Consider the following 72,089-nt stretch of genomic DNA (forward strand, 5'->3'; position numbering starts at 1 on the left):
TATCACGTCGGGGAAGGATTAAGAACCGCCATGTAATTCAAAATAACACGACTCCAATCCCATAATACCGACGTCTAAAAAACGAGATAAATAATCTGAACGTTAAAAAATACGACGTCATCATACATTTTCCACGTCGCAAGTTCTTTTATAAACGAAGAGGAACGAAATGAATTCCGACGGTAATTCATTATAACCGCCGTCTAATATCAATTAAACGACGTTATTTGTAATACGGCTCTCATCATAATCAACGCCGTCTATATGTTCTGTAATACGGCTCTCATTTATTTGGAACCGGCGTTGTTTAGAAGTTCAACGTCGTCTACATTAATAAGTGCGTCGTGAGTAATGAATACATATAAATACAACGTCGACTATATAAATGCCACCGACGTTGTTTCGCATTTCAACGTCAACTATATAAATACATACGTCGTAAATAATGACACTGACAACTATTTCCACGTCATCTTTTTTAGAAAAATCGAAGTGGAAAATTTATTTCACGACGGTTGTTTGTAAATAAGAGGCGTAGTAGATTTCAATAACGTCGTCTTCTCATGTATTTAAAGACGTCATATTTTTTCTTGTCGTGAAAATTATATTTAACGGCGTAGTGTTTTAGTTGTCGTCGTTGTATGTCTATCTTGCGGCCTTGTTCTTTTAATATGTGTCATATTTTTCCTTTTTAACGACGGTGATTTGTTTGAGTTGGTCGTCTATTCTCATCCTCGACTATTTTTTAGAACTTTAGCAGACTAAACACGTCTGTTTTTATTTGTTTTCGACGTTGTTTTATTTAACAACGTCTAATATTTATCGTCGTTGTTTGTTTCTGAAAATAGGGCGTATAAATTTTGTAATACGACTCTCATATATTTGTAACCGACGTTGTTTCGTTGTTCAACGTCTACTCTATAAATACATACGTCGTAAATAATGACACTGACAACTATTTCCATGTCATCTTTTATAGAAAAATTGAAGTGGAAAATTTATTTTACGACGGCTGTTTTTATATAGGCGACGTAGTAGGAATCAATAACGTCGTCTTCTAATGTATTTAAAGGCGTCATATTTTTTATTGTCGTGAAAATGATATTTAACGGCGTCTTATTTTAATTTTCGTCGTTGTATGTCTATCTTGCGGCCTTGTTCTGTTAATATGTGTCATATTTTTCCTTTTTAACGACGGTTTTTTTAGAGAGTTGGTCGTCTATTCTCATCCTCGACTGCTTTTTTAGATCTTTTTGCAGTACAAAGACGTCGTTTTGTATTTGTTGATGACGTTGTATATTTTAACAACGACGGTGATTTAGCGTCGTGGTTTATGAGGGAAAAGATGACAGTGGATTCCACGACCATTGAAAAACCGAATACACGACGGTGATTTACTGTCGTCTTTTTGCTTTTTTGTAGTAGTCCAAGTTTTCATCAAACGCATTAGTGTTATCCAACTTAAACCAAGTGAAGCCAAGCCAAGACAGTTTCTAAGTCAATGTCAAGACAGTCATGTGTAACAAACGAGGCCTAATAGTCTTCAATTTGATTCATGTCCACTTCGCAAGAGGGAGAGAAGTCATAGAAATACTTCTTCCGGTTCTCTATAACAATTTAGAGTAATTCAATTTAAAATCAATTGAAAATGAGTAGATAGGCCCATTTCCAAACGTGCGACAATATTCTCAACAAAACAGTTTTTGCATGAAATAACATAATTTGTTTTCCCAACGCATGAGCTTTCGTATTTATGCCACACACACAACGCATGATTTGTTTTCCCAAATTAGAGGGAAGATTGTTAAGTAGTCGTTTCGTTTGCTTGGTTGGGTTGGGCATAGGCTAGCTAGGGATTTAATTAACTCAAAGTATCTTTCCTTAATATTTAACTCACGGTAAGAGGTTGATGTCATCTTCATCTCCCACCAATGTTGATCACCAGCTGCCTCACATCTCCCAAGTTCTTCACGGGCTCATCCAGCCCTGCACCTTCAAAGTGAGACAATTTTAATTTGCTTTATTTTTTATTATCTTATCCATGTTTGTCTGTTTTAGTAATATATATTAATATATGTATGCAGAGATCTGAAGGTTGATGAGAAGATTAATAGGGATTACAGTTACAAGAAGGCTTTTATGCCTCGGCAAGAGTTGCTTTATCAAGAAATCACTCATTCCATGCCACCTGAAAAAATTAGCATCTTTAAATCCCTAGACGACTGGGCTGAGGACAACATCTTGACTCACTTGAAACCTGTTGAAAAGTGCTGGCAACCTCAAGATTTTCTGCCTGATCCAGCGGCTTCCCGAGATGACGGTTTTCATGAGCAAATCAAGGAACTGAGGGAGAGGGCAAAGGAGGTTCCAGATGATTTCTTTGTTGTTTTGGTGGGAAATATGATCACTGAGGACGCCCTTCCCACTTACCAAACAATGCTCAACACTTTGGATGGAGTTGCAGATGAAACAGGTTCAAGCCCTACTTCTTGGGCAGTCTGGACCAGGGCCTGGACTGCTGAAGAGAAAAGGCATGGTGACCTTCTTAATAAGTATCTCTATCTCACCGGACGAGTCGACATGTCCCAAATTGAGAAGACCATTCAGTATTTGATTACTTTTGGAATGGTATGTTACACCTTAAGCATATATATATATATATATTTATATGCATCTAATAATCAAATTAATCAATTAATGTAATCTCCTTCTCCTTAATAGAAAATTGAGACCGTTTGATAACTATTTCTGTTTCGATCAGTTTTGAGTTTTTATTTTAAATATAGAAAATTGAGACCATTTGATAACTATTTCTGTTTCGATCAGTTTCGAGTTTTTATTTTAAATAAAACTGAATATCGGAAACATGTTTAGTATTAACACATATAGTCTTCAAGTGTACAAAGTAAAAAAACTGAAAACTGTTTGAAAGCTCAATTTAGATTAACGTCTAATGGGAAATTATTAAACGTTGATTTTAGGGTAAAAACATGTTATTTAGGCCCTGAATTTTCTTGTGTATACTTAACCTGCATGTATAAATGTACATATATGTGTACGTATTCATAGGATCCCGGGGGAGAGAACAATCCCTACTTGGGGTTCATATTCACTTCATTCCAGGAAAGGGCTACCGCTATCTCTCATGGGAACACTGCCAAACTTGCCAAGAAGCACGGGGACTTGAAGTTGGCACAAATATGCGGCATAATAGCCTCAGATGAGAAGCGCCATGAGGCTGCCTACACCAAGATTGTGACCAAGCTCTTTGAGTTGGATCCCGATTATACTGTCATTTCTTTAGCTCACATGATGAGGAAGAAAATCACCATGCCAGCTCACTTGATGTATGATGGCCGTGATGACCACCTTTTTCAACACTTTTCCAGTGCTGCGCAGCAGTTAGGTGTCTATACCGCCAATGACTATGCCGATATATTGGAGTCGTTGCTTGCCACGTGGAAGGTAGAAACCCTTGTTGGACTTTCACCTGAAGGCCGAAAGGCTCAAGAGTTTGTTTGTGGGTTGCCACCGAGAATAAGAAAGCTAGAGGAAAGAGCTCAAGCAAGGACCAAGCAACCACCCATGTCCGTACCTTTCAGTTGGATTTTTGGTAGACAAGTGAGGCTTTTGTGAGGGAGGATGTGAGATTTCTTAATCTTATGTACAATACTGTTTTCAGGGAATGTATTATTTATTAGCTAGCATACTCCATGTGTTTTTAAGCTGTTGAGAATGATAGTCTCGTACTCATATTAGTCAGTATAAAGACTAGCACGGAAAGAAAAACTAGTGCGATTGCATGTCTCACCTATTCCTTCCTTGTATGTTTGGTTATTCACATTGCTTCCCTCTTTTTGGACAAAAACTAGTGCTTGAAGGAGTTTTGGTCCTCCTTTGCTTGAGTTATATATGTAGACATGCCACTACCAAGCTATCAAATGATTTGGATGGAAAGATTTTAAGCAACGTGATCGCGCTTCTGACTTCTAATCAACTGATTGTTCAGCCAAACAAGAAATCCCATCTTTGGCATATGTTCTTTCTCTTACGTGGGGTCAACAATGGTTCGACTTTGTATTTTGATTTTTAAGGTTTTTAAGAGTTTATGATAAATATAAATGTGATTAAATTAAATGACGAGAAATGAAGTGTTATAAAAGGATAAAAGAAATAATGAATTTAAAAGTGAAGCACAAAATAAGAACGACAAAGAAGAATAAATCAAGGTCTAAAATATCGATGGTTTCAGAAATATTGGTAGTCCAAAAACACGGAAATTTTTATGGAAATATTGGGATATTATCGATATCGATAAAAATTGAATAAAAACCATGGAAATTGTAAGAAAAACTTGAAATTTTTTCTTGAAACTTTGAAGGATTTTTATTTAGTCAATTATCTATTACTTTATCACAAAATTTTTTAAGGAAATGCATTGCATGATAGGTTTTAACTTATTTAAATTAATTATATAACAAGTTGACAAACACTGCGAGTGCAGAAAATATGTAGTAATTAATGAAAGAAGATTAAACACACCATAATCATTTATTTATAACGATTTACTACAATATTTTATAATTTATACGTTGCATGGTAAGATACATGAAGTGACTTAGTACCGCATAGAGTTCCGATAAGGTTCAAACACTACTACAAAAATCTCAATAGACAACGGGAATCCACCGTTGTGTAGACTATTTTTACATCATCGTGAAATCGACCGCCATCTTTTGATGCATATGTTCACTCATTTTATGTTTGCTCCTTTGATGGTAGGGTAAAGTTCCCCATTGCCTCAAAAACCATTGACTGGTCAACAAGTCAACTTTCTTTTGTGTGCAAGCATGCCACTGCTAGCAATGAAAATCCTAGCAGACTTCTTTAAAATAGATAACTTGCACCCAAAGTTACTGATTTCTAAAGAAGTGATTGTGAATTTGGGTGAGGAATATCTCCCAAGTAAGTTCTTTTCTTGCCTCAGACTGATGAATACTTCACAATTTTTCACAGTACAAACTAGTAGTTCTGGCCAGAATAAATGATAAGAAAGTGAACTGTTTTTAGGATGAACTGCCTTTTACAAAGCTCAAAAAGGGAAAACCAACTCTAAAAAAGACAAAAAAAAGGCTGGACTTCCATTTCTTCCTGGATAGATGCTTTTGATCTGGGCTGAATTGGGTATGTCTGTGCTGGACTGGACTGTCAACAACTTCAACTATCAAGTTTCAGCTGTAAATTGATACCAACGGGCAGAATTGGGCAGAATTGGGACCTCTTCAGTCTGGAAGGGGCAGAAGTGACTGGACTTGATGATTACTGAGCTGGAACTACACTGTGGTACCTGTTCTGCTTGATTAGGGCTCTTCATAAATTTGTTGAGGTTTTCATATTTGTAAAACCCGAACTCTGCTTGATTTGGCTTATGCTGAACCAAATTTGTAATGAGAGAAATCTCGTTTTGAATGACTTATTTGTCTAAGTCTGAACTGAAGTTGGAGATTTTGATTTGTAGCTGGCCTTTTTCTTGTGGCTCAATGAGCTTTTGGTTACTTCAGTGTTTTGAAGGTTTTTCCAGATCAAGTGCTAATTTTGAGTTTTTGTTTTTGATTGATTTTTGGCAGTCCTTTGATCTATTCACCTTCTCTCATTTTTATAGGAAATGCTAGAGTGTGGGCTTCTAATCTTTTAATAACGAGCGGCAAAATTTTCCAAAAGAAAGATCTTTTATTTTTAAATGCAAAGAAAAAGGTGGAAGTTATCTGTTCTAACAGAGAAGAACCATCAGTAAACCATCAATAATCAGTTTTCATGGAGGCCTTTTCCTTGCATTTCTAAAACAAGGACCAACTCTTCTTTGTTCTCTGTTTTTCTTGAAAAAGAGAAGGAACACAATCTGTCATGATGGTCAGTTTGCTTTTCTTGTTTTAACAACTCCCTTGCTTCCCACTTATCTCTTGAGATTGCAGTTTTGCTTATCTCTTACCTGCTCTAATGCAGAATTATATACAAAAGGATTATGATCTTTTGGCCTCAGAGTTTCAAAGAAGTCTTTCTGCTAATGACATGCTTCCCTTTAATCTCAATCAACTCTCTTGTGATAGTTGAAATTATTGACTTTTCAAAGTCAGGTAGTCACGTGGGTTCTGAGAATAGGCTTTCCAAACAGATCTGCTGACTTTGTACTCTGGGTTTTGAGATCAATGGTGAGCATTTTAGAAGCTGGGCCTAATCCAATTCTTCTTTAGATTTTTATTGATCTGCTTTAGTGGTCAATTGCCATTTAATTTGGCATTTTTTACAACTCTTCCATTTCGTAAAATACGTGGGCTTCTGATGTGGATTTGGGCTCTCTTCTCTTTGGAATCAAAGCCCAGTCCTTTGTTCTTTTCTGTTTTTATGGGCCTTTCTTTTGCCAAGATGGGCTTGCGCGTTGATTTATATTGGTCCCAAACAATGCCCCCTTAAGTTTGAATTGTTTTTAAACGGTTTCAGACTTAATGATTGGCCAATCAAATGATGCGCCCCATTTCATGCTGTTGCGCTAGCGCACGTCTGCCTATGCAACTAGACTTCGTGGGGAAGTGGGTATTTTGAACGGCTCTTTTAATCTGGGTAATTTCTTCACTTCCCACGATCTTTCTTCAAACTTTTTATGATATTTTTTCATAACCTTGTTCCTGTTCATCCAAAACCTGACTCTGTTTCAGCTTTCATTTCCCTTCGGAAACCTCTGATCTTTTGCTCGTTCTTTCAATTTTCCTTGTCTTTGTCAGAAACAAAAAATGTCTTCCCCAAAAACTTATGCCAAAAGCTCTTCTTCTTCGCGATCTCCTGTTTATCTTACTGGAGATGAGGTTGATCGACATGCAATCGAGGTTCGTAGCAAACTTCACCCATATGTGCAGAAGAATTTGGATGAAAACGTCCTTCATCTGTTTGAAAACACCCTTGTTCTGGGTCCTCACTGGTTTGGCTTTGTGCCGGAAGAAATGGCCGATTTGTTCAAGGAAGATGCTGAGGCTCCTCTGTGTTTTCCAAGTTCTATGCCTCTTCCTTCTCATACTTAGGTCAGTAAGAACTTAAGTCGTTTGTATCCTTCGAGTGAAGTGAGGAACAATGCAGTGAGGTGGTCTGATTGGATTGACAGGCTTCTCCTGAGGCATGGAGCTTATGGAAGAAGGCTGGAATTTTCGATGCAATTCTTCTGTCTAAGCATTCTGTCAATAGAGATGGGAATTTGCTGGCTGCTGCTCTGTGCTTCTGGAATTCTGCCAGCAACACTTTTGGCTTCCGTATGGGATCCATTTCTCCGACTCTGCTGGATTTGGCTCAAATATTTGGGTTCAGGCCCCATGGTTGGCCTGCTGATGCTGTTGGTGACTGCCATATAGGGAAGAATCGAGAGAGATTAGCCAAGCCTTTCACCATTCATGCTGCCACGATCAACCAGAATTGTTCTTTTTCCAATTTTTTGAAGAAGTTTAGCACTGAAAAGGATAGGGATCAGCAACACATGCTGTTCCTTCTATACTGGTTGAACAAGTTCATTTTCCCCAATTGTTCCTCAGCAGTTTTGCTGGAATACAAGCATTTGGAAGAAGCTTTGCACAACCATGCAGATGTGGGGCTTGGCCCCATAGTTCTGGCTCATCTGTATAAGAACCTTCACAGCGCCACTCTGGAGAATCCACTGAATATCTCTGCTCCTAGCGCATTCTGGATGATCCAGATCTGTCTGCATGTTTATTTCCTAGAATTGAGGTTTCCAGACATTGTTCTGCCTGAAGACCAGGTTATGGCGGTCCCCTTGATGTGGGCAGAGGTGCCTAAGCGCTGAATTGAAGAATACCTGGTGTTTTTTAGGCGTTGCACCAAGAGGTCTGCTGCTTAATGGCAAGTGGTACTTAGAAGAACATACCTTTGGTTCCAGCCTGGATATAGACTCTTTGAGAAGGAGTCGGAAGAAGAAGAAGCAAAAATTGATTTCAAAAAAAAGTTTCTGAGTGTGACGCTACCTCGGGATATGCCTTTCGGTGGGTGCAAGCCTCCTAATTAACATTTGGGAGCAGAAGTCTATCATCCCAACTTCTGTGCCAGACAGCTTGGCTGCCCCTAGCTCATTCCTCTCAAATCCTACAGAAGCTGTAATCGTGCTACCTCATGGAGGGATTCAGATGATCTAGACGTGCACAAGGATTGCAGGTGCTCGGTGAACAAGATTAATAATAGTGTGGATGCCTCTATCCATCCTGGGAGCCTAATAATAGTGTGGACTACTGTGAAGATGCTGTTTGAAACTTGGGAGGCTGGGACTGTCCTGGCAGAACTAGAGGCCAAAAATTCATAGTGTAGATGGTCAAGGGCATAAATGCTCAAGTGATTGAAAGTAAAATTGCTAGTTCCGCTCCTTTGTTTTGGATTTCTGTATTCTGAGATATGTTTTAACTCTGTTTTGTTTGTTTGTCTCAGATCCTTCTATGACAAGCAACCTTGGGAGACAAGCTGTCCAAGCTGGGGAAGTAGTTGGTAAGTTTATAAATTCTGCCCTTAGGCTTGTTTCTTGCTGGATTTGTCTGCTAATCCTTTCTTCTTCTATGTAGTTACTTCTATTATTGCGGCTGGAGATCTGGAGCTCTCTTTTGGTGACGAGGAGGATGATATGAGACTTTGGCAGAACCAAGAGCTGAGGCAACTCCTTCTGCCAGAAAGAACAAAAGAAAAGAGGTCACTCAAGCTCAGGACAGTGCTGTACAGTCAAAAGCTCCCCTTCTCCTTCCAAGACAAAAAGATTGAGAAAAAGGGCTGTTAGTGAGTCTGAAAAAGGACAGCGCCTGCAGCAGTTCCCATTGAGACCACAGAGACTAATGAAGAGCAGCGAGAGGCTTTTGAAGCCGTAGAACAGGAGAAGGAGGTCTTGAAAGGAGACAAAGAAAAGACAAAAGATGGAGAAGAAGAGGTGAGATTATAGCAAAAGATCCCTTCTTTTTAGCACAATTTTGGCTTTTGTATTGCATCCACTTTAATGTCTTTCTGCAAGAATAAATTCCCACTGAAGTAATAGCAGAGAGTATTGAGCTGGCCAAGAAACAGCAAGAGGCCCCAAGAATAGAGCCCATCAGTTCAAAATTAGCTTTCTTTGATGATGTAGAGGCAGAACACTCTGCTGCTATTCCAATATCTGAGGTAGTTCCTATTCTTTCTTAATTATGTTTGGTTTCCACAGTCCTGCCTACCTCTATCTTTCTAATTGAGGTTCCTTTCTTTCTAGGTAGAGGAGGACAGAACTGCTAGCACTTTAGCTGTGGTGACTAGTCCTCTCAAGCCTCCTATTGTGGCTATAAGTATCACTGTGTCTTTAGCTCTTCTCCTATTCAAATTTTAGCATGGAATTCACTGAAATCATTTCTTTGCAGATACCTATCCATTCCATCCCTAGTTTACTAGCTACGGCTTCATTTACTGATCCAGAACTAGCAGAATTTGAAGCCATGGATCTGGATGCTTAGCTAGACAAGCTAGAGAAGCTCAGCTCTACTCCTTGCAAGGGAAAATCTAAAGTAGTGGATGAGGCAGTGGGCAGAGTAAAAATATGGCAGTCAACAGTGCTGGACTTGGATAAGAATAGAGAAGCTGTTGACCAGCTGATGAAGAATCTGGACCTGCTGCATAGGGAGAACATAGCTCCCAGACCTATCCTTGAGCTTAGCTAAGGCCTAGCAAGGGATGTGCTTAATCTCCACACTCGCTATGAAGATCTTAAGCCCTCCTTCGATGCTTCTGAATTTTGCAAGGCTACTCATGAAGCCAACTTAGCCGATTATGAGAAACAGAAAGCAGAACTGGACCAGATGGTTGCGGATTATAAGGACGCCAAGACCGCTGCTGACAAGCTGGAAAGAAAAATTGAAAACTTCAAAAGCAGCTGGCTGGGTTGAGGGAGAGGCAGAACAAACTTGGGGCTAGACTGAGCACCAAGACCAAGGCCACTTTCCTTGTGCAGAACATGGTTGCAGCTTCTGGGCCAGCATTGGAGATTGCAAAGGCCTCTCTTCATCAAGGAATGCTTTTTCAGAAAGAGATCTCCACTAAGAAAACCGGATTAGAAGAGACTCTTAGGAAACTAGGGCTTTAAATTTTAGATTTTCAATGTAATAAAACTTAGTCATGGAAAATGACTATATTTAATATAAATCTTATTTTTGGTGGAACTTTTTCATTTTCAATCTCTTCTAATCAAAATGAAAATAAAAGAATGTAGGGAAAAAAACACACTTAAAAATAACACTAAAAAGCACAACTCTGAACAAAATTCAAACAACAATTCTATCTCGCTCCTTCTCTATTCCAGGATTTATTTGCACAGCCTGTGAATCCCACATAGTTGGATAGAACTTTTTCAACCATTTGCCATTGATTGGTGCTGCATGGATGTCTCCATCTCGATCCTGTAGTCTGTATGCCCCTAATCCAAGGATTTGCTTAATTATGAAAGGACCTTCCTGTGTAGTGACCACTTTCCATAACCAGCTATGTGTGCTCCGAGTTGCAAAACTGCTTTCCAGACTATTTCTCCTTCTTCAAAACTCTTGTAGGCCCTTGATACAACCTGTTTCCCTGCTAAGAGTTTGTTGAGGGTATCAATTTTGCAGGCATCCATACCTTTTAGTTCTAGCAGCATTGCTTGAGAGTAATCTTCTCCAATCAGATTGTGTTGCTGAGCAATTCTGAGAGATTGGACTGCTACTTCCATAGGCAGAATTGCATCATGAGCATAGGTTAGAGCATATGGGGTCATGCCAGTTGCCTCTCTCTTTGAAGTTCTATATGCCCAAAGAGTTTCTGATAATTTCTCATGCCACTGCTTTGGATTTTTCTCAAGAATTTTCCTAATAATATTGGTTATTACCTTGTTACTTGATTCTGCTTGCCCATTAGCTTGGGCATAATAAGGAGTGGATTGAAGTAGCTTGAATTTGAATGCTTCTGCCATATCTAGCATCTCTCCATATATGAAAGAAGATCCCCTGTCAGTTGTGATTGACTGTGGTATATAAAACCTTTGTATAATATGCTCTTCTATGTAGGTGATGATCTCTTGAGATGTGGTAGATTTAACAGGTTTGGCTTCCACCCATTTGGTGAAAGAGTATGTAGCTACAATGATGAAACAATGTTGTTTGCTACTGGCTGGATAGATTTTGCCAATGAGATCCATTGCCCATCCTCTGAATGGCCATGGCTTAACCACTGGATTCATGGGAACTGAGGGAGCCTGCTGGATAGGACCATGCCTCTGACAAGCCTCACCTCCCTTGGAATATTCAATATAGTCTTTCATCATAATTGGCCAGAAGTAGCCATACGTTCTAATTAGCCAGCACATTTTCCTACCACCTTGATAAGCTCCACAAATTCCTTCGTGGGTTTCTCCCATGACCTTCATGCATTCTCTCTTCCCTAAGCATCTTAGGAGCAATTCATCCTTGCTTTTTCGGACCAAATCTCCATTCCACATGAGGTAGTTCAAGGCTGTGATTCTAGTCCTTTTTTCAGAGGGAAGGGTTGGATACTACAGATAATTGATTATAAGCAATCTCCAATCTTCTTTAGTCATTATGGTAGTATTGACGTCTATTTCCATTCCTCTGGTTAGGATAGATTGTAGTCTTTTCTTTCCTACCTTGATGATTCTTTGCACACAGTCTTCAGGCATTTGTACCCCTGTTGCTATCTGAGCCATTTCATTAGCTGCAAAGTTTTCTTCTTTTGGGATATGTTCCCAAGTAGCTTCCTTGAATTCTGCCAAGAGATTTCTAGCTGCTACCAAATAAACAGCTAGAGAAGGATTTAGACACTTGTATTCTCCAGCAATCTGTTTTAACACAAGCATAGGATCTCCCAAAATTTCCACAGACTGGATTCCTAATTCTACTTCTGTCAGGATTCTGCTTAGATAATAGACTGCCTGTTCCTTCCCTTCTTTGTTATCTTGGACTGGCAAACTCCCAATGGCTACTTCTGACGAAGAAACATATAATTTAAGTGGTCTGCCTCTCTTTGGTGGGGATAGAACTGGTGGATTTGAGAGGTAGTGTTTGATTTCCTCAAAAGCCTTCTAGTGCTGTTCCTCCCACTTAAATGTTTGTTGTTGCTTCAACCTTAACAAGGAGGAGAAAGGCTGGATTTTTCCTGCAGAATTGGATATGAATCTTCTTAGAAAGTTAATCTTTCCTAGGAGACTCTGCAATTCTTTCTTGTTTCAAGGTGGTAGGGCTTCTATGATGGATTTTGCCTTATTTTTATCAATCTCTATGCCTCTTTGGTCAACCAAGAAACCTAAGAAATTTCCTGCTTGAACTCCAAAAATACATTTCTTGGGATTCATTTTTAACTTGTGTTGTCTCATTCTTAGGAATGCCCTTTTCAGATTTGATACTTAATCACCACATCATCTATATACACTTCTAGAGAATGACCTATCATGTCATGAAAAACAGAATTCATTGCTCTTTGATAAGTGGCTCCTATATTTCTCAAGCCGAATGGCATTATAGTGTATTCAAAAGCACCTATATGTCCTGGACACATGAAGGCTGTCTTATGGATGCCTTCTTTTGCCACCATTATTTGATTGTATCCTGCATTGCCATCCATGAATGACAGCATTTGGTTATGAGCAGCTCCATCTACTAGCATATCTGCCATTAGCATAAGATATTCATCTTTGGGAGATGCTTCATTCAGATTCCTATAATCGACACAGATCCTAACTGCCTTTGTTTTTCTTTTCAGAATTGGCACAATGTTGGCTAGCCAATCAGCATAAATGGCTGGTCTGATGAATCCTGCCTTGACCAGTCTTTCTATTTCTTCTTTGACTTTTAGTTCTGTTTCCATAGACATCCTTCTTCTGGCCTGTTTGACTGGAAGGTAGCCTTCTTTGATTGGCAACTTGTGTTCTACCAATTTTCTGTCCAATCCAGTTATCTCATGATAATGCCAAGCAAAACAGTCTCTAAACTCATGCAAAAGTGCAATGATTTCACTCTTGAGTGGTTCTTTCAACAATGCACTAATGAAAGTGGGTCTTGGATCCTCTTCTGTCCCTAAGTTTATTTCCTGTAATGGATCTTCCACTTTTGGTAACGAGTCATCTAGTGCCACTGGTGCAAAATCTAGTACTTCCTCCTGTAAACTCTCTCCCTGTTCTTCAGTGCTCTCATGGGTGAATTCTGCCATATTGATGGCTGGATTATGCATAAAGAGCTTCCTTTCTTTCCAATATACCAACAATCTTTTTGTAATGGATCGGATTCTTGCAGCTCGATCCTTTTCTTGTTGATTGGGACTAGACATTAGAGTTTTGGAGGTTCAAAACAGAAGGTATATTCCAGTCCTCTAGAGAACTGGCTAGACCATCTTCAATGAGTCTCTGGGCCGTGACACCATGAGGGTGGCCGTTCTGGTTGACTCCAAAGAAAGTGAAAGGACCGAGATCATCATGATAATACCTAGCCTCAAAACACATGGCAGAAGGCAGAAATGGTCGTGGTCAGCCTCTACTATTTCCATGAAACCTTCTTCATGCCAAAGGGCTACTTGCTGATGTATAGTGTAGTCGGCCTCTACATAGACTCTGGTGGATCCCATCTCTACCAAGCAATGGATTGTAAGTGGTAGAAGTGGTGTCTACCACAAAAAATACAATCTTCAGCTCCTTGGTTCCAACTATGACGTCTACATCTAGGATTCCACGAGTCTTGGTGATGCCAACAGCAAAGTTGGTGACGTCAAGCTTGTTGGAGTTAGATCTTTCTCTGTCTTGCCCATCTTGATCAGTAATCTGTGAGGCAGAAGATTAATGGCTGCAGCTCTATCTACCATCACTTTGGGAATAGGAACACCCTTAAAGTTTGCTGTTATGAATAGGGGTCTGAGGTGATTAGCCATCTCCTTGGTGGGTTTGGAGAAACAGAGTTGTTCTGCAACTAGTTTCATGGCAGTTCTGCCTATTTTAGCAGTAAGTGTTTGCTGTTCTGGCATCTCCTCTACTTCTGCCAATCTGCACTCAAAAATTTCCTGGGGAGCACGTCTCCCTCCATGTGTTTTCTTGCCCTTCTGCTGCCCTAATCACCCTGCAACAAGCTCTCTAATTCTGCACTGAAAGCCTCAGTCTCCATCATACTCCATCTTTTCTTCCCCATATTCTTCTGTCCAGTCTTCTTGCTTTCCTGTTTCGAGGAGTCCAATCTGGTCGTCTGCAGATGGTTCACAGTCCAACTGCTCTTCTTCATATTCTTTAGTCCAATCTTCTTGTCCTTCTACTAGAATAGGCTCGGATTCACCTTTTAATTGTGAAGGTTCAAGCTAATTGACTGAGGATGAGGCAAGATGGATGGAAGGTCTGCCCAGAGATTCTGTATTTGTCAGCTCTTGTGGCTGACATGTTGTTTGTTTTGCCTGAGGAGATACTTTTGGATTTTTCCCTCTTCTGGCAGAACTGGTCTCTGGAAGTACCTGTGTGTTATCCTTGTTCTTGAGGAAGGTGCAGTATTGCCTTTGAACTCTCATTTTCTGTGTTCTGGTTAGTTTTAGAGTTGGTCTACCTTTTTTTCCAACAGAGTACCACCTGCCTTCTTTGATAGTGGCAAAGGCTTGTCATTTCTGGGCATCTTAATTGGTATCTCCTTCTTTGGTTGCTCTGTCATTCTTCTACTGCATTGGGCAGGACTTAGATAGTCCTTCTGTCTGGCTCTGTTGGTATGATGTTCCAATCCTGTCAAAAACACTAGGTGTGGGCTGACTTTGCCTATCTAGAGTTACCTCTAACTCACTTTCACACTTGCACCTGCTGCACAGAACTACCCCAACCAAAATGGTTGCCTTTGACCTTTGATTAGCTTCTGCTGTTAGTTTGCGTCTTTTCTTTTCTGGCCAATCTAAGTTGACCATGTTGACTTAAGGTTAGGGAAAAGGATCTGTTGTTACTGAGGGAGGTTTCTCGGCCAGTTTTAGCCTTCCTGCTATTATTCCTTCTTGTATAACATCCCTGAAGACAACACAACTATTGGTGGAATGGTTCCAAGAGTTGTGCCATCTGCAATATTGTCTACCCTTGAGTTCCTTTGGCTTGGGCAACCTGTGAGGTGTCTTTATTACCTTTTGTAACAGCATCTCATCAAACAAAGCATCAACCTTGGTTAGCTCGAAGGAATAGACCTTATTCTGTGTTGGTTTGTTTAGAACAAACCCTCATGTGAATGGTGGTGGCTTCTGGTCCTTTGGTGGTTTTTGTCAAAGCCTTGTAACTCATGGGATGTTTTAATTTCGCCATTTCTGTCACTATAACTTCTCTTTCTTCCGAGCCTTCTGTGTCTTCTTCTGATTCTACCTCAACCAGATGTACTGAAGAAGATCGGGTTTTGTAATATGTGTCTTTGGAAGAGTTCCTCTTCTGCTGTTCTTCCCTGAGCAGTTCCTCATATTTCAATGCTTTGTCTGCTAATTCTACTAGATCTTCAAATAGCATTCCATCAAATCTCTTCCTCATAGAGATTTTAAGGGCAGTTTGAGCCATTTAATTGAAGTGCTTTTCTTTTATAGGGATTCGGCATTTCATTTTGAGCTTTCTAAACCTGGTTATGAAGTCTTGAGCAGGCTCATCTTCACTCTGTTTGAGGGCAACAAGATCACTGATGGTGACTTTTGGCTGGATCCTGAAATAGTAGTCATGGAAGACATTTTCCATATGTTCCCAAGTTTGCACAGAATTGGCTGCCATGCACTGGACAGAGAATCTGCTTATATGCTCAACTGATGAGGCATGGGTGTCCTCTCCGTTGAACAAGGTGAAATTTGGTATAGAGGTATCTGATCAATGTAAGCCGGATATGGCTTTCTTAGGTGGGCCTTTCTCCTTTTCTGGCTTCAGGCTCCATCATCTTCATGATCATTCTCTGAAGTGCCCTCATGTCATTCAAAGCATTGACAGGATGCAGATTTCGCCCCTGTTCTGGCTGGATGTGGTCAATCCTATGCTCCATTCTATATGGCCTGGGCAGAACTTCCTCCCTGTGTTATTCCTCCAGTTTGCCTCCAGTCTGTTTCTATCATTGTTGGCAAAGGGGTTAATTCCCCATCTGCCTCTTCTGCCTCTTGACAGTGGAGGGAATGGATTGGGGTTCATTCTTCTGGGTCTATAGGGCAACACAACTAGTTGCTCAGGCAGAAGTGCCAAGGACTGATCACATGGGGCCACTGGTTGTGGAATAGGTGGAGGGTCTGGTTGATACTGGGCCTAAACTGGTGCAGAGCCTTCTGGACGGACCGAAGCCTCATGTTCTTGGATGAGAAGGGCTCCTCCCCTCTGTCCAACTTAGATTTCTCCATGTAGTGGTATTCCGGCTATCTGTGCGATGAGAGGGTTCTCTTGGTATAGCCAAGCCAGCCCTGGTAGAGGTCCATAAGGGACGTCCAGCTGCTGGACCACAACATCTGGGTTTGGAATTCTAGCAATAGCAGCCTCACGGTCCTTCCTAAACTGCCTGTTGACTTGCCATTGCATTATGGTTGTCATGTTGTTTAGAGTGTCCTGGCTCCACTGTGCTATGGCCTCTTGATGGAACACAGCCTCCTGTATCTGGTTCAACCTTCTGGAACCAGAACTGGAACTTCTACTTTGGGTACTGCCATGAGCTGATTGCCTAGCATCACTTTCTTCTGACTCCAGTCCTTCCCGGAGAGCTACTTGATCTCTTTCCATGGCACAGCGTGGATTCTAGCAAGAAACTCATATACTAGAGGATTTTTCTAGGAATATGTATATTGAGAAGTCCCACTCGGAGTACCAAATTGTTCACCCGTTTTATTTTTGCTCCTGTGATAGTAGGTAAAGTTTCTCATTGCCTCGAAAACCATTGACTAGTCAACAAGTCAACTTTCTTTTGTGTGTGAGCGTGCCACTGCTAGCAAAAATAGATAACTTGCTCCCAAGTTCTTTTTGATTTCTAAACAATAGCGTTGTGAATTTGGGTGAGGAAGTCATGTTGTTTTCACAAATTACCGTAGTGGATACGGCGAATATAAATGATAAGAAAGTGGCTTATTGTTAAGTTTGTTGCTACTATTTCTTGTGCCCAATCTACTTCACTACATCTTCCATCTGTTTTGCATGTTCCTAAGCTCAGAGCAAATCTCTTATCCGTCCATCAATTGTGTAAAGACAATAATTGTTTTATCACATTTGACGTCTCTGGCTTTTATATACAGGACAAGATAACCAAGGCACTTCTTCTTCAAGGCAAGAGTAATCAAGGTTTATATCCCATCCCTCTTTCTACTTCTCAAAGATCTCGAGGTGTTTCTTCTATTTCTTCAGCTCCAGTTGCATATCTTGGACAACATGTCAATGTCTCTATTTGGCATCAAAGGTTAGGCCATCCAACAAATACCGTTGTGCAAAGAATGCTTCAAGATTCTGCTTTATCTGTTTCTGTTGATAGCTCTCAAGCACTATGTACTGCTTGTTTACATGGTAAAATGCACAAGCTTTCTTTTCCTAAGGATCATGTTAAGTCTAATGTTCCATTTCAGAGGATACACAGTGATGTATGGGGTCCTTCCCGACAAAAATCCATAGATGGTTTTAGATACTATGTTAGTTTCATTGATGAGTGTACTAGTTACTTGTGGCTTTATCCACTGTTTAATAAATCTGGAGTGTTTGAAGAGTTTCTCAAGTTCTATGCTCTTGTCACTAATCAGTTTAAGGCTACTATTCAGTATTTTCAAAGTGATGGGGGTGGTGAGTTCATTAGTAGGCAATTTTCTTCTTTTTTGGGTTCAAAAGGGATAATTCATCAAGTCTCTTGTCCATACACCCCTCAGCAAAATGGTTTGGCAGAGAGGAAGAATCGCCATATTATCGAAACTGCTCTTACTTTGCTTGTTGCTTCTGCTTTTCCTGATCAGTTCTGGTTTCATTCAGTTGCTCATGCTGCTTATCTCATCAATCTTATGCCTAGTTCAGTTTTAGGATATCAGTCTCCTTTTCAAAGCTTGTATGGCAAGGCTCCTGCTATTAAGTCTCTTAGGATTTTTGGTTATGCAGTTTACCCATATATCAGACCTTATAATGAACATAAGCTTCAGCCAAGAACCGCTCAATGTGTTTTTCTGGGATATTCTCCAGGTTATAAAGGGGTCATTTGTTACAATAGGTCCACCTCAAAGTTTGTTGTTTCCAGACATGTCATTCATGATGAATCTGTTTTTCCTTTGAAGTCTCATTCTATCTCAGCAGATTCAGTTCCAGTTTCATGCTCTTCCAAGCCTCAGCCTTTACCAGTTTGTGTTTCACTTCCTCCTTGTATACATGCTTTAAATCCTAGTGATATATCTGGTTCTATATCTCCTCAACATGTTTCTTCACAAAATCATAGCTCACAGGATGTTTCTATTTCATCTTTAGAAACTATTGAGAATCCTGCATTGTCTTCCAGTGATTCAGTCTTATCTGTGATTAATGATCAGCAACTACAAGTTCTCTTGCCTGTCTCCCCTGTTATCTCTAGTTCTGTGTCTCCTCTTTTAAACACTCATGCTATGCAGACCAGATCAAAGGCAAGTATCGTTCAGTCTAAGCAGTTTGATGATTATCAGTGTTATTATACCACTCTTCCTGTTATACATGATGTTACTGAACCAGCCACTTATAAGGTTGCTTCTCAATCTGTTAATTGGATTCAAGCTATGAAGGACGAAATTGAGGCATTACATGCTCAGGGTACTTGGGAGTTAGTACCTAAGCCAGTTCATAAAAATATTGTTGGTTGTCGATGGGTGTATCGAATTAAGACAAAATCAGATGGTACTTTGGCTAGATATAAGGCCAGATTAGTTGCCCAAGGCTTTAGCCAAGCTCCTGGACTGGATTTCAGTGAAACTTTTAGCCCTGTGGTCAGACACACCACAGTAAGGTTGATATTAAGTATTGCAGCGATGAATCGATGGTCACTTCGTCAACTTGATGTTAAGAACGCGTTTTTACATGGTGATCTTGAGGAAGAGGTCTATATGCGTCAGCCACAAGGTTTTGAGGATCCAAAACATCTCAGTTATGTTTGCAAGTTACGAAAGTCTCTTTATGGTCTTAAGCAAGCTCCAAGGGCTTGGAATGCCAAATTCACAGGTTATCTTCCAGCCATTGGTTTTGTATCATCTCACTCTGATCCTAGCTTATTTGTGAAGCATCTAGGTTCAGATATTGTGATCCTTCTCTTATACGTGGATGATATAATATTGACTGGTTCAAAGGTGGCTTTGGTGCAAGAAGTTGTTGATGAATTAGGCTCAGCTTTTGATATGAAAGATATGGGGAAGTTGAAATATTTNCTTAGGATTACAGATTTCTTATAATACAGCTGGAGATATTTTTGTTAACCAGGCTAAATATGCCAAAGATTTGCTTGCTAAGGCTGGTCTAAGTTCATGCCGATCTTGTCCAACCCCTTGTAAACCACATGGTCAATTGTTAAAGAGTGATGGTGATGCTTTGAATGATCCTACAATCTACAGAAGCATTGTTGGTGCATTACAATATCTAACTTTTACCAGACCTGAAATCTCTTATGCCGTTAACACAGTATGTCAATTTATGACAACTCCTTCAGAGTTACATTTTCAGTTAGTTAAGAGGATTTTACGCTATCTTCAAGGTACCTTGGATCATGGCCTTACCTTTACTAGTGGTGCTTGGGAACTTAATGCTTACAGTGATGCAGATTGGGCAGCAGATATAAGCATTAGACGATCTATCACTGGTTTTGTGGCTTTCTTAGGCCATAATCCTATTTCTTGGCAATCTAAGAAACAGAACTCAGTCTCCAGGAGTTCAACCGAAGCAGAATACAGAGCATTAGCTCATACAGCAGCAGACTTGGCATGGATCAGACAAGTTTTGCTTGATTTGAAAGTGTTTCTACCTCAGCCTCCTACTATACATTGTGACAACCTTTCTGCTCTAGCATTAAGTTCTAATCCTGTGCATCACTCACGGATCAAACATCTTGATATGGACTTTCATTTTGTTAGAGAAAGAGTACAAAGAAGAGATCTCTCAATGCAGTATATTCCAACAGATGAACAGGTTGCAGACATATTTACAAAAGGGTTACACAGTCCACTCTTCACTAAGCATTGTGGTAATTTACGGCTTGGGAACCCTGCTGGATTTGAGGGGGAATGATAGATGAACACATCAGCTTAGTATTGTTAGAATACCCATGTGCTATTCACGTGTTAGTTTGTTAAGCATGGCTGTTAGTTAGCTGTTAGTTACAATTGTATAAAGCTGAACTCTGCATTGTAATATTCATTCAGTGAATAATAACAGAAAATCTCAAGTATATTCTCTCTGTTTTTCAGTCTTCTTCTTCCTGTATCTTTCCAAACATCTCTTCTGTTATCATTTGTGAGACTTGCTGAGGCCGCTGAAGATGTTTTAGACCAGCTTGAAGCATTGGAAGGGGAGGAAGTTGGACTGAGAGTTGACATTTCTACTGATCTTAAGTTGAAGGCGGAGCTGGAGGCTAAGCTAGAAGAAATTTGGGCCTGAATTACTGCTAGTGAGCCTGCTGCTCAAGACTTAACCTCTTGTACCTTTCGGGCCAGACTAGCTAGTAGAAAGATGGCCTATGTGAGGAAAGCCCTTGATTTGGACATGGATAACCTAACGGATCTAATCTCTGCTGTTTTAGAATTTATTGCCTGAGTTTTTATTTTTCTGCTTTTGTTATGGGCCAAAAACAATTATTTTGTCTTGTATAAATTCTGACAGTTTCTTTTCTTTCATATTTTGATCCTTAACCATTAATTGGTCCATTAAATATGTCCCAGACAGAATTAAACCCTGGAAACGGCCATTCATTTCTAATGAGTAAAGACTTTATGTACCAATATTCGTTTTTAAGGAATAAAATTGGATATGTCTTAAAGCCCTTACGGGTCGTTTGGAACGGCGGACTGTCATGGACTGGACTAAATCCTGGGACTGTCTTGGATTAGCTCGGATTGGACTAAGCTGGATTAAGTATTGACCTACGTTTGGTACTACGTCGGACTAAGAAACTGGATTGTAAAAATAGTGAAGACCTATGTTTGGTACTGTGTGGGACTAAAAACTAATTATTTTATATTTAAAAATAATAATTGTTAAATAATTAAATGTAGTTTTTTTGTTATTAGAATTACCAAATTGACAATATACATTTCTTTTCCTCCAAACCAAATTCACATGTACATTTCATATGTGCAAAAGTTAGAAATTTTCATATATGCCAAAGTCATCTACATGACTCAGAAATTAGAGGTTTAGTTCGCTACACACAATTCTACCATTAATACATACAAATAAACATCCACAATTTCAAAATGAAACTAATAAACCCCACAACCATGAACCATATGGCTTTAATGCTAGCAAAATGTTATACAATTTGTGGTGTTTCCAAAATGAAGCCAATCTTATCAATGCATCATTTGTGGTGTTTCCAAAAAGATAGATGCATCAAACTTAGCTAGGCCATGTCCTCAAGCATTGTCACTAAGCAACTGCTCAACAAACACTTTCTTGATATCATCATCCAAAGACATGAATATAGAGATGTTTTGTGGCTTCTCCAAAATGAGCATGTGCTGCACTCACTGTTAAACCTTAAACATCATTGTCATGTCAACACCATCACCATGTTAATTGATTAAACTATGTATAATTTGAGTCATTGACCTTCAAACTATCACATTGAATTCAAGACAGCAGCATATAACAGAAAAATTGAGAAAAGATGACTAGTCAAATTTGATCTCTACACTAGAAAGTTTCTTGCCTGTTCATTGATAGTGAGAAATGAAGTCAGAAGTCTTCATTGATCAAAAGAAACAACCACATTTAAAATTTGCACACCTCAGTTTAATTGAAGTCTGGCTAACACTAACACTAATACCATGCAAAGAATTAGGAAAACATGCTGTTACCTGGTGATATATCTCTGCCCAGAAGAGAACAAGAAGTGTGTACGTAGAGAAGAACAGCAGTCCAGGAAGATCCAACAAGACCAATATTAGTACCTGGTTCAAGATGCAGCTGCCCGATTTTAGTATACAACCCCAAGGTTCATTGCTTTCTTTTTATGTTCTTGTCTTTCCAATAAACCAAATAGAGCCTCAATGTCCCTCAGAACCCCCAAAGTAAAATGAACAGTTAACAAGATGTGAAAAAATTCCGGACATTTTATGATCATATGTTTCAGAAGTGAATAGAAGTGTCAAGTAGGATAACAGGGGTAGGTTTAAGATTTGAACAAAGTGACGCTTTACAAAACTAACCTTCGGGTGCAAAGCAAACACTTGATGGTGAAATCCAAAAACAATTGCTCGTATTGCAAGAGCAACACCAAACAATGACGACAAAAGAATTTCAAACTGAGAATTAATGGACAGAATAACCGACTTCACTAGATATTTGCTATCTTTTGAGTCGGTTTAGCTACTCTATATAATAGCTATAGGCAAAACAGATATTTACATTTTTTTTTTCAACATATATCGCATTGGCAAAACAGAGTCAAAAACTAAACACCACTCTAAGCTCAACATCTTCCAAGTATACACACATACACAAGAACGATAAACAACAAAAAGAGAAAAAAGGTGAATTGGGTTCTGTCTTTGTAATCAAAAAGAGTCCTACTAGGATTCAATTACCACCTATACATATATATAAGTTAATTCAGCCTTGATTTACTTGAGTTGTTTTGCCAGCCATTTTCTTGATCATTTCTTCCAAGTGATGATCAAACGGTCCACGATATATATACATGGAAGCAGAACATGGACAAGAAACAATGATGAGCTCAGGCCAGCTGCCAGTGGGATTTAGGCTTATGCCAACAGATAAGGAGTTGGTCACTCACTATCTAATGAACAAGGTGTTTGATAGGCCTGTGCCAGCTGCTGAGGCAATTCAGGACATTGACGCAACCCAATTCTACAGCACCCATCCGAAGAATCTAGGTAATAATTTTCTACCTTGTTATATTATATTATATCGATATGTAATGAAAACCATAAAAACTGAAACAGCAAGTTCAATAAACTCAAGATTCATGCCAAAAGTCTACTTTACTTCTGAATTTCTAGGTTTTCTGAAATACCCAATTGCAAATTAATTGCCAATTAACATCATGTATATATATGTCCCTACAGATTCTACGAAAATTAGAGAAGAGAAGAAGAAAATAACAGAGAAAAGGAAGGAGAGATTCTCATAGCACAGTCAAAATTGTTGAGGAGATTTGCAAAAATCAAAGAGATGGAAGAAGGAATAAGAGAGGTATCCAAAGGGAAAGACCAGAAAAAACTGACTTGCGTCAAGATTCGAAGAAGATGAGTCGATGTTGAACGCAGGAGAGGTGGAGTGGAGTCGCAGAGAAGAAGTGAACTGGAGAGAGGCGTGTTCTATAGCGAAGGCTTATTTTGCGAACTCATTTTGAGCTTCTCTGTATAAGGAGAACGAGTGAGGCGTTTTTTTTACTGTTGGGCTCTACTATCCCATTTACATTAGTCCTCTTGCTAACCAAACATGGGCTTCAGGTCTAATATAGCACAGTCCCATTTAGTGAGCCATACCAAACATGCCCTTAAAGTTTTATTCGGGCTTATCCTCATAAAGTTGGCTTTTTGCATGATGCACGATGTGCCTTTAAGTACGATTTTGTGGGGTGTCATGTTCTGCGAAAAGCTCATGATCTTGGCCACAGAGGCTTGGTTAAAGACGCGCCAAGCTTTAAATGGTTGATGTGAGACCTTCTCCTTCTTTCTGCCCTTCTATCTTCTCAAAGTAATGTCAAGAGAAACGAAACCCATAAACTTTTCCAACCAGATATTTTGAGCAGAAACCAAACCAACTCTGGAATTATGTGCTTCATCCTATTCGAGCTCCTTTTCCTATTTTTCGTGTAGAAGGTCTTGACTGGTCAAACTGGAATAGGATGTTGCCCAAGTTTCTTCCAAAAATAGACTTGTAAAGTGTTGATCTTCACTGGGTAGATTGGGTGAAAAGAATGGAACCCCGTTATAAGTATTATTGGCTTGATAACGGCATCTATCATGCCATTACCTGCTCCACCATTTGGCTTCACGCTGATTCTCCCCTCCTGGGTTTTGCCCTAGTTTTTTGGAACATTGCCTCCAATACTTTTTATTTTGGGGTTGGACCCATGTCGATTTCCATCCTTGACGTTGCGGTGATTTTTGGATTTCATCCTCACGGGTGGAGTGCGGATTGGTTACGGGATTTCCAAGAAGATCCTTCTAAAGAGAAGGATAGAAAGAAGAACTTCAAAGTTCTTTCTGGTCTGATTGGCTCCAATCGGACCTATAGGGCTTTAATGGGGGCGTTCAAGGATCAGAAAATTCACTATCCCTATGGAGAGCACATGATGTTCCTGATGTATTGGCTGAACAGGTTCATCTTCCCCAGCACTTCCAACTGTATTACTATGGTATGGCTTCAATTGCCAATAGTCCTCTGATTTTGGCCTCAATCTACAAAACTCTGAGAGAAGCAACTGTTGAGCCCATTAATCTTAACATGAAGGCACCAATGGTCTTTTCCAGATGGTTGCTCCTGATGCGGTGCCCTTAAGAGATTTAATTCTGAGTTCTATTTCTGGTAAGACAATCGAAGAGTGTTTTATTTTCTTAATGGTAGAAAGACCAGACATGCATCCTAGCGGATGATGAGCCTGAAGAAAGGTTGCTCTTGGTTCAAGAATAGACTCATCTATCAAGGTCCCAAGGGCGTTGACGATCCTATGGCCTCTGAGAATATGGACATTTTCTCATGTCTGCAGTCGCGAGACTTGCCCTGCGGTGGGAGAACGGATTCTAGAAACTACCAATATGGTGTAGAAGCCTACCTTCAATTTTTCAGTAGACAGCTTGGATGCCCCCAAGTCTTTCCAAAATTGAACTACCCCTTGATCAATAAGGGTTCATCTTACAGATTTCCTAGATTAAGCAGAGAGGATCTCTTGGGGATTCGGGCCAAGTATGCGGATTCTACCCAGGCTCTGGAGTTGAAGCCCTATCAACCTGATTGCTGTTGTACCCAATCCTTTCAATCTTGGTGGAACCATTATCATGGCAGATTTGGGGCTATAGATATTGTGTATAAAAGGGCCTTTAAAGGTTGCCTTTTCCGTCAGGAGCTTAGTAAGAAAAATAAGTAGATGCTTCTTGAATAGGTTGTAGATGATAATAAATTGTCTCTGACTAGTAAGAGCCACTTTATCTTTGAATCTTTGATTTTTACTTTCTTCATAGCTGTCTATATTCCTTGATGCAATTGCTGCTAGGTACCAGACCTTCTGCTCAGCCGACCAACTGGCGGCATGGAAAGGAGAGGTGTTGGTGAAGGTTCGGGCCCTGCCGGATCAAAGACTCCTATTATTGTTCAGAGGAGGCGGAATCTGGTGAAGACAAGGATTCCTGTTTCTCATGTGTCCAAAGTTGTTAGAGCAACTCCACCCATTTGCCCTTAGCCATGGCAAGGGTGGAGGTAGGGCAGCCACTATTCACGTGAATAGTGGTTGCCCTTGCAAATAGTAATTTCTGTTTCCACCCGTTGCCCTGGCTAAGGGCAATTACTATTCATTTTTTTGTTTTTTCCTCCTATTTTTTAATGAAAATAATTAATTTGGGTAATATTTTCAGATAAGATTTTCGGGTTCCTACGTGTCAAGACTATTCATAATCAGATAAAATTTTCGGATAAGATTTTTGGATTCAAATTTCGGATGAATTTCAAAGTTCAAATTTCAGATAAATTTTTGGGTTCAAATTTCGAATGAATTTCAAAATTCAAATTTCAGATAAATTTTGGTTCAAATTTCAGATAAATTTGGGTTCAAATTTCGGATGAATTTCAAAATTCAAATTTCGGATGAATTTCAAAATTCAAATTTCATACAAATTAGGGTTCAAATTTCGGATGAATTTCAAATTTCAGATAAGATTTTCATCCAATAAAATCAAGCCACGTGGCATGTCTATCTTGCCAAAATTTTCTATAAAACCAGAGTCTCAGCTCATTCCTCTCACACCACATCTTTCTATATTTTCATTTCTCAGAGTTTAGAATTCATACTTCATTCATTCTCAATGGAAGAATTTAGGAGATGCTTGGAGAAGCAAGAGCGAGAAACAAATGAGAGAAACCGTAGAGCAGATGAAGTCAATGAGTTGCAGAGACAAGTCGATGAGCAAGTTCTCATAGCAGTGGCTTTGCAAGAAGAAGAGAACCAAGGTCGCCGCCGTGGTTCACAAGTCGGCCGCCGCCGGAATGTGGAAAGACATAGGCATTCTCGGGGTAAGAATCTTTTGAAAGATTATTTTATCCCAACTTCTTTGTACTCTGATGTTGATTTTCGAAGGCGATTTAGAATGCAACCTCATTTGTTCAATAAAGTCATGCATGATATTTGCAATTATGATGCATACTTTGTTCAAAAGTGTGATGCTGCTGGGGTTTTGGGGCTTCTTCCGGAGCAAAAGCTTACAGCTGTTATACGAATGTTGGCGTATGGAGCATCTGCTGCTCAGGTGGATGAGATTGCCCGGATGGGGAAGTCCACTACGTTGGAGGCTTTGGTAAGATTTTGTCAAGCTGTTGAAACTCTGTACACTAGGGACTACCTGCGTAGACCTACTCCCAGGGACCTCCAACGGCTTCTACAAAAAGCCGAAGCTCGAGGATTCCCTCGAATGATTGGTAGCATCGACTGCATACATTGGCAATGGAAGAATTGCCCAACTGCCTGGCAAGGTGATTATGGAAATCGAAAAGGCCAAAAAAGTATCATCCTTGAAGCGGTTGCTGGGTTCGACACATGGGTTTGGCATGCCTTCTTTGGAGTTGCAGGATCACAAAATGACCTCAACGTGCTGGGTCAATCCCCCGTCTTCAACGATGTATTGAGAGGCCAGGGCCCCAATGTCACCTATGAAGTCAACAATACAGTATACCAAACGGGATACTATCTAGCTGATGGCATCTACCCGAGGTGGACGACTTTTGTCAAATCCATTCCAAATTCCTGATCCCAGAAGCAAAAATTATTTGCTACATATCAAGAGGGATACAGGAAAGATGTCGAAAGGTGTTTTGGCATCCTTCAAGCTCGGTGGTTGATTATTCGAGGTGCGGCCCGTATGTTTGATGAGGAGATCCTCGGAAGCATTATGATGACTTGCATCATCCTCCATAATATGATTGTGGAGGATGAGTACGATTATGATGCTTTAGAGGTCTACGAACCGGATCCAATGAACACGGCTTTGACACGGATTTATGAAAGGCCCATGGGGCCAAATGGAGAACCGTTTGAGCCGGAACCGTTGGTGAGGGATGGTCATTTGATGACCCGAATGATAGATCGATATACAGAGATGCAATCTTCGTATATTCATGAAATGCGTCAAGTTCACTTGATGGAGCATCTATGGGCGGTGAAAGGCAATGAAGATTAATGATGGAGCATAGATGATTTGGTTATGTTTTATTTAGTTATGGTTAGGTTGTGTTGTATTTTTATTTATTATGGTTTGGTTGTGGTTGGTTATTATTATTGTGCCTTGTTTGTACTTTTTTTTATTTTTATTTTGTTTTGTTTGAAGTATGGAATATGTTGAATAAAAAGGTAATTTATTGAATGCTTTGTTTATTAAATAATGAAATGTAATACAAGTCATTATGAATTACTACTAAAATAAAATACATGAATTACAACAACTTTAATAGAAAACAACTAAAATACAAATACATAAAAGGTATGCTAACTAATTTAATGGTTTCCATCATTTAACCAATCCGTGTTGCTAGGCCCATCATCCCGAAAAAGTCTTCTTCTCATAACATCCCTTCGTTCTAGCTTCCAAAATTGTTTTGTTTCAGGGGACATATGACTTGTATCCATCGCCATGGTTTCCCGATCTGTCTTGTCCATATCTTTTTTGCGCAAATACTCCCTTTCTCGTGCATACTCAGCTTGAAGGGCCAACTCGTGATCTTGGCGTTTTTGCTCCATTTCTATTCTTATGCCGTTTTGCCTTGCAATTTCCTCCAAAAATTGTGAATTTTGATTGCTTGAATTACCCGCTTTCTTTGCCTTCGCGGCCTTTCAGCCAATGGGCCTCGGCTCCTTTTCGATGGGTGAGTCTTGACTCATAGGAGAATCGAGAGGTGAATCCGATGTCATTGAATCATGGAGTGGCGTCTCGTTTAACACAACCTCCGGACCCGTCGGAATAATTATGAAGCGTTTGCAATATTTCACCACCTCCCAACATTCATGATGGGTGAAACTTTTTTTGCCACACCCGGTTGCACCGAACCACATTTGTGCTTGAATCATCTATTTAACAAAAAAATGGAAATGCAATAAATATTTAAAATATATTGGATATGCAAGAAATATTAACAACATATTAAAAATACAAGCAATATTAACAAAATATTGAAAATGCAACCAATATTAACAAAATATTGAAAATGCAAGCAATATTAACAAAATATATACAACATATTGAAAATGCAAGCAATATTAACAAAATATTGAAAATGCAAGCAATATTAACAAAATATATACAACATATTGAAAATGCAAGCAATATTAACAAAATATTGAAAATGCAAGCAATATTAACAAAATATATACAACATATTGAAAATGCAAGCAATATGAACAAAAAATTGAAAATGCAAGCAATATTAACAAAATATATATATTAGGAGATTAAACTTAATAAAAAAAATTATAAAATACTTACCTCGTTAGTACGATTTTGCCCACTTCTATAGTTGTCCATCGCTTTTGCTAGGGCATTTCTCCATTTTCCCAACTCTTTATTGAGAATTTTTCACCTACTGGATAATGCCATCTCCGTACGAGTAGACCCCGAAATTTTTTCACAAAATTCGGCATGAATTTTTTTCCACATATGAAAAAATTTCATTTCATTGCCGGACACGGGACAATGACAAATTTGGAGCCAAGCCTCACACAAGGAAACATCTTCCATTGTGCTCCAAGCCCCTCCGGTTTCGATAGAAGAAGCCATAAAAATATGAAATCAAAATGCTAGATGAAAAAAAGGAAAATGTTGTGTAAAAAGAGTGAATAATAGTAGAAGTATAATGAAATGTAAGAGTATTGGTGTTGAAAGTGAAGGGTATTGATAGGTATTTATAGAAAAAAAATATCAGATTTTTTTAGAATTTTTTAGAATTTTTTACGATTTTTTTTCATATTTTTTTCCCCCAAAAAAGCCTCAGCCGTTGGATTAATTTGGAGAAGCAGATCGGAAGGCTGGGGAGGCGACACGTGGCGTGAGTGCTGACGTCAGCAACCGCGTTTTGGACCTGGGGCTGGTTTCGCCTTCGGGCTGGCCCGAGTTGGTGGGTCCCACACCACCCCCAGGCCTGGGCACAACGCTAGAACGAAAATTTTTTTTTTTTCTGCCCTCGCCTCGGGCTGGGCTGCATTGATGGAACTGCTCTAATACCAATGCTAGAAATGAGACCACAACCACAAGCATCTCAGCCAAGTACTTCTACGGCTCCACCACCGTCATCTCAACCAACTCAGGCATCTCAAACCAAGGGAACCACCACCAAGAATGCCAAGAAAGGTTTCTGTTCATAGTGTGGTTTAGGGTTTTAATAGGCTACCACATAAATAACTAACCAAAATTGTTCTTTACATGCAAGTAGTGATAGCACCACCCCAAGCACCTACTTCAAGAGCTCCACAACAAACTACTTCTACATCTCCACCACCATCTCAGTCAACTGTTTTGTCCCAAGCAACTACTTCAAGAGCTCCACAACCAATTCAGTCATCCCAAACCAACCCAAGAGCTGATTCAAAGAAGGGTCATGGCAGGAAGAGGAAGGCTACTTCGAATGAATGATTTAGACTGATGTCAGGTCATTACACAGCCATTACAAAAAGTTGCACAACCATTTCATCCAATTCCAATACATATGACTCCTAAATCTAAACATTAAATCAGTACCTTTTCCTTACATGTACCACTAACCCCTAATCTGTAAGAGACCTATTGTTGGCGAGGTATCCTAGTCATATTAGGATATTTCTTTCTTATTCTATTAGGATTTTATTTATTTCCTTTTTGTATAGATATTATGTAATTAGGTTTTGTCTTATTTCCTAGTATAACCCTACTAGGGTTTGTAACCTTGTATTATAAATATCTCCTTTCGGAGAATGAAATATATCTGAAAATATTCTACCCATATTGTTTGACTTGGTATCAGAGCCGACTTTCTGTTGACCTGTGTGTGTTGTGCCCACTCGTGTTCTACTGTGTGCCCTAATTTATTTTAGGGTTCTTGTGTCCGCGCTTGTGCTGTGTTTGTCGTATCTACTTCGTGTTTTTTTTTTTTCCGCTGCTATCATGGGTGATGATTCCAAAATCGTGGTGAGTGCTAGTGCATCTACAACAAAGGAGGAACGTCCCTCGCGTGATTACTCTACCCCGATTACTTCTGACAAATTGGATGGCTCCAATTATGCCTCTTGGTCTCGTGGTGCGCGTATTACAATTACTAGTCGTCGTATGGCAAGTTGGATCAATGGGAAGAAGCCTGCTCCGTCTTTAGATTCTGCTGCCTATGCCGAATGGGAAGAAGATAATTGCCTTGTGCAGTCATGGCTTCTCAATTCCATGACTAAGCCAGTTCGTGCCTTGTTTGAACATGGTGCTACTGCTTATGATATCTGGGAGGCCGCCCGAAAGACCTCTACTATGACTCAGAATAGTTCTCGTCTGTTTCAACTTCGGCGGCAGTCCATCCTTACATGTCAAAATGGTGAATCTGTCAAAGTGTTCTATGAAAAACTTCATGCTATTTGGCAGGAGATTGATTGTCTGCGTCCACATGAATATAGTTGTGCCGATGATGGGGCTCGTCGTCTAAAAGAACTTGAAGCCGATCGAGTTTATGATTTTCTTGGAGGACTTGATCCACCATATGATGGTGTCCATAGCCGTATCCTTGCTCTTAGTCATGTCCCTCCCCCTCTCAAGGCCTATGCCATGGTCATGGAGGAAGACACCCGTCAGTCTGCTATTCTTGGAGGAGGTTCCATGGCCCTCAAAGTTGACCCCGCACGTCAAAGGCTGGCACTTCTCATAATAGTGATTCCCATTACAATGACGGCATTTAAGAGGACCGTCAAGAGAGCTAGGGGTAGAGCCAGTAGGACGCGACCCAGCAGAAGGAGAAAATTTTCTGGATGAAGAGCGACCGATTGGTTTGCTGACTACAAAGCTCGTATGTACCGTCCCAAGGCCACCTGCACTATGACTCAAGATGAGACCCGTCCTCCGGCCCTGTCTGCAAATCTGTGTGCTTCTGATACCATGCCAGGTATGGGCTCTAATACTTGGATAATTGACAATGATGCTTCTAATCATATGACTTATGATGATAATATGTTTGATGAGTTGTCTCATATCCCTCGTGACCCCTATATTACTAGTGCTAATGGTTTATCTTCCCCAGTTACCGGTGAAGGTACCATCCACCTCACTCCTTCTTTACCTCTATCCCATGCTCTTTTGGTTCCAAATATTCGTTGCAATTTGTTGTCTGTTGGGCATTTACTTGATACACTTAACGCTTCTGCTACTTTCTATTCTACCCATTATTTTTTTCAGGATCTCAAGACTCACGAGAAGATTGGGCATGGTAAACGGATAGGGGGCTGTATTACTTACAGTTACTGGTTGCAACAGTTCGTAGGTGTGTCTCTAATAAAGTCCATGGTGGCAGTGTCAAAGACAAGCAACAACTTTGGCTGTGGCATCGTCGCTTAGGACATCCGTCATTTGGTTATCTTAAGCATTTGTTTCCTTCATTATTTAGTTCATGTGATGAGTCTAGCTTCAAATGTGAGACTTGTGTAATGGCTAAGAGTCACCGTACTGTTTTTCCCTTGAGTAATAATAAAGCTGCATTGCCTTTTGAGTTAGTACATTCTGATGTATGGGGCCCTTCCCGTGTGACTTCTCATGGTTTCCGTTGGTTTGTCACGTTCATTGATGACTGCACTCGCTTGACATGGGTATATCTGATGAAGCATAAACATGATGTTGCCTCTATTCTTCCTGTTTTCTGTGCTATGGTGTCTACTCAGTTTCATGCCAGTGTTAAAGTATTTCGAATTGATAACGGAGGTGAATATGTGAATCATACATTGACCCAGTTCTTCCGTGATCAAGGTATCATTCATCAAACTACCACTCCTTTCACTCCTCAACAGAATGGTGTGTCTGAACGTAAGAATCGTCAGTTACTTGAAGTTGCTCGCTCCCTTTTGTTGGATATGTATGTTCCCCACCATCTTTGGGAACATGGTGTTTTGGCCGCTGCCTATTTGATTAATCGTACTCCTAGTCGGGTTCTGGATTTCAAGACTCCGCTTGATGTATTATGTGCCCATACTCCTCTGGTTTCGGTCTCTAAGCTACCTCCGAAGGTGTTTGGGTGTGTTGCTTATGTTCATGTCTACTCCCATCAACGGAGTCAACTTGACCCATGTGCTCTCCGCTGTGTCTTCATTGGCTATTCTACCACTCAGAAGGGTTACAAGTGCTACCACCCTCCTTCATAGAAGGTACATGTTACTTTGGATGTCACATTTCATGAAGAAGTACCGTATTATGTCTCTTCCTCCTCTCCAATTCAGGGGGAGAGGGGGAGTGAATTGAAGAATTTCAGAATGGAAAATCTTGAATGTACAGAGGCATCGCAGGCAATCTGTGCAAAACCAACCGATTGCCCAGAAGGTGACGACTGGTCACCCAGTACGATGCGTGATGACTGCGTGAAAACGACAATCTGTGCAAAACCGATCGGTCGCCAAGAAGGTGACGACCGGTCACCAAGTGCCGTCGAAACAACAATCTATGCAAAACCGACCGGTCGGCCAGAAGGTCACGACCGGTCGCCAGTTAAATTCCTTGATGAGATTTGCCCTTTGCCAGTTAATGTAACAGTGATATCGGTGACTCCTGTGAAGATGAGATTGATATAAGACCCCTATCTGCCCTGCCATTGTCCCAATCAACTCGTGATGAGGTACTTTCTAATGATGTGTCTACTTATCCATTACCCTCACGCACTACCCGTGGTAAACCTAAAGTGCAATATTCCCCTAATATACATGCCAAATATAAATACCCCATTAACCATTATGTGTCCTTTCATCGTCTATCTAGGTTATATGCAACATATTTGTGTCAATTATCTAGTGTATGTGTGCCAACTAAGTTGCAGGATGCTCTATCAAACCCTAAATCGGTAGATGTAATGCATGTTGAGATGGAAGCCTTAAACAAGAATGCCACTTGGGAGCTAGTCCCTTTACCAAAAAGAAAAAAAGGCAGTTGGGTGCAGATGGGTGTTTACTCTGAAGCACAAGGCTGATGGTTCCATTGATCGTTACAAGGCAAGATTGATAGCAAAAGGTTATACTCAGACCTATAGAGTGGATTACACGGAGACTTTTGCTCCAGTAGCAAAGCTCAATACTGTGCGCGTACTCTTGTCCTTGGCTGCTAATCATGATTGGCCTCTGTTACAATTTGATGTCAAAAATGCATTCCTCCATGGTGACCTCAAGGAAGAAATATACATGGATCCTCCGCCAGGTATCCCTGTAACCTCTAAGGAGGGTATGGTGTGCAAACTACGGAAATCCTTATATGGATTAAAGCAGTCTCCAAGAGCTTGGTTTGGGAGGTTTGCTGCATCTATGAGGAAGTCTGGGTATGTACAAAGTAATTTGGATCATACTTTATTTCTGAAGCGTTGCAAAGGTAAATTGACAGCTTTAATAATTTATGTTGATGATATGATTGTAACTGGAGATGATCAGGCAGAAATACAGAATTTCCAGAAATATTTGGCGTCCGAATTTGAGATGAAATCATTAGGTGACTTAAAGTACTTTATCGGGATTGAAGTGGCCAGATCTAAGCATGATATTTTCTTGTCTCAAAGGAAGTATGTTTTAGATTTACTTGCAGAAACTGGAATGTTGGATTGTAAACCAATTGATACTCCTAGTGAACAGAATCACAAGTTGGGGTTATATCCTGATCAAGTTCCTACTGATAAGGAGCGCTATCAACGACTTGTGAGGAAACTAATTTATTTAGCTCATACACGTCCTGACATTGCATATGCAATAAGTGTAGTGAGTCAATTTATGCACTCACCTAGTGAAGATCATATGGGAGCTGTGACGCGTATTTTGAGATATCTCAAAGTAACTCCTGGCAAGGGGTTAATGTTTTCCAAGTATGGTCATACAAATGTGGAAGGATACACAGATGCTGATTGGGCAGGTTCAGCTACTGATAGGCGTTCTACGTCTGGGTATTTTACATTTGTTGGTGGTAATCTTGTTACTTAGAGAAGCAAGAAACAAAAGGTGGTGTCTCGATCTAGTGCTGAGGCCGAGTATCGTGGAATGGCCCATGGTGTATGTGAGTTACTGTGGTTGAGGAGATTATTGAGAGATCTTGGCTTTGGGCCTAAGAAGCCTATGGATTTATATTGCGATAATAAGGTTGCGATTGCAATTGCTCATAACCCTGTACAACATGGTCGTCCAAAGCATGTGGAGATTGATCCAAATTTCATTAAAGAAACGTTGGATGCGGAGATTGTTTCCTTCCCATTCATCAGTTCTGAGTATCAGTTAGCATATGCCCTTACGAAGGCTGTTTCTACTAGTATCTTCCACAACTCGCTTGACAAGTTGGGCACGTCTTTGCTCCAACTTGTGGGGGAGTGTTGACGAGATATCCTAGTCATATTATGATATTTCTTTCTTATTCTATTAGGATTTTATTTATTTTCTTTTTGTATAGATATTATGTAATTAGATTTTGTCTTATTTCCTAGTATAACCTTACTAGGGTTTGTAACCTTGTATTATAAATACCTCCTTTCGGAGAATGAAATATATCTGAAAATATTCTACCCATATTGTTTGACTCCTATTTCCCTTTCATCATCAAAGCAACAACCAGCATCCAAGACACAACTAAAAAAAACCAGAGCTTCCTCTCCCTTGCACGAATTTGTAGCATCTCAGCATCCATTTTCTGAATCCGCAGCCCACCTATCAACTTCTTTGTACGTGGGGAGTCCTCTGTATCATACCACACCTAGACGGAGCATCAATCACTTATCTACAAACAGAGTCCAAATTATTCCTTTTCACCCAAAAACACATAAGAGCCACATCAATTTTACATGAAACATAGTTAAAATTACCTTTGTGCACGTATCAAACCTCCTACCAGGGTTCGCTTCAGTCCAAAAAGTGAATCTCTTCGCCCTCAACGCATAGTCGCAATTCACTGTCATTTCCCTTTCCGACTGAGAAGATCCAGACATGGACGACATGGACTGAGAGGGGGGATCAATAGCCACGTCAGCATTTTGGCAGGAATCGTTTATTGTACGGTGCGCACTTGATGGTTATACATCAGCTTTTAACGGAGATCCTGATGGATTGACTAACAAATTTATGAAATTGATACGGAATTAAACGTCATGGATGCGACTGAAATGAAATAAACTTCTTGTATCAGACTATAAAACACGGACAACTTTATAGTAGTGAACTGAAAATTACCCTACATAAAATCATCAATCTTTGAATGAAAATCAACGAAATGTGTTTTGTGAAAATAAATTTAAAACTTCAAGGATATTCGTGTAATTTCTAAAACCTCATGAGGTTCTGTGAAAACATCGAAAAACTCGGGGGACGTTATTATAAATAACTCAATCTGAAATAAAAAATTATGTAAATTATACATTAAAAATTATTATCAAATACCCTCAAAATCAACAATGCAAATGGAATGCACTAGAGGGGTTGTTGATCCAATTTTAAATTATTTTTTTCCTCTAAGTTTTCCCTATTCTTGGCAACACGTTCGACCAAAAAACAAAACGTGTAAACACGCCCGGAGTGATCTATATTCTTCAACGTATTAAAGTTTGTAAACCCATGGCTGTCACGACACGCTTGTTAGACAATTTGGAATGCGTAACAGTAAAACAATCGAAACTTGACTTGCAAAGAAGCAGAATGAGAGACCGTGGAACTGGAACCTCTTTTTTTTTTTCTTTTTTTTTCGGTTAAATGTAATCTGAACAATTTTTAAGAATACAGAGACCAGTCAGTCATTATTCACAGCGTCTTTGTTTTTTTTTTCTTTTTTTTCTTTTTGCCCTTTTCCTTCCCTCTGATGGTACATTATTTCACATAGTTACGGCAAATACAGTCTTAACCCAAAAGAAAAAAGGTCATGGAATTACTGTACAGGAGATGGGGTGGGAGGGTTTCAATATCTGCCATATAACGCAGTTGCACAAAGGGAATTACTTCCGGCCCAACCTTGCCAAATGCTGCTGATGTTTTGCTGCAGCAGCCTTATCAGCAGCTTCACGTTTAAGTGCCCGCTTTGCACGTCTCCCAGTTTTATCCATTGCGGCCTCTTTCTTCCTAGGCTCATGAGACGAACTAGCACCCGAGTCCTCTATGTTTGATCTGTGAACAGGCCTTGCTTCTTGACGCCCACCTCTCACATATCCATTATCTCCCCATCTTCGATTACCGATTCGGATACTCGATGAACTGCTGAAGTAAGCTTCATCCAGATCATCATCCTCTTCGTCCTCGTAGGGGTAATAATAATCATCAGGGTCATCATACACATCTTCACGTTCCTCCACAATCAGAGGCTCAAACCATTTTGCTCTAAGAAGCAAGCACACGCTCTCCTCGAACATGTAGTCATGTATGCTGTCAAAGCATAAAAATGTGAAGGTAGTGCGTTAATACAACATATATATGCTTTCTTTCCTTAGGCATGTCAACCAATTACTGAAAAAATAGCATCTCCTTGAAAGTATTATGTGATTCCCTAACTAATTACTCAAAATAACTCTCACATGCAAAATGTCTTCCCCATCTCCCACTGGGAGGTATTCTCATAAGTCATAACCATGTTTCTCCCTTTCTAAATATGCACATAAAGCGAAATAAGAGGACTTCAAATACCTGCCATCAAGCGAACGATGGACATTCAGGAACTCAAATGGATGTTTGCATTGAGGGCAGGTGGGTTTTTGGCTGTATGTCACCCAACGAAGAATGCAGGTTGCACTGCACATAACGAAAATGAAAAATCATGAATACCACAGCCAATGCCGTTGCTTATAACAAATAAAAAGTAAAGGGTGTGTCAGGCTTTCATTCTATTTTATTTTTCATGCGATAACTCAGAAAAAGTATAGTCGACAGCTAAAACTAATGCTATGGCTTTGCAGCAAACAACAGGGAGTCCAGCACAACACCCATGATGCGCATATAAATAGTTTCAATCAAATCAACAAGGGTGAAGCTAATTATGTTTGATTTGTGAACAGGCCTTGCTCCCCATGCATATATAGGTTCACCTACTGTCTAGTTTGCCCATACTACAATCGTCAGAAAATTTGATGAACTCGTGTTTCTAGACCCCTTAATTTTTACAACACTAACAATCAAGTCTACATTGAGGAATAGTTACTTTAACTGTGTAACCCACACGAAATACAATATAAAGAATCTTTATATGAGTCACATATCCATTGTATATATTGTCAAAAATAATATTCTAAATACTAAAAACACCCATTATATCATCTATAGTCAATCTTTGATAATGAAATTTGATAAACCTCATGATATCAAATAGACACCAATAAACACTAATAACGTTTGACTTCACAGATGCAACATTAATAACCAAATGATAAGGGAAATCAAGTGGAAATAGTAATCAGAAAAAGGAGAAATAAGGGATAATTGATTTCATAACTTAACATGTGTTGTGGAAAGAAAAACTTATCAAATCAGGGGAAATGGAGAACCTAGGGTACTTAGTCCTTGGGCAAAAAGGAAAGGTCAGAAAACTTGATGGTTGATGTAAATTGTAAGATTGACTGCTCAAATGAGCACTCATTCTCAATATCATCAACTACCACCTAGAAAGAATAATGCACGCTTTATAATGTCTTAACTGCAGATAAAACAGTCTCCAGATTAAATTGATAAAGTAGCATGGGACAGATATACCTCTCTTTTAGACTATGCTCTCAAAATGCAATAAAGAAGCAATGGAATTTATCTAGTTACTCCCGAACAGTGCAGCACAATGTGCACATATTAGCAAATAAGAAATATGTCATCCTTAAAACAAAAGAAAAATGAGCAAATGTGTCAATAGAAGGATAAAAGCCGTTCAGAACATGAGAACAAGTCCCTAACATTTTATTCAGAAACTAAAAAAAACAGAATAGGTTGGTAGCTTCTCATGGATTTTACCCGGAAAAAAAAAATTGCAAATTTACAAATAAAACCCACTGAGTTTAGAACTTTAAAAAAAACATAATAGGTTGGTAGCTTCTGGCTTTTTATACATTAACCCACAAACTTGTATTGCTGTTGCATGCACCTTAAACAACTGAGGATTTTCGCCTTTGCATCAGTACAAGAGATGCTAGCCAGTTAAGTTGCCTTATCTCAGGAAACAAGTGTTCAGATCATAGCCTTTGACGACATTGCACACAATTCTTGATGAGACAATGAATTATCAGACCATTTGAGGCTATGAATTATTGTATAAAATGTTTACAACAACCGCCAAACTATGAAATTTTAAAAGCCTGGTCAGCCTACCCCAGAAAAAACAAAAAGTGGCCGTTTTTAGATAACCAAATCAAAGGAGAGGCATATAGCCAAAGAGGCTATTGAAACCAGAGAAGTTGTACAAAGACACACCAAATGAGTAAAAGACCAAAGCATCATTACAGATACAAAGAACAGTTATAGCACCAAACGCATAAACCACAACTATGATACCGAGCGAAAAGCAGCAGACCAATACTTTGAATTTAGGAAACGCAAGATTCAAATAGAAAAGAGACTGTTAAGACAAACCAGTAGGCATGCTCGCAACCTTTTACAAGAGCAGTTTCTTGAAGCATAATCTCATCCAAGCATATTGCACACACCCCACCATGATTCCCACATCTCTTTTCAACGTTGTCTGTGTTGCTCTGCATTTCCCCCTGAAAATTTTTAAATCCCCAATTTAACAAATTTAATGAAAACCCAAAACTCCAATGAAAGCAAACAGTTCGCATCAGAGCATTGAATCATATACTAACCTTCTATAATTACCCAAATATCTAATTCAAAGATTTCAAATATCTAATTCTATGATTTTATGGTTTTTGTGATGTTTGGTTGCTGAGAAAACGCGTAGAAAAGTAAAACAAGGATCAAACCCAGAGTTTGACACAGTCAAAATTGTGGCATTTGGCAGCGTAGAAAATGCAGGAAAACACAGAAAGAGAGAAATTCCAGAAAGTCCAATTCACCCCCAACAAAATTTTCTTCGACCTCAGTTTCCCGGTAAACAATCACAGGGTTACGATAAATAAAAAACGCAGAAAAATAAATAAATCGATCAAAAAAATGAACTAGATCTGGTCCGATGGAAGAACAAGAAGAAAGAACACAGGAGAGAAGAAGCACCTGATGTTGCTGGGTGGATGAATTGATAAGATCGCTGAGTAGCTGATCCTGACCGTCCATGTTGATGACTGAAGTCATGGTGATTAGATTTGAAGAAAATGTTCTAAGTGATCTAGCTTAAATTATATGCTGCCTGAAAAACTGAAGAAAATTTATATTCGTAATAATATATTATTTATATAAATATATATCTATACAATATGCAGATGCTTGAGAATTATTCTGATTCTTCTATCCTACATAGTAAATAATACTACAGAGAAAAGGTTGAGAGAGAGAGAGAGAGAGAGAGAGAGAGAGAGAGAGGCCCTCGTTTGGGGATGAAAGCCCTAGGAAGAAAGAGAGGGAGAAGGATGTGGATGACATAAATAGAAATTGTTATTTATTTATTTTTAAAAATAAATAAATAATTGAATAAATTGAATTTCAATGTTCCTCCGTTTTGGGACTGTGGACAGTTGGGCTTGTGATGAGATGTGGGAGTGTATTATTTCGACACGTGGCCTTTCGGCTACATTTTCCCAACTCTTTTTTTTGTCTAGATAATATATTCTTGTAATATTCCTTCTACTGGAAAGAAAATTCTTCAGTCTTCCGCTCTATCGGTACACACGTCTTCAAAACCGTTGGATTCCGTGTAAAAGTGAATGACCAATGCCAGCTAAATGACCTGGCATCGATATATAAAAGAAGTCATAAGGTCATCTCTAGTTATGGGGTTAAATGTAGTCCATAATTATAAATTTAGCCCTCTAAAATATTAATGTTTAAAGAATAGGTAAAGCTAAATTTCTCCATCTTCAGCCATGCAGAGTTATATTTTAGAGTCCTTCATATTTTATTATTTTGAAAAAAATTATGGTACAACACTCATACATTCCACAATTACTATTTAGAGACAATATTCCATATATGACACGTATACGTTGATAACATTTAAAAAGGGTATTTTTTAAAAAATTTATCCTAACGGCTAGCTGACGTTAGCGCACCTTTAATATTGGCTATTGGATATGCATTTGTACGAGATGTTTTGTGCGTTTGCTCACACTTGATAATTTCTCTTTTTGAAAAGCACATGCATGGGGCCCACAAAAAAATTTTGGCCTAGGCCAAAGCTGGGCTACACTTGGCCTGGTTGAAGGGCTAAAGGGCCAAATTTTGCAACAAAAAAAAATTAACCCATAGCTGGAGATGGGTTTTGTATTATTTTAGGGCTATATTTGTCCTATAGCCCATGGCTGAAGATGGCCTAATTACAAATCTACAATAAGATTATCTAAAAAGGAAAGTAAATGAAACCTTGAATAAAAAGGAAAACTAAAATTACCTCATCAGAGAGGGGGAAAATCTCTATATAAACACAACAACTTAAGGTTAATCTCACAACTTGCAAAGCTTTCTTTTTGAGATTCTTGAAGCTTCAAATTAATCTCTCTCTTGGTTTTCGTTGCTAGATTAAGCTTTGTGGCTTGCTTTCTCTTTAATCTCTCGCTCATAGAGAAAATATGATCAATAAGGGGAATTATCAAAGGAGTTATAAGCAAGTTCCTAGAGTTTGAGCTTCAGGTAAAAAGACCAAAACCAAAACTCTAGATATGTTTACTTGAATTATTAATTATGAGCAATATATAGTATCAAACTCTATTCACCAAATAATGTTTCAATCATTCATTCATTAAAATATATTACATCAATATGCATTTTTGTTAGCTGATATCATGTTATAGGAACTTCTAGGATATAATATAGTGTAACACAAGGTTCGTATGTTATGTAGCGTATAGTCTAAATAAATAAATACGCTGAAGGAAACATTTTGCATCTTATTTCATTTTCTTGGAAATGAATTTAGCCGCAACATATAACACATAAACATTTATAATGGCGGATTGATTATGCTTATTCTAGTTTAGCTAAGCTTTTTTTTTCATTTTAACTCGAACATCTTATGATCTAGTCTCTTTGAGCATAAAAAAGAAAAGAGAAGGGTGAATCGAAGTTATCTTCCGGTCAACTGTCCACCCAGTCAAATGCAAAAAACGCAGTAGAATCACGCAACGCACGCTGTTGGTGAATGCAGTTACTTCTCAAAGAACATGATCTTTTTTTTTTCATTCTTGAGAAAAGAGAAGCCCGCAAATCTTGCGCTAATGGCTTCTTCAATCAAAAAGGTTAAGCTTTTACCCTTGTAGACTTTTCTTGGAGAACCAAGAATGATCATCTTGTTGGAATGGCCTTCAATCTCCTATTAGAATGTAGATTCCTCAACCAAGAGGCTCCAAAGTAGAAGCCCACTACCTCACCACACCAAAATAGATAGGAGATGGAGAGAAGATCAACCAAGAGGCCTTAGATGCTAGACTACCTCTTAGTTGGTCTAATTTTTGGCTAAGAATATAATAGGGAGGATGTCTCACCTACACATCAACACTTCATGGTTTTGGAGGCCAAAAACCCAAACTTGGAAAATGTCAAAGTGTGGCTTTGTAGCCAACAAGAAGATAAGGAGAAATTCCCAACAGGGAATTTCAGACATGGTATGTCTTGGGCTCATTTAACTTGTATTGTCACATGTGTTTGGGTCTTTTTCCATCGGAAGGCTCGTCCGGGCTTGTTGATTCTTAGACCGCTATAGAGTGGTAAATCAAGCATTCGTTGCACTTTTTTCTGAGCTAGAGAGAACAAGGCACAAAGCATCCCGAGGGAGAAGCAAGTCTTAGGGGAGTACTTTGTTCTTCTTTCAGCGGTTGTGTGTTTTGTGCTGATGTTTCCAGCAACTAGATGAAGAGTTAGAGATGGTGCATCGATGTTGAACAAGCTTGGTACGAGAGTTTGTTTTGGTAAATCAAGATAATACTAGGCTTGGCATGAAAGCCTTTGGCTTGGGAGCTAAGAGAAAATGAGCATGAAGAAAGGATTAAGACTTGAGATTTTGGGTGTTTTCGGCAGCTAGACGAAGAGCTTGCGATGTTTGCGGTTTCTTATCAAAAAGGTAATGACTATGGTTTCAACTTAGCTTGGGAGGATGTGGGTTTCAAACTTGGGATGGAGCTTTTTGAGAGAGAGAGAGAGAGAGAGAGAGAGAGAGAGAGAGAGATATATATATATATATATATATATATATATATATATATATAAAGGATGGGTGGCTTTAGCAGATTTCCAGCAATTTGACGAAAGCTTCGTCAAGTTCTTGGGTGGCTTACCATAAGAGAAAATTGGGAAGAAATGGAAGATTCCAGAGGTCAGAGGTGATGCGTGCTCTCTTTGGATGTGTTTATGGGAAAGAGAGGAAGAAGATGGAAGAACACAGCTTGAAATTGAAGCTTCCAGCAATGAGTAAGGATGTTGCTCGCTCTGGATGAGTTGAAGATGACTTGCTGATGTAGATCTGAGATTATATGAGCTTGGCATGAGATCTTGGAGTGTGGGAGCTGAAGACCCACAAGTTTAGCAAATGAGAATGTTTGTGCTTGGCTTGGTTTTTAATATGATTGAGTTTGGATGTTGAGAATTTATTGTTTGTGGCTATGGCTATGGGGATTCAACAGTTTCAAGAGAATGAGGATGGGAGGAAAAGCTTGAGGTTTGAAGGCTGTGGTGTTTTTAGCTTGAAAGGAAGGAAAAGCTTGGAGTTATGCTTGGTGAGGCTTTATAGAGAATATGATGGATTTCAAGGAGATGAGGTTATGGCTGGGTTGCTTGCAACAGCTAGGAAGGAGGTGTGATGATTGAAAAAGGGGGTTGATGGCTGCTAGGATGCTTGCAACAGCCAAAGCAAGAAGTTGTTGTGCTGCTCCAGCAGCTAAAGGAAGGGCCTGATGGCTGAAAAAGGGGGTTGATGGTTGCTGTGTTGCTTGCAGCAGCCGAATGAGGGGGCTTGATGGCTGAAGAAAAATTGGTGCCATTTGCCTGAGCCATGAATGCCAATTTATAGAGAGTAAGGGTTTTCCTTTATTTCCAATAGGTAAATGGAGGTGCTGGAACCAGCCTATTTCCAATGGTTAAAAGGGAGCACTGGGGCATGCTATTTTCCAGCAGGTGAATTTAGGTATCATAAATTGATTATTTTCTATAGGTAAAAGGAAGCGCTGGAAACGGCTTATTTCTAGCAAGTAATAAGGAGTGCTGCAAAAGGCTTGTTTCTAACGAGTAAAGCTAGGCATTTGGAAAATGACTATTTCCTATGGGTAAAAGGAAGTGCTTGAAAAATATCTCATTTGCTCACCCACATTGGAGAACTCTAAGTAATGGGCTTGGACTTTAGTGCTCCCAAGTAGATAGCCCAAAGTCCCCATTATCCAAGAGCTTCCGTGGGCCTTGTGGACCTCCGTAAACCACATGACTTGGGTTCATGTGAGCTTGGTAGGTGATTGACATATGAAAAATGTATTATTGGCTTGGCATGGCATGTACACTATTTCTATATTTATTTAATGAATTAATTCCCAAAATACAGCTTTGATTAACGCATAACCAACATTATATGTTATATTGGGCTTTAAATGTCTTTGGGCTTCTCGTGACTTTTTTGGGCCTCAACAACATATTCCTAGGCCCAATGAGTCCTAGGGCTATTTTGTCATTTGGCCCAAAAAAATGCCTTTAAAGCTCAAATCGAGTCCAACCATCAAACTAACTTCACAATTAACATTTTAATTGTGATTTGTGACTTAACCATTAAGTCATATCCTCTAGTTCGAATAGTTTGACTTGGTCATCCGTTTTGGTCAAACATATTGACTTTGACTTTCAACGTCTTATCTTCTTCATTTGTTTCTCAAGTATCTTCTTCTCTTCATTTGTTTCTCTAATAACATTTCTCACTAAAAGGGATACATACTGCTACAAAGTCATGCCATTTGGGCTGAAGAACGCCAAGCAACCCATCCAAAGGCTTGTGAAGAAGATTTTTAAGGAGCAGATTAGTAAAACCATGGAAGTCTATGTCGATGACATGCTGGTTAAAGCTCCCCAGCGAGCAGATCACATCAAGAACCTTGCCGAAGCTTTCGGCCTGCTCTGAAAATACCGCATGAAGTTGAATCCGAGCAAGTGCACATTTGAAGTCTCGTTTGGCTGATTTTTGAGGTACTTAGTCACCCAAGAGAGGCATTGGGGCTCATCCAAATCAAATTAAGGTCATCCTCAACATGAAGTCACCTGCCACCATGAAGGAGATCCAAAGTCTAACGAGTAGAGCAGCCACTACTAACCGATACCATTCAAGATCTACTGACAAGTGCATGCCATTTTTCAAAGCCTTAAAGAAATGACAAAAGGACAAGCGGGATGAAGAGTGCGAAGCGACCTTCAAGACTTGAAGGCATACCTCACTTCACCTCTCCTGCTTTCAAAGCCCCTGCTAGGTGAGGACATGTCCACCTACCTGGACAGTGTGTGACTCAACCATTAGCTCATCTCTCATCCGAGAAGAAATTAGGGCCCATAATTCGGTATTCTACACATCCAAAGTTGTCCTCAATGTAGAGACTCGCTACCCGAAAATGGAGAAGCTTATTTTGGCCCTTGTAATTTCCGCGAGAAAGTTAAGACCCTACTACCAAGCTCATCGAATCATCATCATGATAGAATTTCCTTTGAGACCAATTCTTCACACCCCTGACACTTCTTAGCGACTCATAAAATAGGCTATTGAATTGAGTTAGTATGACCTCCTCTACCGGTTGAAGACTGCCATAAAAACCCAGGATTTAGCAGATTTCATTGCAAAATTCACTCAATCCTCAACCAAAGAAGGGAAGCTGGTCAACAAAAGCAAGGAAAATTCAAAAGCAGACGCGACCTCCTCCGTCGAACCTGACCTACCCAAGGACATGTGGCAGTTTCATGTAGATATAGCGTCAAATCACAAGGGAGATGGAGCAGGTGTCGTTATAATCACCATGGACGGAACTTTGTTTGAGCAAGTCATCACACTTGGTTTTCCAGCCTCAAACAACGAAGTAAAGTACCAGACATTGCTCGTTGGACTATGCTTAGCAAAGGAGTTGGACTATGCTTAGCAAAGGAGTTGTCAAGGTTGGCCATCTATTCAAATTCCCAGCTCATCACCAATCAAGCATCAAGGGAGTACATGGAAAACACCCAAGAATGATCTAGTTCCTTGATAAAGTCTAAGAGCTTTTGAAGGCATTCTCTACCTTCACCATCCAACAAGTTCCTCGAGCAGAAAAGACACATGTCGATGCGCTGGCAAGCTTAGGATCAGAGCTAGACACCCAGTTCAAGAGCTCAATTATGGTCGAGCACCCTGATCAACCAAGCATCGAAGAGGCAGAACAGCCGGACCTGGTGCAAATCAATGAGGACCTGAGTTGGCAAGACCTCATCATCGACTACTTGCCAAGAGAGAAGTCTGAAGCTAGAAAGATCCAGTAGAAAGCCATAAGGTACTACATGAAGGACAATAAACTTGTTCTCAAATCATATTTCGGTCCTTATCTCACATGCATAAAGTACCTGCAAACTCTCAAACTACTATGAAAAATCTATGACAGTGAGTGCGGCAACCACTCTAGGGTAGGTCACTCATCCAGAAAGCTCTAAGCATAGGTTACTTCTAGCCTACCATGCGCCATGACTCTATGAAGTATGTCAAAAGATGTGATTGATGCCAACGCTGCAATCCAATCCTAAGTCTACCTTCCAAAGTGTACCACCTGCAGAACTGCTCATGGTTGTTCATGTAGTGGGCCATCAACTTAGTAGGTCTCATGTCTTCCTCTCTTGCCATGAAGGACATGATGATCGTGGACACCAACTACTTTACTAAATAAATTGAGGCCAAAGCTCTGTCCTCTACTAAAAGAAGCCGATGTGGAACGATTCATCTAAAGAAACATCATCTGCCGATTAGGCTGCCTACAGTTGCTAGTCACCAACAACGGATCCCAATTCATATACATGCAAATCATCGCATTCCTTGCAAAGTATGGCATCAAAAAACACTTATCAACTCCGAGATATCCACAAGGCAATGGCCAAGAAGAAGCATCTAACAAGACAGTGTTGGACTGCCTAAAGAAAATATTAGAATGCGCCAAGGGAAAGTGGGTATATGAGCTGCCCGAGTCCTGTGGGCTTATCGCACTACCAATAGGAAATCAACCAGCGAAACCTCATTTTACTTAGCCTACACAACTTAGGTGATCATTCCCCTCATGTCACTGTTTCGGCCATAAGTATCAAGGTGGTAACATTAATAAGAACTGCGAGCAAATGAAGATCAACCTTGGCCTACTTAAAGAAGAACGAGAAAATGCCATTGTTCGAGTAGCAGCTTAACAGCAGCAGTTGATGTCCTACTGTACAAGAGAGCCAAAGTTAGACAATTGCCACAGTGGGACCTTGTGCTTAAAAAAAAAAAAAAAAAAACCTTAATTTCAAGGCAAAGGCAATGATAGGAGAAGATGAAACCCAGTTGAGAAGGCCCTTACATGATCAGCCGATTTTGGGGCAGAGGAAGCTATACACTTGACACCATGGAGGGAAAAGAGATTTCGAGACAGTGGAATGCCCATCACCTTCGAAAGGTACTACTCTTTAAGCCTTCTCTTAGGAGCTTAGTCCCGAGCTGGTGAGCAAACCATTTTCACAACAGTTGAAGAACAAGCTACTTCCGATGTTTTTTAAGCTATTCATCCATTTATTTCTATTCAATAAAGCGATGTAATCACAACAAACATCAATACAAGTTTGAGATTTCATTCAACGAAGTGTTTAAGAGAAGAGCCAAAAGCGTCTTAAGGGAGAGGCATGACATCTTCCAAAAACGTCCTAAGGGAGACCCATGACAACTGCTAAAAGCGTCCTAAGAAAGACACAGACAATCATCCAAAAGCGTTCTAAGGGAGACGCAGGTCATTGTCCAAAAGCATCATAAGGGAGATGCAAAAAGTGTCCTAATGGAGACGCATGCAATCATCCAAAAGCATCCTAAGTGAGACTTTGAACAATTGCCAAAAGCGTCCTAGGGGAAACGCATGACAACTTCCAAAAGCATCCTAAGGGAGACAAAAAACAACATCCAAAAGCATCTTAAGGGAGATGCAAGTAAATATTCAAGCATTCTAAAGGAGATGCCCAACCAAGATTCCAGCAAGACACTCAAGCAATTCACAAGACCCAATACAAATTTTGGTTAAATAACTAAAATTTCCATAGAAAAGTGACCGATTGGCTAGAGTTTAACAAAAAGAAGATGGTCAACCGAGACCAATTATTGAAAATAAAAGCAAACTACAAAGCATGAAAAGATAAACAAGTCTTCATCTACTGCAAGTCTCCAGTAAGTGACACTTGATCAGCAACCTCCTCAATTTCTGTCTAATCAGCTACGCCCTCCGTGGCTCCATCCGGCTCGATCACTTGCTTGTCAGTTGCAGTCATCTACTCATCAGCTGTGGTCACCTGCTTAGCAGTCGCCACTTCACCAACTACACCCTCCTTGGAGTCATCCTCCTCAATTGCAAGCTCATCAGCTACCTGCTCTTTGATTGCCTCTATGTCCACAACATTAATCTGTTCATCTTGAGCAGGGGGCATCTTAGGGCAGAACAGCTCGACATCTTCATCTTTAATGGAATGACAATGAGTAGACTCTTGTAATCCAAGTAGCCCAACTTGTACGCATAAACGACGGCCTCAGACTTGGATTCTTCAACAACTTCATGATAGGCATCAAACTTAGCCAGCTGCTTGTCATAACTGAGGGTCATGTCGGCAAACTCATACTCGAGACGGACGTAGGCCTCTTTTCGCTCATGCAGGGCAGCAACAGAAGAGTCGAGTTCACTATCTTCTTTAGCACGAATAGGCTCTTCTTCAAGTCAGACATCTTCATCTCGGCCGAGAGCATGCCAGTTAGATCAGCATTCTTCTCTAACTTCTCAAGTTGAGCCGAAGATGGGGCAATAGCAGACGAGTTCTGGATGGCCGCAACAGCAAAAACTACTCATTTTTTTAGGCAAAGCAACATCTTGCTTCCTTCTACTTCTACGGGGAAAGGCTCGAAAACTCGCCAAGATTGCTAGCCTGATGTATATGATCAACTAGATTGGCACAAGCAGATTGACTCAATAGAAAGTTCTTCTGAAGCAAATCAGACACACAATCATCCCCAGCATAGCTGGGCTTGTCAATCTTTGGACTCGTAGTTCGCGCACTAGTTGAGCCCTCTGCCTGAGCAAAAGACTCCCTAGCCTTCTTAGTCACCGCCATTCTCATCTTGAAGGGAGTCAAGGACTTCGGACAAGCTCCATGCTTGACCTCTAGTAACTCGACAGACAGCCCTTCCAGTTCAATCCTCATCCCTTGACTAATGCAAACGACCCGAACTTCTGGGAAGAAAGTCAGCATCCCTCTACTTCTCAGCAAATGAACTATATTGGGGGCAAACATCCTTGCAGGGCAAATCACAAGTTTAGAGCTTTTCAATATAAGACTTTAGCAGAATATCCTGAATATTCTGCATGCCATGCTCCTTCTTTCTATCAGCGCCCATGGTGTGCTTGATAACTCCAAATTTGTGCTTATTTTCTATACCCTATTCCTATGAATTGCATTAGCTTCTTCTGCAAAATTGGTTGTTTTGATGTGTTTAGTGTGAGTTTTTTAAGAGATCGTCCCTAAAATTAAGTTGGAGCTATAAAATAAAATAAATAAATAAATAAGTGAAAAATATGGTGAAAAAGAGCAAAGAAGGCAAAAATTTGGAATTAGCAACTTGGAACTCAAGAAACTGTCTGTGCATATGGATCAATTTTATGGATTTAACTGTATATTCTCAATATGAAACATATAACTTGCTATATATGTTTGGAAAGCTAGAGAAGTCTAGCTTCTGGAAAATTTTACAGTTCTTGATTTTGAGTTTTCTAGAGAAAGTTACATCAGGTTTACTCCCAGTGGGTCAGTTCTGGAATTTTGCGTGAGTTTTGACAACTTTGCATCACAAGTTACCATTCTTGGTAAGTAGGCTTTTGGACGTCCTTAGGCGGTTAGGAGGCACCTAATCTTATGTTAGGTCAATTATAAATTATCTATAATTGCCTAGATCGGTTGGTGTTTGGTCTAGTCAAAGAAGTGCATCAAAAGTCAAAGCCTAACTCAATTAGGAAAACAAACTCCCTATTCTAATTGGATTTTATTCTTATTTTTCTCTTATATCTCAGGCTAACCTATTTCTCCTTTTTAGTAGCCTATAAATATATCTTTTCAAGGCTTTTGAGAAAACCTAAGCATATTTTTCAATATCTCAAATCACCCAATTCACATACTCACTTTCTTAGTCGTTCATAGCCATCATTTGTCGGAGGAGGAGTTCAACTACAGTGGATTTATCTAAGGGTTTTTCTATCTTAATTCAAACTTTGTATTCTATGTTCATAAGCATATTGTTTGTTTTCAAGATGGCTATGGGTAGCTAAATTTTTTGCTAGGGATCCGATGTAACCTAACATGATGATTTCATGTTATTGAGTTAATACTTTATTTTTAATCAATTTATATTCATTGTTTCATTCATTATTATAATTGTGATCTTGATACTTGTAATTGGCAGTTATAGGTATTTTGGATTGTCTAAGATAAGATTGGGTAAGGGGTTCATCCCTAATCTTATATGCACTATGAATGAATGAGTTGTTGTTAACGTCGGGGTTCCAACTAAAACACTTCATGGTTCTTGATTGTTCTTCATAAACTTAATGGGTTCTCAGTTAAATTTGGCTTTGGGGTTCATTAGTTAGGTTTAATTGAGGAGTGGTGACACCGTGGCCAAATGAAACATCATAATATAGAAAGAACGAACCCTTAGAATTGAATTGGAACTTTATTCTCAAAATCAACTCAATACATAAAATAGGATTGTTATGGTGAAGTCGGAATCCTAGTTTTCATCCATTGATTTTCAAAACCAATTTCAAACCTTTGTTAATTTTATTTTCTTGATTTTCAACACTTAGATTAAAATAGAGTAATTTTATTTTCGGCTACTTTAGTACTTTTAATATTTCATTTTTATTTTCTAGTTTTCTTAAGGTTTTGATATTTGGAATTAATTGATAAACTTTACAAATCTCTATGGGAACGACTCTCGTATTTGCTTGCTATACTATCATATCGATTGGTACACTTGCGAATTATAACTTTTTTCATCAGTGCTTCACCTTGGCAAACGATGAAGGAGCAGCTCTCACTTAAGTATTCTCAGCAGACGAAACCTCCTTTGAAGAAGACTTGATCACAACAGAAGGAAGTCTTGGCTTCTTTCTTAATGGAGACACGTCTCTTACTCATGAGGTCGAGGATTTTTCTTTGGAAGGCTTAGGAGCAGCTTTCCTCATTCCAGGGAGTTCATTCGAGGGCTCTTCCAGGCAGATTATCCTAATCAAGACCATGCAGCTTCCACCTCTCAATATCTCCAGCCATGGGCAGACCACCTGTTTTCCTTCGATATTCGCTCAACAGCCAGCTTCATTTGCAAAACTTCACAAGAATGTTCATTGCTTGACAGATCTTCGCCATGTCCGGATTCAGACTGAGTTTTTTTATGGATGTCATACTCTGCAAGCAGAAAACAGAAGTCAGTTAGCCACAACTTAAAGAATTCAAATGAAATTGAAGCTGGACAACAGATCGTGACATACCATGGCAATAGGTGATGGGAACTTGTTGACCATCGTCTGCCTCACCTTCCCACTTTCCGCTGACCTCCAGCACTTCAGTGCTCCACACATGATCACTGGCACTAAGGTTGTCGAATAGCTTCTCCTTGTGCGCATGAAGTTGGCCATACTTCTCGCAATGTCTCCCTTCGAAGAAGTAGAAAATCTCCCTCAAGGTCAAGCCCAGCGGAAAGTGGGAAGGTGACAAAGAAGATGACAGCACGGTAGACGTTCGGAGTCACTAATTAGGAGCATACCCCAGGGCATGGAACACCCTCTTGAAGAACCGAGGCATCATGAATTGGAAGCCCAAAGAGAATTAGAACGGGCAGAATATGAAGATCCTTGCATCCGAATCGTTCGGGTCCGTACGAGCCACACGGTCCGTTGAAGGCTCTGCCACCTGACATGCATGTTATTCGGTATGGTAAAAGCAAAACTGGCATGCCACTTCTGAAATTGGGTCTCAGTCGTGACGCGATGCAAATTTGCCACAAACCTCCTCTTATGAACTCGAGAACGTCCCCACAAGTACATGGGCACTTGCGAACCTGATGATCGGCTTCCCTTCTCAGATGATATGATGGCTGAACAGCTACAGAAAGGAAGAAAAATCGCTAGTTAGTTCACAAGTAAAAAAAATATTTAGCTTGCAGTAGAATATATATATAGCAGACCATGGCGCAGCCCACTTCCTAGCAGGCCACTGTTGAACCAAAAAAATTCACACAAAATTTTTTTTTTTTTTTTTTTGCCAAGTTTCTATCAGTCAAAGCCCAAGTCCTACAAACCTGATCTAATCTAAAATGATAATGCAAAAAAAAGGGGTGGCTGACCATTATAAAATAATAAATAAATAAAATTCCAGCCATACAAGTTTATTCGAATGGGATTGAAATATTCCTCCCTTCAAGTTTATCAAAAAAAAATGTAAGTGTTTGCCAAGTATCAAACACCAAAGGATAAGCATCCCATCTAAGAGGTGACTATTGACTTCAACTCAAATTCCTCACATCGAGGCCTATAAAAAGGGGTACATGGCTGGGAGAAAGGTGGGGAGGGGCAGCCGACAGGCTGTAGAGAGATACAAAAATAAAAAATAAAAAGCGGCAAGGCTTGGGGAAGAATGGAGAACAGCCATGCTGAAGAAAAATGACAAAGGCAATTCCATATGCAACTGTCCATATCAAGGGGTGACTATCTTAGCACCATTTTGGAGTTGTCACATTAATGGTTGACTTGCTGGGCCAAGAATCTGTGGGAACCTAATTAATTCAAAACCCTAGGTCAAATAATTAGGCCAATCAATTTGGGAATTATTTGACCTAATTAGGAGTTACCTAACCTAATTGGGAGTTACCTAACCTAATTGGGAATTACCTAATCAAATTGGGGGTTACTTGATCCTCGCCTTAATTAGGGATTCGGTTAAATCCATAATCCCTAAATACACCAACCTCACCAACTACACCAACCACACCAACCTCACCAACTACACCAACCCCACCAACCTCTCCAAGGCCACTATAAATACTTGGTCACGCACAAGGATGAGGTACGCCTAAATTCCTACTAAACTCTACAGAAGTTATTTCTCAAAAACCCTAGCCACTCCCTCTCTTTCTCTCTCTCACACAAGGCTCCGGCCACCACACACGGCTCCGACCACCCAGTTTTCCTTGAATTACTCTACCTAACTTAGGCATCGGAGGGCCTTTGGCCAACACCCCCCGGGTGTGGTCCTTTTACTCCGATCTGTTTTGCAGGGAGAAAGAGAGGCTGAGAAGACGAAGGAATCTTGGGCGAATATTCTCGTGGGGAAATTTGCTCCCACAAATTGGTGCTTTCATTGAGAGCACGAGTTATACTCAACGCGTGCTCAAGGAATCCGTTCCTCTTATTTTCCAATCCACCGAAGCCTTCCAAACAACCATGGTTGGAAGCATGAACACGAGAGGCAAAGCCGCCGCGATGGCTAGATCCGCGACGGCCCAAAGCCACTCCACCCACGATCCCGCGATCGACATGGTGGCGCCGCCACCTCTCACCACCGCACCGGCCACCGCCGCCGAACATGGTGGAACTTTCCATCAAGGAGGACTTGTTACCACCGCCGACCCGGGGCCGGTCTTGGAGCAACTCCAAGCATTCCCTTCATTGCCTCCACGCGCGACGCACGCTCCTGCATACACCTCCAATGAAAACCTAGCCCGTGTGCAGTTGGGCTCCACGCACTTCTCTCCTCCCGATCCACGAAGTCAAGCAGACCTTAATCTAAGAGTTGACCAGCTAGCTGAAAGAATGGACGACCAAAGCAATCTAATGAGGCAGCTCATCAACCAAATAGGCTTTGCTCAAAACCTTGGCCTTGGACAACCAGGCGAGGAAAGAAGGCTGGACGAACGCGCCGGTGGACGACTCGACGTCCGTGCCCGCTTGGGCCCGCAGGGAAATGTACATCAAAGGCTAGGCCCCCAAGGAGGTCAGCCAAACAACCATCGCAACGAGGATCGCGAAGAAAGGCGTTCAGCTATCTACTCGCAGAGAAGCGTTCTCGAAAGGCTAGGCCCCCAGGGAGGCCAGTTGGATAACCCTCACAATGAGGACCATGAGGAAAGACGCTCCGTTACTCACTCTCGAAGAACCAATTCTCGTCGACAAGCTACAGAGAATCTTTCGCAGGCGCAGTCCACCAACACTCCAACTAGGCAGCGCAGGCGAGAAGGTCGACCCTCGGAGGACAATGAGGAAGTCAGTCAATCCCGTGGAGGTCGCCAACGTAACAAACTAGCAATGTGTGCAGAGGACGTTGAGAAGCTCGTGAATGACCGACTTCGAGACTTAAAGACCGGAGGAAACTTCGAGGATTCACTACGTAAGGAGATGGACCAGGTGAACTCTACGCCTTTCACCCTCGATATCGAGCAGGCCGTTCACCCGAAGCGATTCTCGACACCCTCGTTCATACACTTCAAAGGGGATTCCGATCCCGAGAGCCACTTAAAACACTTCAAAAGTGTTATGATCCTCCACCAGGCTGATGACGCGCTAATGTGCAAGGTGTTTGCAATGACTTTGCTAGGAGCAGCCCAAGACTGGTTCCACACCCTGCCATCTAGGTCGATCAGCAGCTTCAAGGAGCTAGCTTACGTCTTCACCAAAGAATACACTTCTTACCGGATGATCAAGAAGAATCCTGACCACCTGTTCAACCTGCAAAAGAAGTACGAAGAATCCCTTCGAGATTACATCAAGAGGTTCAAAGCAGAAAGGGCGAACATCATTGGATGTGACGACCAAATCGCGTCATCGGCCTTCAAGAGGGGCTTGCCAATTGAGTGTGAGCTGTATTGCAAGCTGACCATCTCTCCCTGCCAAACACTAGTAGAAGTCTTCGCGACAGCAGAGCGCTATGCGCTTTGGGACGATCACCGGACCGTCGCAAAGAAAGCTGCCAAGCAAGCCGATCAACCGGTTGAGCCGACAAGCCAAAGAAACGACATGATAAAAGACAAGGATGGGGGCAAGCGCGAATTACAGCCTCAGGGAGGTGCTCCAACAACTGAGACCTACACCAAGTTTACTATTCCGATACAGCAGATCCTAGCCCAAGTAAAGAACATGCCTTGGTTGAAGAAACCATCGCCTTTGAAGGGAAACCCAGCCAAGAAGGATACCAGTAGAAACTGCGAATTCCATGAAGGGCACGGTCATTACACAAATGACTGCTTCGCCTGGAAAAAGCACCTCGAAGAACTGGTTGGAGACGGCCATTGCAAGGAATTCATCGCAAGGGGGGCTATCCAGCAAATCAAAGATCGTGACGCAGCTGCAAATGAACCTCCACGAAAAAAGTCATACGGATCAGCACGATCTTAGCCGACTTTAAGAGCCCGAGCTGACCACCGAGGAGCAAAAGAGAAAGATCATGTAAGCGACAAAGCGAAGGTCTCCCAAGCTGTCACTTGCTACCCAGTCATAGAAGACGATCCCGACATCACCTTTTAAGGGAAGGAAGTTCCAAGACAACGGAATGCCCATCACCTCCGAATGTGCTATCCACAAGCTCCTCGCCTATCAGCTCGCTCCAAGCAGGCGGCCAGGCCTCCCTCACCTCCATTGAAGACAAGTTACTTTGATGTTACCTCTGCAACTCATCTCTCTTGTTCAATAAAGCAATGTAGTCACGTAGACATCAATACATGTTCAAGCATTTCTTTCCAATGGAGTGTTCACAAATGCAATCGACACGTCTCCGGACGTAGGCCAAACGGGCCGCTCTCATCGACACGTCTCCGGACGTAGGCCAAACGGGCCGCACTCATCGACACGTCTCCGGACGTAGGCCAAACGGGCCGCTCTCATCGACACGTCTCCGGACGTAGGCCAAACGGGCCGCACTCGATCTCCTGACGGCCTCTCGGACGTACACGTCTCCGGACGTAGGCCAAACGGGCCCGACTCATCGACACGTCTCCGGACGTAGGCCAAACGGGCTGCTCTCATCGACACGTCTCCTGACGTAGGCCAAACGGGCCGCTCTCATCGACACGTCTCCGGACGTAGGCCAAACGGTCCCCTCTCATCGACACGTTTCCGGACGTAGGCCAAACGGGCCGCACTCATCGACACGTCTCCGGACGTAGGCCAAACGGGCTGCTCTCATCGACATGTCTCCGGACGTAGGCCAAACGGGCCGCTCTCATCCGACCGCGTCTCCGGGCGTAGGCCAAACGGGCTGCACTCATCGACATGCGTCACCCGGGGCGAGGTCAGCGAGCCGCTCTTATCGACCGTCCAGACTTGCCAAACGGCCAGCGGGCACCTATCGACATGTCTCGGGCGTAGGCCAAACGGACCCGCACTCATGCGTCTGGGCGTGTAGCCAAACGGGCTGCTCTCGCGGCGACACGTCTCCGGACATAGGCCCGGCCCTGCTCCGAAAAAACATCTTATGGGCGTGGCCAAACGGGCACTATCGACACGTCTCCGGAAGGGCGGGACCAACCAGCCCAACATCTCATCGACACGTCTCCGAACGTAGGCCAAACGGGCCTGTCTCATCGACACGTCTCCGGACGTAGGACAAACGGGCTGCTCTCATCGACATGTCTCCGGACGTAGGTCAAACGGGCCGCTCTCATCGACGAGTCTCTGGACATAGGCTAAACATGCTGTGACCTGAGAAAAACATCTTATGGGATGTGCAGAACACACCCGGAGTCTCTCAAGGGGGACCCTGGTGCTCGCCACCTTCCTAAGGGAAATCACATACGAGATGTGCAGAACGCACCCGGAGTCTCTCAAAGGGGACCCTGGTGCTCGCCACCTTCCTAAGGGAAATCACATACGAGATGTGCAGAACACACCCAGAGTCTCTCAAAGGGGACCCTGGTGCTCGCCACCTTTCTAAGAGAAATCACATACGGGATATGCAGATTACACTCGGAGTCTCTCAAGGGGGACCCTGGTGCTCGCCAACTTCCTAAGGGAAATCATCCTACGAGATATGCAGTGCATGCCCGGAGTCCTTCATGGGGGACCCTGGTACTCGCAAATCTCTAAAGGAGGACGTGCAATCAAAACATAGGCTGGTTACACAAGCAGTTCACAAGTCAAATATGCAAATTGAAGTTGGGAAATGTAACTGAAATTTCCATAACAAACAGACCAACCGGTCAAAGTTCAACAAAAAGAAAATGGTCAAATAAGACCAGTTATTCTAAACAAGAAAGCAAACTACAAAAGCTGAAAAGAAACAAAAAAGAGTCTTCGTCTACTTGGAGACGCCAGCAGAAGACTTTTTAAGCGGCAGCCTCCTCAGCATCCGTCTGACTAGCTACGTCATCAGCAACTCCATCTGCCTGTACCATGACCTCTGCATCATCCTCTCCGGCTACCTGCTCCTCAACTCCCCCTTCCATAGGGGGTGAGTTGGGGCGGAGCGTCTCGATGTCTACATCGTCAATCGTATACAAGGAATCAATCCCATCTGCGCAATGCAGGTAGCCCAACTTGTACGCATCTATGGTGGCTTCAGACTTGGATTCTTTAGCAGACTTACGATAGGCATGAAATCTAGCAAGGAGTTTGTCATAGCTAAGGGAAATGTCGGCATTCTTACGCTCAAGATGAAAGAAGGCATCTTTTCGACTAGCCAAATCAATATCGGAAGAGTTGAGCTCGAAATCCTTCTCGGTAAGAGAGCTTTTCAGCCCAGATATCATCGCCCTCAAATCAGACGTCTTCTTCTCGTAGCGGGCCTGCTCGACGGGAAGCTGGCTGGCCAATTCAGCATTCTTCTTCTCCAACTCGCCGAGCTGGGCATAAGAGGGGGCAAGATGGAATGACGCTTCCCTTTGTTTTTCCAAGGAAAGGCATGAGAATGTGCCAGATCGCCAGCTTGACGGATGTGATCAACCAACTCAGCACAGGACGATGGATTTGATAAGAAGTTCGTCTTAAGCATATCAGATACGCATGCGTCCCCTACAGAGCTAGGCTTGTCCACCTTAGGACCAACTGCCGACGTGGAGGAAGAGCCCCTAGCCCGGGCAGATGACTCTCTCATCTTCTTAGCCTTCGCCAGCTTCATCTCCAAAGGAGTCAATGATTCTGGATCATGAGCAGACTTCCTGTTTCGATCTCCATCTTTTGACCGATGCAAACGACTCGAACTTCTAGGAGGAATGTCTGCATCTCTTTGACGCTCGGCAGAATTCGGTCGGGCACGAGCCGCTTCACGAAACATATCATGGTTTTCGAGCGTGCATCGCCAGGAGATTCGGGCAAACACCTCAATACCCGCAAGATACCACCAATCGCGTAAAGCATCCGCACCCAATGAGATGCTTGACCGGGCGGATGATGAGGGAAGCGGTTACTTGTGTCTTCTCGAAGAAGGCCTTGGTTTCTTCCTCGAAAGACCTATCCTTGCGGTGAAGAAGTAGCTTCACCTCTCTGAGATTTGGCGGCAGCTTTCTCTTTGAGAGAGATTCAAAGATAACATTCTTCCCGCCAAGCAGACATCGGTCGTGACTATTACGCTTCCACCTTTCGACATCCTCGACAGGGGGCAAACCACCATCTTCCTCCCGGTACCCACTCAACAGCCAGCGCCACTCGCGAAACCTTGGAGGGATGTTCAAAGCACGACGGACCTTAGCCATGTCCGGCCCGAACTCCAACTGCTTGCTGATGTCACTCACTGCAAGCAGAAGACAGAAGTTAGTCAGCCACACTTCAAGAAATTCAAATAAAAGAACTCCCTCGCATTCACCCAACACGAAGAAACAACTCCCATGGGGATCTTTCCGAGACCCCCCCCCCATTAAAAGACTTGCTAGTGGCAGAAAGAGGAAGTTAGGGTCGAGGACTCCACCGCTCGACTAGCAGTCATCTAAAACCCGAGCCATACTTTCCATCTTCCAATCCAGTTTAAATACACCCCCCTCCATAATCCCTAACCCTAAACCAACCAAACCACACCAACCACACCAACCTCACCAACTACACCAACCCCACCAACCTTTCCAAGGCCACTATAAATACTTGGTCACGCACAAGGATGAGGTACGCCTAAATTCCTACTAAACTCTACATAAGTTATTTCTCAAAAACCCTAGCCACCCCCTCTCTTTCTCTCTCTCACACAAGGCTCCGGCCACCACACACGGCTCCGGCCACCCGGTTTTCCTTGAAACACCCTACCTAACTTAGGCATCGGAGGGCCTTTGGCCAACACCCCCCGGGTGTGGTCCTTTTACTCCGATCTGTTTTGCAGGGAGAAAGAGAGGCGGAGAAGACGAAGGAATATTGGGCGAATATTCTAGTGGGGAAATTTGCTCCCACAGAATCCATGTTTTTTATTGAAGTAGCACAACATGGAGCCATGCTGAAGAAAAATGACAAAGGCAAACAAAGCTCCTCTCTTGAAGTCCTCCATGTTGGATGGCAACCCTTTGACCAATCAAATGAATGGCAATCTATGTGGGGTGGCAACCCTTGAATCAAATTTATTGGATGATAAATCCATGTTGGGTGGCAACCCTTTAATAAATCATTTGGATGCAAATCCATGGGTGAGAAACCCCGATTTGGATGCAAATCCATGGGTGAGTAACCCTGAAATTATTGGATGGCAATCCATGTTGGGTGGCAACCCTTTAATAAATCATTGAATGCAAATCCATGGGTGAGCAACCCGAAAAATCATTGGATACGAAATCCATTCTTGAGTGAGAAACCCCGAAATTATTTGGATACAAATTCAAGGGAAAGAAACCCCAAAATCATTTGGATACAAATTCATGGGTGAGTAACCCCGAAATTATTTGATGAAAAATTCATGGCTAAGTAACCCTGAAGTTACTGGATGATAAATCCATCATAGGTGGAAAATCCATAAATTTCCATTGGATGATAAATCTATTTTGGGTGGAAAGAATCTATGAATCAAATATGGGGATGAAGCATGTACGAATGAGATATCCTTATAAATATATATTATGCACAAGCTGTTGAAGAAACACAAGGTCTCAAACATGGACTCAGATTTAGTTTCTGCTTCAAGAATTCCACCCAAAAAATTGGGGCCAGTTTAAAGATGTTGTGCACCCGTTTTTATTTTATAGGAATTCTCAAAACAAGCATTAAAAAAAGTCTTAAGATTTCTATTTGAATTACTGGTTGCTAAAGAGATCAGCATACTGATTTGTGCAAAGACCAAATTCTCAAACCAAAGCTTGAAGGGTCCAACTTGTTCAAATTACTGTTGCTGCCAGCAGCAAGGAAAAAATGGTGCTTGTCACTTTGCTGCATGACTGACCTATTTACCAAATATCTTTAAATGGTTTTCAAGTATCATGACAATTTGAAAAACCCAAGGAGATATGGTCCATGTCAAATAGCAAACCAAATGGTCATGCCTTATGGAATGAACACATCCCACATGAATCAGTGGAAAAAGGTAATCAACAATTAGCAAGCTAATAAAAACTGTGGACACTTAGTTTCAAACTTGGACCAAATAAATTGTCAATAATTGTTTTCTCCTCATGGCAAGCAAATGGTTATTAATTAGCACTTGTTCCTAAATCAAAGGTATGAACAAAGCCTCACTGTCAAACAAAACAAGGTCTTGGACTTGGGGTGTTCTTTTTTAAGCTTTCAAGCAGCTAATTTAACTTAGGAAGCCAAGATGGCAAAGAGAGACAATTCACTCTCAGGTTTACAAGATAAGTCACCATGGTAGAAGCAAAATTCCATTGTCAATGACAATTGGGAAGTGGCGAAGAGTGTAAGCAAAGGTTCTCGAGAACTAAATCAACTAACAGTCAAGGAGGCTCAATGAAATGCTTATGGCATTCGGGTCTATCTGCATCAATTCTCAAATGCAAGATGGCTACCAACATGCCAACAAAATCCCAACAAGAAATATGGGAATCAATCACTGTGGCAAAGAAGCTATTTAGAAAGGAGTGTCAAGTGTCACGGGTCGCATTTAGACAAGTGCTACCGTGACTCTGTTGGGACATCTATGCGCTTATGAGGTAGTCCAAATATGGACGGGCGATAGCTTAAGAGCTTGAATGGTTGGTGTTGGCCAAGTTGCACTTGTGAAGGGTATTTTGGGTATTTCCGAAGGTTACAGAAGGAACCTGAGGGAACCAAGAATACCGAAACGTTCGTGATGTCGAGACGCAGGAGACGCAACTGACAGTTCGCCATTCGGAGTTCGTATGAAGGAGTTATGCCCAATTATGACTCCTCGTGCATAGGTGATGTTCCCTCCTGGCAGAAGGCTAAATGCATAAAATGCTATATAGGTGGTGACATGGTGTCATGCTCTCCACCACCCCTGGTGCTTACACCCTTGTGGCACTAAGCGAGCATCCTTATGACATTGGAGATAGTCATAAGGGCGGGCATTAGATTGTTGAAGGATAATCTGTGCCTCCGAAGGAAAGGAATTCCCGAGGACAGTACGAACACGCGGGGCCGTTCGTATTGCGCATCGTTGGAAAGAGTGAGGTCAACATATGGCATTAGCTATGCCATCGGCTAGCGAGACATATGACAATACTCGATGGACTTGGCTTGGGTTCGGCCTTGTCTAATATTGAAGCAAGATATTCGGATGCCGGTACGCATGGATTGCGACCCCATGCAATGCATAGATGGTTATGTGGGACATTCGAATATATATGTCGCCAAGGCTTGGGCGACATGCAAGTATAACAGCTTGCGTGTATAGCTTGAGGATGTGGGCTATCGTGAACGCTAAAGGAATGACCGACAGAAGTGTGGGTAAACCGATGGTGTGTTAGATCGCTATGTCTTGTCTTGGACATGAGCGAGACATGAGGAAAGCATGCGACGTGGTCGATGCAGTTGACGTGTCTTATGCAACACTTGATGTATGGGCGTCGAGGGTTCGTTGCCGGATGCGGAGTGATTGTATTGTCACACAGTAGTGTGACTCGTTGTCTAGTAAGAGACGACACTTGAAGGTAAACCTCTCGCGGAGTTGTGAGAGTCATGAGTATCATGAAGTGGGGAGAAGGCTGACTGGGATCGGAAGGGATCCTGGGCCGCACGGGTGTGCTTTGAGTGGCGAGAATTTGTGTTTCGCTTCCGCCGCGCAGCGCCGCTCGCTCATCCCGTGACACAAGTGACTCAACCATGCTGTGACAGTGACTCCAATCCAAATAAATGATTGGTCATGCTTCGAGCATCAAGCTCAATTTCAAAAGATACCAAAGGAGCATCGATATGGATTAACGGGTTTATCAATCACAAAAGCCCATTAATCTCAAATCCTCCAAATCATGCATGGATACAAATGCATGTGCCAATGATCAAATTAAATTCGTGGGTTCATTAAAATTTCCCATTACTTTTCTTTGATATTGACAATAAGAAAAATGGTATAAAACCATCCAATTTTTCTCATAGGTCATCTACCCATGCAAATTTCAATGAGATTAAATTCAAATTTCTCAAACAAAAATTCTCAATTAGTCAACCACACTTACCCATTAATTTCCAATTTTTTTCCATAGGTCATCTACCTATGAAAATCTTCAAATTGCCTCAAAGACACAAATTCTAAATTAGTGGGCCACACTTACCCATTAATTTCTGATTTTTGAAACTACATCGATTTGATCCCATCAAGGATATATAGGCAGTCTAGCATGTCAATAGACGCAACCACAACCAAATTTGATCCCTAGTTTATCCTAACCAAATTCATCAAAAACACTTTTCCAAGTGCAAATGTCAATTATAGAAAATTAGTGGGTTCATCAAAATTGCTCATTATTTTTCTTGGACATTGACAATAAGAAAAATGGTACAAAACCATCCAATTTCCCATGGGTCATCTACCCATGCAAATTTTTTCAATGAGATTAAATTCAAATTTCTCAAACACAAATTCTTAATTAGTGGGCCACACTTACCCATTAATTTCCAATTTTTTTCCATGGGTCATCTACCCATGAAAATCTTCAAATTGTCTCAAAGACACAAATTCTAAATTATTGGGCCACACTTACCCATTAATTTCCAAATCTTATACATCGATTTGATCCCATTAAAGGTACGTAGGTAGTCTAGCATCTCAACAGACGCAACCGCAACCAGATTTGAATCCCTGATTTATTTTTTAACCAAATTTGCCCCAAACACAATTCCATATTGAATCCCTGGTTTATTTAGTTAAATTCACTCAAACACTTCTCAATACAATTCAAATCAAATTTTTCACGCAATAAGTCATTTATTCATTGTGATTCTTTGAACTACGAGTGGCTTGATTCCCACGAGGGATACGTAGGCACCCTGAGGTTGGACTTGGGAGTTGCCGCAAAACCAAACACACACATTATGTTTCTTTATGATGGAATCAAAAGGTGTTCCCTTGAAGCAAGGGATTGTAATTAAGAGACACCGCATCTCGAATGGGTCGAACCTAAAATAATAAAACTCCATTATTTAATTAGTGGTGGTGAAATTATGTTGGGATGTTCACATTTTTATTCAAAAACCACGACACAGCCTAACTCAACCAAAAAAAAAAAAAAGGTGCGCTGCCCAAACCGCCAGCACGACCCAAGCCACAAACGCCACTTGAACCAACCCATGCTATTTTCCAGCTAGGCCCACGCCAACACCACGCATACACAGTGAGTCAGGGCTTGGCTCATAATGCAGCAACAAAGGCAGAAAAAAAAAATTTACAACAGCAGCAACCGCCGACAACCGTTGTTGCTATCGCTGCCGCTTCAAGCCTCCGCTCCATCTACAACCAACTATCCCATCGACAACTTGCCAGCTGGTCACGATTTCCCAAACCTGCCAACAAGTCCTCGCCGAGAAGCCTAAAAAAATTAATAATAAAAAATATTTTTTGGCTTACCTTGGTGCGCACGACAACTCCTCTCCTCGACAAGCAATATACTCCTCCAAGATCTCTCTTACAAGCTAGAAAGTAGAGGAAGACAAGTTTGTAATTTGGAGAAGAGTGAAGAGAAGCCACGTATTTATAATGGTTGGGCATCATAGATCAAGGAGGAATAAAAAGCCTACTCCAATTAGGCGCCCAACTCACAAAAGGAGCTCAACCTACAAAGAAAGCCCGAAACCAGTTGGAAAGCCTGATGAGTATTTCACATCTCCTCCCTACCACATACACGCCATACATAAGCTAGAGGTATTTGTGGGAACATAAAATTCAGCGACCAATGAATGGGTGACACGTGGAAAAGGGAAATTCCCTAAGTCAAATAATTACCCTAATTAAATCCTATTTAATAGGGAAATTATATTTTGTTTAAGATGGGAATATCTCTTGAAATCAAGGATGAGATTTCAACCAAATCTCCTTGATTAATTACAGTCTCCTATTTTTGGGTAAGAAAAATCCTAATCAAATAGAGATTATTCTTCAAACCCTAGCCCACAAGGAGTCTATAAATAGATGGCTACACAACACACTTGAGGTAATTCTAAACTCAATTCTAAAACCCTATAAAAATTCCCACTCACTCTCACCACTCTCTCCTCTTTCTCCTTCACGACCATCCACCACCACACACACAGCTCCGGCCACCCAGCTCTCCCCGTGAGAAAAGACCTCCATCATTTTCATTATCTCCGCATCTTTTTCATGATCATTTAACTGACTTAGGCATCAGAAGGTCTTTGGTCAACACCCCCCGAGTGTAGTCCGTTGACCTAGATTTATTTTACAAGGAGCGAGGAAGAAGAAGAAGAAGGAAGTTCGAAGGGCAAAGGAATCAATCCAAAATATTCTCTCGTGTGAATATTTGCACAAACAATAACAAAGCCCCCGAAGATAAGAATTAGGATTAGAAACTTGGTAACATGACCAAACAGAATTGATGATATATAGAAGATAATCAATTGATGTTGTAGAATACCACAGAAAGCAGTTTGACACGTATCTTTAAATAATTTTATACAACATGATTCTATTATTTAGCCCAAGTATAGTATCCTTTTTTTTTTCTTTCTTTTTTTTTGGGGGTATGTATGTTATCCAATTGATAGTTACATCTATCTTTAAATAATTTTCTTTATGAAATACTGCAATTTAAAAATAAAAAAAAGTTTTGGAATTTGATAGTATGATGTACAAGTGACAAATAGTTCCTCGAAACTAGAAAACCGAATTCTAGCTCCATCCACATTTCTCATTTTGGGCTTTCTTCCAATATTTAAAACAACAAAGCATCTCAATTGGACAATTTCTATTTTCTAAGAGCATCTGCAATGGCTGCTCAACAATTCATTTCAGTTGAGTTCAATAGTTCAATGCATTGAATTTTTTTGGCATCTATTGAACTGAATTGCAGTTTCACTTGCAATAGTTCAGTTCAATAGCTTACAAATTAAAAAATATCTTTTTAAAATATCTTTTTAAATGATTGAATAAAATAAAATGAATAAAATGATGTAGGACAAATCATGGGTTTGTTGCTACAAAGCAAATTTTAGAATCAGAAAATTGGGCTTCAAATATGGCAAATCATGCTTGAGCATCAATTATTGCGCTAGAAAAAGAAGGAAGGCGTATCATTGGAATTTTCGAGTTGCTTGATTTCTTGAGAAGAACTATATTATATTTATGTTTCTAGAGTAAGTTATCAATCAGGATATTATTTTCCTGATATGATTTTAATTAGGATTTAAATTATTTTCTTATTAGTTAAGTTTTAGGAATTTCCTTATCTTTTCGAGTTTAGACGTTTGTCGATCCGTAAGCCTGTGCTTTTGTGCTGCATCATCAAGTTAATTACTGTTGATGCTCAAAATGGCCCGGCCAATATTGAGTCCAACTTAGTGAGTAGATGTGCTGGGTCTTCAGCAGGGAAGAGGGCTGAGGCCCTTGGTGAGACGGGTTGGTGAGGAACCTGCAGAAGATAAAATGGGAGAAGCAGTCGTTAAGCTTCGGACACCGGTGTGGTGCCGGCCGAAGGCTCTCCGATGCCTAAGTCAGTTACGAGTAGTAATTCTGGCAGAGTAACAGTAAGAGTAGGAGAATGGTCCTTGGTTTTACCTGGGTACTGTTCCCTATTTATAGGGAAGTGAAAGTGGGAGCTTTGCACAAAGTTCCAGTGTGGGACTTTGTGCAAGCCGTTGTGGTGGCGACACGTGTCCTGGAGATTAGGTTTGGCATTTGGGAGCTTCGGCAGGTGTCTGGCACCTCGGAAGTGTGTCTTCCTTCGGCATGGGAGAAGGCGTGGTTGCCTTGGTGCTAGTCACTTTGATGCTGGGTCTGCTCGACCTTGGAAGTGTGTCTTCCTTCGGCATGGGAGAAGGCGTGGTTGCCTTGGTGCTAGTCGCTTTGATGCTGGGTCTGTTCGGTTCATTATGGTGTAAACAGTAGTCCCCCAAGTTCGCGGTCGAGAAGTAACTTCTGGGTTGGGAACTTGTGAGTTCTTGTAATTGTAACCGAGCATTCCAGCTTCATTGGGAGCCGCAGGGCCCTCCCTAGTCCCCCAAGTTGGCAAGCTAGGAGTTGCGTTAACACATGGTAGTTGGGTACCTGGGTACTTGGGCATGTTGCAGATAGGATGGGAGCTGGGTCCGTGGGGGAGCCAGACCTTCGAAGGAGCTGGGTCGAGTGAAAGTTTTGGACTCCCCACAATTTGTCCATGGCCTTTGCCGTTCGGCAAGGGTCTAGCCAAATATTTCTTCTCTTTTTTTTTGTTTTTTTTTTTTTGTGTGGAAATGGCCGGGCCATTTAGGAATTTTAGGACTACAAAGTTGTTTTCATGGCCCTTGCCGTTCGGCAAGGGTCCAGCTATTTTTTTTTTTTTGAGCTCGGGAGCTAGGCCTTCAAGGGGGCCGGGTCGTTTTGAAAATTTTCGACTCTCCAAAATTTCTCCATGGCCCTTGCCGTTCGGCAAGGGTCTAGCTTTATGTGTATTGTTTTTTGGTGTTGAATGAATTGGGAGCTAGGCCTTTTTGGATTGGGCCTTCGGTAGGAAGCTGGACCTGGGCCAAAGCTGGGCTTCTGCATGTAGGAAGGCTAGGGTTTCTTGAGTGGTATAAAAATGAGGTGATGAGCCAGTGCCGTTCGGCATGTTCTCATTCGGCAGGCTGGGAATACAAGGTTCCATTCGGCAAGAACACTTCGGCAAGCCGTGCACACTTGGAGGGATTTGGCTGCAGCCTACCGATCTGTAGGGGCAGTTGGGAGGAATTTGGTACCTTTGCAGATTTTGGCCAGTCCTTCGGCAGTGGGTTTCGGCAAGGGGAGCTGGCTGTGCAGCTTCGGCAGGGTGTAGGGCAGTGGTGAGTACGGCTACAGGTGGCTGAGCTTCGGCAAGGTAGCTGGAGGAGCTAGGCAGCCTTGGCAAGTAAAGCTTCGGGCAGACTTGGTCCTTCGGCAGTTTTGCTTCGGCAGCTGGTGACAAGCATGGCTTTGGCGCGGCAGCGAGGCGGATGGAGCAAGATTTGATTTGCTTGAGACCTTGCCGCTCGCCTAGTGTTTGGGAATTTTTTTTCTTCGGCAGGGCAAGGCAGCGGCCCTGAATCTAAATTTGTCTTCGGCAAGGTAGGGCGGCAACACCGTTTCTGATTTTGAGGATCCTTGCCGTTCGGCAAGGGTGATTGGCTAGGTCAGCAGCACCGTTTGTACTTCGCAAATTCGGGTGGCTGAGATAGGTGTTTGGCCAGGTCGTGTGCTTCGGCAGCTGGAGCAAGGCACGAAAATAGCGCCCAATTTGAGTTGGATGAGCCTTGCCGTTCGGCAAGGGTGATTGAGCACGGCTCCAGCAGTTGGTGATTGAGCACGGCAGTTGCTTCGAAGGGTGCTGGGCATTTGGCTTCGGCAGCTATGGCAAGGCAGCTCAAGGTGTATTTTCGAGTTCCTTCAATGTATTTTCGTGGGTTTTGCCGTTCGGCAAGGCCATTCAAATTCTGATGGTTCCGTATTTATTGTCTTAGGCAAATATTTTTGATCCATGGGTATGTAGTGTCCGTGAGGTGAGCTCCCAATTTGTTGGCGCCCGGGCCTTGCCGTTCGGCAAGCCCATACATGATATGTGGTGAATTGGCTTGGGTTCTTGATTAAATTTGGGCCTAGCCTTGTAGTAGGATTGGGCTTTATGAAGTAGGCTAGGACACATGAAAATTTTGGGGCTCCACTTTGTTTTTGCACGGGCCTTGCCGTTCGGCAAGGCCCCTAAATTTTCCCTCAATTTTTGTTTATTTTGAAAATTGAATTTCAAATGGTGTGTAGGTACAAGGGATTTAGGAGGGAAGATGAAAGGGTGCTAGGGTTTGCTTGTGAATCGAGGCGTGGTACCCTTAGTTGGCTATAAAAAGGAACTTGGGTGGTGAAGGCATCATACTTGGCTTTAGTTGAGAAAATTGTGATAAGTTGAAAGAGAGGAAAGGCGATTTCCGGCGAGAAGATTGTGGTGGTGCTTGTGGCGGAGGTGATTTCCGGCGAGAAGATTGTGGTGCTACGAACAAGGTTAGACCTTATTTCGCTAGAACTTTTGAATTGAAATGTCTTGTTTTGTATGAACACGTTGAAGGCTTGGGAAGAACACTTTGAATATGCATGAACATGAGCATGAACATGATGAACACTTTGAATATGTATGAACATGTAGAATTCTTGCCTGGCATGAAGATTTGTCAAATTTCTGTTGTTGTCGTTTGATCCTCTCCGCATGTGCATTAGTTCCTTTTTTTGTTTTTGCATATTTGTAGATGTCTGAAAGTTCTGATAGAGAGAGTCTTGACCCCCCTGCCTTTGGTGGGGATGATACTGAGAGTGAAGAGCCCAGCCAGTATATATGTTCTGAAGAGGAGAGTTCAGAGACAGAGGGTCTGGTAGAAGGCATCATAGAAAGTAGGATGATAGGGCCTGGGGGTGAGAGGGTTGAGCCATCCGAAGATTCTGGGCCAGCTGCATATAGGGAGATGCAGAGAAATTATATAGAGCTAGAGGCTATAGCAAACCGGGTTCTAGCCTTGCCTCAAACGCAAGAGGTGGGTTCGAGCAACCAGGCATCACCATCAGGGTCTGTGGGTATAGCCGTTGCTGAGGCGGAATACGTTTACAGAAGCGAAATTGGCCCAGTTGCGGAAAGATTTTGATGTGCCAGCCTATGTGGGCTTGAGATTACCGACTGAGGCCGATGTAGTCAGATATCCCGCGGATGGCTCCGTGATGATTTTCACAGATATGTATCGGCACGGTTTCAGACTACCATTTCATCCGTGGGTTCAGATGATGTTGGCCAAGTTGGGGTATGCGCCGGGGCAGTATAATCCCAACTTTTGGCTTCTTCTTCACGGGGTGTATATTGCTTGGTGGTTGGCTGGGTTAGGGGAGCCAACTTTTGAGCAGTTCATGTACCTGTACTCCATCTCGAAGTAGCAGGGGAATTTTGGCTGGGTACAGGCCAATTGCCGAAAGGCTAAGGAGATGGGCTATTTTATTGGACACAAGCCCACAACGCAAAAGTCCTGGAGGAACAGGTGGTGCATGGCTTATGGGGACTGGGAATGTCCTCCAGGGAAGAGCGTTGTCCAGCACATTCCTACCCACTTCCAGTCTATAGGTCCTTGGCCCCATCCCTTAAGATTGTCTCATGCTTGATTGTATTGTCTTGGCTCCTATTGTTGGTTCTGTATTTTGTTTCTACCAGTGTAAATGGCTAAGTAGTTTCTAACCCTTGATGCAGGTTCAGTGAAGTGGGGCCCTATCTCCAAGGAGCAAGAAGACGAGGTTGAGCGGGTGAGGGCGCAGCTATCAGAGACTGAGCGTGAGTGCAGGAACCTAGTCACTCAGAAGAATTTGTTTGAGTCCGGACTGCTGCAAGGAAGTAAGTACCTGGGTTGTCTTTTTGGTTGTGTGCTGAACCTTTGTGAGTTTGACTAATATAATTGTTTTGTTTGTTTTGACAGTGGCTGGCATCATAAGGGGGAGCACGAAGGTGGCCGTTGACATTGATGAGGCCGAGATGCAGAAGAGGCTGAGGGAGTCGCGGGCCAAGAAGGCTGAGAAGAGTGCTGGAAAACGACCCAGAGATGATGATGAGGGTCGGGTCGCGGATGTGCTGGGGAAGAGGAAAGCCATAGAGGAGGCTCATCAGCATGTGATGGGCTCGGGGCCGAGACTTCCGCCCTTTGATCTGCAGGCACCGCCGAAGCTACCCTTCGGCATGGAGGACGTGTTCGCTGAAGGGGTAGAGAAGGTTGACTTCGGCAAGCTTTGCCAGCAGAAGAAGGAGGTCAACCTGGCTATGCACCGGCAGGAGGTGCTCTTAGTGAACGTCTTCCTGGAAGGCGTGAAGAGCGACCCTGAGGCTCTTGCAAAGACTCCAGCTTCTTCTTTCATTGACCGGGCCCAGAAGACGATCCTTACATCTGCCTATGTAAGTGTTTAGGCCCTTTTTGTCTGTATTTCTTGTTGGAGTATTCTTGTATGGATTGACTAACATGGTTTTGTTTTATCAGGCCTTTGGCGAGATGTACGTCAGCATGGCCAAGGCTGACAAGGAGATCCAGAGGCTGAAGAGGCGAGATGAGCAGGCCAAGAGCAAAGTGGCGGAGGCACAGGAGGCTATCCTAGAGAAGAACGCCTTGCTGGTGCAAAAGGCGGCCCTGGCCAAGGAGGTGGAGGAGCTGAAGAGGTCGAAGGCCGAGGAGGTGGCTGCTGCCCGAGTCGAGGTGATCGAGTCCTTCCGATCCTCAGAGGAGCTGAAGAGCTATATCATGGATCGGCTGGTTGATGAGCAGCTTCGCTGGGAAGATAGGTTGGTGAGGTTCAACCCCTCGCTGGAGATTAACTTTGACACCAGTGGCGAGCCTCCTGCCCAGACCCCTCCTGCTGATGCTAGTGCCCCGACACCTGAGGAGGAGCCGGCTACCGAGGATGCCCCGTCGACCGAGTCCTGAAGGCGTTGCCTTCGTGATGTAGTATAGTTATTTTGTACTCCAGCTTATTTTGTTGGAACATTTTGCCTTGCATGGAGCAAGGTTTTTATTTTGGTTATGTATGAACACTGGTCCTTGCCTGGAGCAAGGGTGTTTTCATTGATGATATAAGACTTAGCTTGTTATCAATTGTGTTAGTAAAGATAATAACAATGAGTGCATGAGAATGAGCCGTAGTCAGGCGTTTTATTGAAATAGATGCCGAAAGGCAGAAGGTACAAATGATCTAGAGTCTAGATATCCAAGTGATCTAGGGTCTAGATACCGTACTTCTACCTTATAGTAAATAATCAAGACCAAAGTATTGCCTTAGGGTCTAGATATGTTTACTTGTAATAGTACTTGAGGTGGTCAGCGTTCCACGGGTGAGGCAGCGTCTTGCCTGTTGAGTCGCGAAGCTGATAAGTGCCGGGGTGGCAGATTTTGATAATCTCGTAAGGACCTTCCCATGTAGGGCCGAGGGTACCTTCGTTGGGATTTTTGGTAGCCAAGGAAACCTTGCGTATGACCCAGTCCCCCATTTTGAAAGCCCGGGGCTTGACTCGGGAATCGTAGTATTTGGCGATGCGTTGTTTGTACGCGACATTGCGCATGCTCGATTGGTCCCGGAGCTCATCAATGAAGTCGAGGTTGAGTGCCAACTGCTCGTCATTGGCCGTGGCGTCGTAAGTGGACGTTCGGTATGTGGGCTGGCCAATCTCTACCAGAGCCATGGCCTCGGTTCCAAATGATAGGGAGAATGGCGTCTCACCCGTGGATGTGCGGAAGGTGGTGCGGTAGGACCAGAGTACTTCCGGGAGTAGTTCTGGCCAGCAGCCCTTGGCTTTGTCAAGTTTTATCTTGAGGGTCTTCTTGATAATTTTGTTCACGGCTTCAACCTGGCCATTGGATTGAGGATGGGCTGGGGAGACGAAACATAGACGAATCTTGAGGTTGGAACAAAATTGTTTGAATTTGGCGTTGTCAAATTGCCGGCCATTGTCGATGATGATGGAGTTGGGGATGCCGAAGCGACATACAATGCTTTGCCACACAAAGGATTCGATGCGAGCCGCAGTGATAGTGGCCAAGGCCTCAGCCTCAGCCCACTTGGTGAAATAGTCTACGGCCATAACTGCATATTTGACATGGCCCTTGCCTT

General features: G+C 41.7%; 3 protein-coding genes and 1 long non-coding RNA gene across 7 annotated transcripts in view; 2 read left to right on the top strand and 2 right to left on the bottom strand.

Annotated features, from left to right (window-relative positions):
* Window positions 1-3,636, top strand: part of LOC117615772 (stearoyl-[acyl-carrier-protein] 9-desaturase, chloroplastic-like) — a 7,904-nt gene extending 4,268 nt beyond the window's left edge. The window contains exons 4-5 of the mRNA XM_034344920.1: window positions 2,085-2,628; window positions 3,070-3,636. Of these exons, the coding sequence (XP_034200811.1) occupies window positions 2,085-2,628; window positions 3,070-3,636 (1,111 nt within the window). The remainder of the gene's footprint in view (window positions 1-2,084; window positions 2,629-3,069) is intronic.
* Window positions 3,637-6,788: 3,152 nt separating this feature from the next.
* LOC117615778 lies at window positions 6,789-7,843 on the top strand. The gene is made up of 2 exons (XM_034344933.1): window positions 6,789-7,025; window positions 7,154-7,843. The coding sequence occupies exons 1-2, from the start codon at window positions 6,789-6,791 to the stop codon at window positions 7,841-7,843; spliced, it is 927 nt and encodes a 308-aa protein (XP_034200824.1).
* A 13,165-nt stretch (window positions 7,844-21,008) lies between these two features.
* Window positions 21,009-23,697, bottom strand: LOC117614633. Of its 4 annotated transcripts, none has more exons than XR_004583899.1 (3): window positions 23,428-23,697; window positions 22,039-22,131; window positions 21,009-21,124 (listed from the first exon to the last, which is right to left on the bottom strand). It is a non-coding gene; the product is annotated as an uncharacterized LOC117614633 (long non-coding RNA). The 4 variants fall into 4 exon arrangements; XR_004583900.1 differs by having other exon boundaries at window positions 21,009-21,132; XR_004583897.1 differs by lacking the exon at window positions 21,009-21,124 and adding an exon at window positions 21,313-21,708.
* Window positions 23,698-36,277: 12,580 nt separating this feature from the next.
* On the bottom strand, window positions 36,278-40,089 carry LOC117616379. Its single transcript, XM_034345686.1, has 4 exons — window positions 39,765-40,089; window positions 39,165-39,295; window positions 37,242-37,346; window positions 36,278-36,983 (listed from the first exon to the last, which is right to left on the bottom strand). The coding sequence occupies exons 1-4, from the start codon at window positions 39,840-39,842 to the stop codon at window positions 36,560-36,562; spliced, it is 738 nt and encodes a 245-aa protein (XP_034201577.1). The 5' UTR covers window positions 39,843-40,089; the 3' UTR covers window positions 36,278-36,559.
* Between the last annotated feature and the right edge of the window lie 32,000 nt (window positions 40,090-72,089).

The sequence above is a fragment of the Prunus dulcis genome, chromosome 1 (assembly GCF_902201215.1).
Source record: "Prunus dulcis chromosome 1, ALMONDv2, whole genome shotgun sequence".
NCBI lineage: Eukaryota > Viridiplantae > Streptophyta > Magnoliopsida > Rosales > Rosaceae > Prunus > Prunus dulcis.

What these genes read in the sequence shown, in the direction of transcription:
- LOC117616379 (XM_034345686.1), bottom strand. Translation starts at nt 39,842, where the DNA reads ATGACTTCAGTCATCAACATGGACGGTCAGGATCAGCTACTCAGCGAT. An exon ending in CATCCACCCAGCAACATCAG is followed by an intron (nt 39,296 to 39,764) that starts GTGCTTCTTCTC and finishes AAAAATTTTCAG; the next exon opens with GGGGAAATGCAGAGCAACAC. An exon ending in CATCGTTCGCTTGATGGCAG is followed by an intron (nt 36,984 to 37,241) that starts GTATTTGAAGTC and finishes ATGCTTTGACAG; the next exon opens with CATACATGACTACATGTTCG.
- LOC117615778 (XM_034344933.1), top strand. Translation starts at nt 6,789, where the DNA reads ATGTCTTCCCCAAAAACTTATGCCAAAAGCTCTTCTTCTTCGCGATCT. An exon ending in TGTTCAAGGAAGATGCTGAG is followed by an intron (nt 7,026 to 7,153) that starts GCTCCTCTGTGT and finishes TTGGATTGACAG; the next exon opens with GCTTCTCCTGAGGCATGGAG.